At 35.6% G+C, this 72,089-nt stretch overlaps 1 protein-coding gene and 1 long non-coding RNA gene across 3 annotated transcripts; one reads left to right on the forward strand and one right to left on the reverse strand.

Moving 5' to 3' along the window:
- Nucleotides 1-9,085: 9,085 nt before the first annotated feature.
- On the reverse strand, nt 9,086-25,360 carry LOC121368524. Its single transcript, XM_041493261.1, has 5 exons — nt 24,637-25,360; nt 20,223-20,651; nt 16,948-17,123; nt 9,337-10,379; nt 9,086-9,293 (listed from the first exon to the last, which is right to left on the reverse strand). The coding sequence occupies exons 1-5, from the start codon at nt 25,358-25,360 to the stop codon at nt 9,086-9,088; spliced, it is 2,580 nt and encodes an 859-aa protein (XP_041349195.1).
- Nucleotides 25,361-59,952: 34,592 nt separating this feature from the next.
- On the forward strand, nt 59,953-66,163 carry LOC121367626. Of its 2 annotated transcripts, none has more exons than XR_005957399.1 (6): nt 59,953-60,070; nt 60,881-61,025; nt 61,779-61,969; nt 62,477-62,619; nt 62,853-62,987; nt 63,596-66,163. It is a non-coding gene; the product is annotated as an uncharacterized LOC121367626 (long non-coding RNA). The 2 variants fall into 2 exon arrangements; XR_005957398.1 differs by having other exon boundaries at nt 59,990-60,070; nt 60,947-61,025.
- Nucleotides 66,164-72,089: the final 5,926 nt, after the last annotated feature.

The following is a 72,089-nucleotide window of genomic DNA, read 5'->3' on the forward strand; positions in this document are numbered from 1 at the left end:
AAACATTTTGAATTCACTAGAAACATATAACGTAAGTAATTTTAATAACTTTTAACCTGTAATAAAAATGTCTGAAGCGACCTATTTTGTATGCTATAATTTATATGTGAAGCGGTTGGTGTATGAATTTTTAACTACGAACTGTGGATGGGCGCCATTTTTTGATTACTGTCCAGATTTACCAATTACGACGTTGAAATTACAGTTATAAAATTTTGAGTGCGTGATAATTCCATGTGTTGATAGATTTGACATGGAGAAAGTGGTTTCAATGTTTCCGGAAATGGATGAAACAGGTGTGTCGCGAGTTTGTGTGTTTACTGGCCTTGTAATGTGGAAGTGGCAACAGGATGGTTTTGGCATATGTGACTTCAAGTGGTGCAACACAAGTATTCGTGAGATTTGACAGTGCCATGCTCATGTTTCGTTTTTGGAAAGTAGAACATTCTCTGTTGTAGCTTCGAATTGAAGCTTCGTTCCTGTGTCCCGACATGTACATGATATGCCTAGTTTCAAAACCCGACTCGTTTAAAGATTGCATCGCAGTGGCGCGCAAACTTAGAAACTATGTGTTGTGTACGTCATACTACAATGCCGTTGAATGCGCGTTACTGCTAATGGTTGGCATGAACTGACTGAATTTTGTTTTTGAAATCGCTTTTGTAAAATACCAAATTCCATTGGAATTATATACTTTTTTTGGATCGGCAAAATAGATTTTTAGCTGTGGGATTTTGAATTCCTATAAATATATAACGTAAGTAATTTCAATAACTTAACCTTTAATAAAAATGTCTGAAGCGACCTATTTTGTATGGTATAATTTATATGTGAAAATGTTTAGAAGTTTGACGGCAAACGATTACTGTTTGATGTCTAAAAATAGAATCAAGGAAATTCCTCGGGGATTCCTTTGTTGACATAATTCATGAAGTAGTTCCGGCTATATAGCCAAAAATAGTGCTAAACTGAGATTCATGGTGCTATGAATGCCAGTTTTTATCGTCACGTGATAAGAATTTGACCAATCCAAGGGTTTATAATAAAGGGATTTTTAGAGATTGGAATTATTAATATCTGTTTCAGACAATTTCGTATTACAAACATTTGAAGTTAAAAACTCGTTTATCGATGGAACTATTTTTCGTCACTGGCAAGTGGTTTCGTTCGCATCCGCGTGGTACGGCTCCGTTAATAAATTGTTAACAATTATTGTCTGGCGTTATTTTGATTATTTGGCTATATGGTTTAATATGTCGGCAAGATAAATTCGTTGTAGAAGCATCACTCGGGGTATATGGCTTTTTATGTACCCTCTGTGTGCTCTTTTACCCCCTCGCCTTCGGCTCGGGGTAAAAGAACACACAGAGGGTACATAAAAAGCCATATACCCCGAGTGATGCTTCTACAACTTATATTGCATTAAAATAGTGAAACGCATAATTACTAGAAAACATAAAACATGCAATGCGGTTTTACTATTACATACATACTTTTTTTTCAGCATTAAACACACTAACCTATCTAAAATAAAAACAACAAAAGGAAAACATTAAAAACAAATGAAACATTAAGTTCATTATATGCAATGTTATAAAAGCTAAACATCAGCAAAATAAGAGAAAAATAAAAGATAAAGACAGTGTTTCCTACTGTCAATAACCTATAAGTGCTAATGCTACATATCATATTTCTAATATATTAAACATGACTTGAATTATTACAATACATACATGACTGTGATTACTAAATATTTTCTTTAATAAAATAATTACCATTCGCTTAATTTTAGCACACCCAAAACAATACTAACCCCCACCCCCACCCCCTTTCAGCCCTTTATAGTTTATCACTCATACTTACTCCAGGGTGCCCCCGTTTTACGAAGCGATGTTAGCGCTAAGATCATCTAAAGAGCACATAAGGTGATTCTTTAACTAAGATCGCTTTGCAAAACCACAAATTCGGGCAAAAAACCAACAGATTTGTAGGCAAAATGAGCTGGACTGAAACCTTTTCACCACGTTTCTACCCACAAAATTAGTTGTAATCCATGTAAAAGTGCGTACTGTTTCGTTTGCAACTCTATGAAGCTGTTTGACAGTAATACTAATAGATTACATGTTGTTATCCAGATTCTAGCATTTTCGTTTAATTGAAGCAAAAAGCAGCCTCCACCTACAAAAATGGGGCCCGTACGCCTATGGGCCGAATACATTACTCGGAGATTAAGCAAAACATCATAACAATAAGGTATCAAACCTGCAAGTAGAATGTTTAGTACAGCAAACTATCAAACTATCAATCAACGCCAATTTAATTTCCAGGTTAAACATACCCTTCTGAGTTTGCTGTCATCGTAACATGCTTTCGACTCATGCTAATCGTTAAGAAGGCTCAGTTAGTGAAAAACAAAACATGTTGCAATATCAGCAAACTCGGGATAGTCTCTTTAAATGCCTAGAATATCATTAATGCAAGTCATCGCTTAATACGTTTCAAGATATATAATGATTATTGAAAGTGTGTGTTTAAGTATCGTCAATATTCACATCCATGCATTGTTGAATGCATTATGAAAAACATAAAATAGTATCACACAAGCCTCTGGCATATTACATATTGAAGGGTATAACGTAACATTTGGGGTGTCATTCTGTAGATGGAATTTTACTTAAAGGTAACACGACCCCCATATCCCTCTTAAAGGGTTCGGGATCGTCAGGCCATCGCAATGACAGTCCCCCTCTCACTCCCAGAAACACACACTTTCAAATTACCAATTCCTAGGCCATGACACTGGCAGTAGCCTTCTCACTGTCAAAAACAATTCGCAGTCCCTCTGAACAAAAATTATAAAATATAAACACATTTTAGTTGAAAAATTGCAGTGTAATCAATGCAGTGTAATACAAAAATGTTAGTACATGCATGTATGTATATACATGAACTATGTAATTTTAAACTACAGATATTTCGTCTTTAACATACAATAATTGCGAACCATGGATTAGTGTAAGAGGTGTAACCTAATGCTACTCTTAATGGATCAAAGGACGTGTTGACACAGATACACTAGTGGAACAAAATAATCCTGTTTAATGAACCAAAACAGATTATAAAACAAATACGAGGGTACAACGTTAGATGTTAGTAGCTCATTAAAATCAGGTTGCTACAAACAAACATAAATGAGCATGATCACAATCTATTTGGTACGACTTTTCAGATATATGTGTGTCTAGTAGTACTGTGTCAAAGGTTTTAATATGGGTTTTTTGAACATTTTTAAAACATGTTTCTTATATGAACAATAGTATAACCACATTTTCTTCATTCAACATGTGTAAGGTGCTATGTACACAATGTTGTGGATTTAAGAGTAGGTATGTTGATCTAAACACGTCCATAGCGACGTAACTAATTAAAACATAATAATTGTTATATTGTTGAAAATCTCAATATGTTTAGCTATTAGGTTAAGAAGGAATATTTTTTAAAAACATGATGCGAATAACATAAACATTAAGTGCACATGATATTACCAAATTTTGCAAAAGATATTTAAGGGGAAATATCAAAGTTGCATAATGACCAAAAGTATATATTAATTTTTCTTTTGAAATGATTCTAGTAATTATTAAATATGAAATATTTTTGACCATTACAGCTTTTTAAACAATATTCAGATGAAAAACAAATTGTATTGGGTGCAGTTCTACAGACTGTAACATAGCATATTATTATTAAGTTGATAATAGTCTATAATATAGCTTTAACAATGAAAAATGATCATCTTACTCCACGGTAGATAATACAATCTGGAACAATTAGTTCTGTACCTATTATACACTTAAAATTAACTTCATTGTAGCAAATTAAGTGATTACCTAGTATTTAAAACATCTGTGATCTAGAGACATAAATATGTGTTTAACAAGCTTATTGTTATGGACAAACACATTGGTAAACTATTAAAACAAATATTGTATACAACTACTAATTTCTCTCAAATATAACTCCACATCAGGGTCCCATCTGAAATTATAGTGGGTTTTTTTTATTGATCCATAATTAAAATCGTGCGATTCATCAACCATGCCCCCACCCACCACATAGTCCAACAAGGGAACATGAAGCTGCAGACAATCATGCCAGGGATACATGGTTGATATACGTGGGCAATAAACACACAATAAATCACCCAGCTGACCCTAGTCACCGCTCCAAGAGCAACAATACAATACAACACATGGTAAATCAAACAATGTTTGTTCTTGACTATATTATCAAAATGAAGGTTGGGCCTCCCTGATCACCCGTCTAGCTGAACTCCAGGCCTAAGTGGTGTGTTGCCAGAACATATGAATGAATGTTTAACGATACCCCAGCACGAAGATTATATATATATATATATATATATATATATATATATATATATATATATATATATATATATATATATATATATATATACTGTATATATATTACTAGACAACAGCAAAAATATACAATGCAGTTTTACTATTACATAGATTATATTTACAACATCAAAATAATACACTATCCTAAAAAAATAAAGAAAACTTTAAAACATTAAAAAAATCAAATATTAACTTCATTGTAAGTGTTATACAAGAGGCTTATAGGTCTATAAAGCATCTCTATTTAGAATTTTGTCAGTAGTAGATACTTCATTAATTTGTAAAGACGACTTTAAGAGTTATCGAACTAAACTGGCTTGATACATATTTTAAGATTCCAAAATAGCTTTATTTTGTGACAATTTTTTATGACATTTATTATCTTTGCTAGCTTTTAAACGAAAAGTACAGGAAACAGAAATGTCAATGCTCAGCAGCAGTTTTATTAGAAATAATCAATAGTTGGCAGAATCTGCTCCTGAGAATCACTGTTTTACACTTTAGAAAACTATCCTATAAAAACTCTAGGAGAAGACAGATTTTGAAATTTTCAATTTAAATTTGAAACATTTTAAATAAACAGTCAGAGGATCATTGGACCACGTTTTGGAACAATCCAATCGAAACTCCAAAAGATAAACTTCAAAGTAATATTAGAAAAACTTCACTGACGAATGTTATAGCGGAGGTAAAACATTTTGTCTATTTAAATATTTTAAATTTAAAACTAAGAAAATAAACTTTAAATACAAATATTTTAATGTTGCATTTTTATTTAAATTTCAAAAATGTAATAAATAAAATTCCAAAAATATCTATTATTTTGCGAAGACTATCCAAGAGAATCATAGTACCAAGTTTCAGAACTGTTTGATCAAAACTCTAGGAGAAGATAGTTTGTTAAATGTTCAATGTTAAGTGTAGAATCGGTGATCTAGGTTCAATCCTGACAATCGACACTTGTTTGTTTTAAATATAACTACTCATCTGCTTTCACTGAATGTTCTTTACATCATTAATTGCAATCAAAATATCATTTTGTGTTGTGGTAAATAGCCGGTATATAAATTACATGTTTATTTGTTAGAAATTATGAACGAAAAACTATTTCGAATCTGACAAATATAACATAGTACAAAAATGAAATCATGATTTTGTTTTTTAGGCAACACTGCAAAAAAGCTTTCTTCTTTAGCTTAAACATATCGAAAGCTAGAGATAAAGTTGATTTTCCCACTGTCCTTGTCGAGTTGCAAGTTAAAAAGAATGAATGATGTAGGTAATCGGCTTTATTCTATTCAATGCGAATAAGCTTCATGCTGGCTAACCAGTCCAGGAAAGGTGAAATAGTATTGTGTCGTGCTCGCATCAGTCATTCATACTTGACCCATTCATTTATCTTGAAGAAGGGTCCTCCACCTCAGTATGAGAACTGTCTCTGACGGTACACCACATCTTGGTGAAGTGTAATCATCTCAAAGAAACTAGAAAAATATGTTTGGTGAAAAAAATGTGATGGAATCCTTTCAATTCCATCCAGAACTTTTATCACAATTTTTACGTGATACTGACTTTTATTCTAAATTTTAATTTTACATATCTGAGATATTTGTATTTCGCACAGTTCTTTACACTGTTTTATTTACCTCTTGCATTTTTATGTTGATGTTGATCATCATATTCTTTTTGCATTTACAGTAGTTTGACAATAGTTAAACGTATAACCTATATCATTAACCTGTTATTATCTACATATCCATCGCCATAAATACATTTTATTGCCCCAGACAATTGAAACGGGGTCCCCTGATCCATCGCCTAATAGTATATGCACATTAGGGTATCCACGAGTACTCAAGTACTCGGGGGACGGGCCGAATATAGCAAGACAGGACTAGAGTACCCGTGAAATGGTCTCATTATCATCTAGTGTAACTGTCGGGTACTTGGGTCCGGGTCGAGTTTGACCTTCGAGTACTCTAGTCCAATAATGTGGACTCGTGGATGCGCTAATATAGTTGATAGTAAATTAATTAAATCTATCAAGTAAACATGTGACGAATACACACATAAATATACATACATACATAAGAATGACTCAGTAGTTGAAACACACACACACACAGAGAGAGAGAGAGAGAGAGAGAGAGAGAGAGAGAGAGAGAGAGAGAGAGAGAGAGAGAGAGAGAGAGAGAGAGAGAGAGAGAGAGAGAGAGTACTAAACGAGTTCCCCCGTAAGACCGTTTATATTACGAGTGTGTTTCAATCGTACATCACGAGCGAAAACACACGAGTTGTAATATAAACGGTCTCACACGGAAACGAGTATAATATTTTATTTATTACACCATCAGTGAATAAAAATGGCACATAATGACTTCCAAAAGAACTAAACAAGACATGAAAATGCACAGAGTAAAGACCCCTTACCAAATGAGGTCATGTTGCGGTCATTTTCAGTTAGCTAATTTATCAATGAAACTGCATTCCTACGCCACACATTTATCAATAATGTTTACACAAACCATATTATAAACATATTCAGTGCTAAAAAATAAAATAAAATGTTTTGTTAAATATGCTGTTAACATTGATTATAAGAATTGACAGCGTGTATTTTTCCGATATAGCAATATGAATCGAAAGAGTCATGAGCACACGTTTTGCATGAATATCTATGCAGAGTTGTACTGTGTGACACAGTCGATCGCCTGATCAGAGGTCATGACCTCTCAAAACGGGTATTCCACAATGTGAAGAGATGATAAATATCACATGGGTCTCAGTGGTGTCGTGTTTAAGCCATCGGACATAAGGATGGCATGTACAGGGTTCGCAGCTGTGTACCGGCTCTCACCAGTGAGTGAGTTGTAACGACTCTACTGTCTCACTAACCACTAAGCCATAACATCACACGGGTATCGCTTCCACGTGGTGTAATAAATACAATATCCAACTTTATACAGATTTATATAATTGTTTAACCTTGTGGCACTAATGCAATATATGCCGCCGAGTTTCTGTAAAATTACAGAAAGTACATATATAGAGGATTCGTCACAAGTATTTTTTAATTTGGAAAATATCAACCGAGTCTATTAGTCGGTATTTGTCGAGGCTCTGATATCTTACATATTAAAAAACACGAGTAGCGAATTCTATTTATCCTATAATACTTCTAAAATAACATTTTAATTTAATTTTTAGTAAATCACAGACTAAGTCGCCGCCATCAGTAATATGACGCCATCACGATAAGCCAAAATTAGTTTGACGTCACGCATTTTATCTAAATCTTTGAAAACGTTACACTCAGATACACAGGTCTTATTGGCTTGTAAGGATATGACCCACCACAGCAATACATTACTTACAGACCTTGCAAATTTGCATACCATTATTAACCGGGTTAATACACTAAACTTATCACATGGGTTTATGACATGGATATCATGGGCAAGTTATAGGATAAATTGTAATCTACATATATAAAAATGTATTGGTAGTATCCGATATAACACTCTGTACTGAAACCATAATAGTTGAGTACTTTACGCTTTGGAAAGGTAATTTGTAGTATTGTTCCCAGTCACTAGCAACAACATTGAATTCTTGATTTGCAGATTTGATTAGTGCTTTTGAAACGATGTGTTTAAAATTAAATTGAATACATTGTCTCGTGATTTGTTACAAATTGATACATTTTATGCTATTTATGTAAAGGTACGAGTTTTATTTAATGTTGTTTTTCTCAAAATATCTCAGGTTATGTGGACATAACTATTAGTGTGAAAACTGAAAAAAATAATATTTTTAATATAATGACGAGTTTGTACCAGAAATACCTTTTTGCATAACATAATTCACCTATACTGATAAAAGTACCTTAATTTGTGTATTGTGTTTTCAAGTGTAAACCATTACAATGTACCAACAAACGGGCCATTCAACAAATACGTAAAGCAAAATCTGACATTTGTATACCCTACTCCCCCAACTCATCCTCTACACCCATCCAGTTACCTTTCCCACCACTTTGACGTAATTTTACCAATATTATTGGATTATCGTTTTGTTTTCTTTCATAATACTAACAATAACAAACCCTGCCACGAATGGCTACATATTAATAAATCCTCAATATTCGTTGTCAATGATGTTTTTAGACAAAGTTAGTAATTTATAACATAAAACATTTGCTGACATTTTTTGTGGATCGAACGCGGCAACAAAATGAATATTTCATAAGAAGATGTCATACACTATCTGAGCCATGTTAAGCAGCCTTCCTGTGGAGAGGTGGGAGGAGAATAATCAATTCTGTCATCTATATCTGAAAAGTACTTAATTATAGCACTTGTACACTATAACAAACATATTTGACCAGCTGTTGGACCAATTAGTAGAAACATATCGAATTCCCAATAGCTCTCCAAAGCCTGTAAATCTGTAAATATAAAATTTAGTATACCTTCAGTTAGTGAATTTGTGAAACGTTAGAACCCATAAAGAAAACTTGTCATCATCTGCTGAATTCAAGCATGCATGCTGGCAACACTGTTATTGTTTTTGTCTCGCCCTTTCGGAGTAACAAGGCTATACATTGGTTTTACTTAACGCAAACCAGTAAACTTACACAGCAAATCGGTACCTTAATCGAACTACAGCTCCTCAAATCCCAGATCTTTCAGTATTTTCCCTGTATCATCATGCCGCATTGCACTTTCAGTGAGTTCAGCTTGTTTTCGGAATATGTGTAACATTTTAACTCGTTGTTTAAATCCACATGTTTTCTCCCGCAGTTCTGACTGAATCAGTAGATCCACATATTGTACTTCAGTAAGTGGATTAGCTTTTATCGCATTATTCCTCAAGTAGTTTCCACATTCACGTACACGTGTTAACATGTTGCCGAACAATGCTCTTAATATTTGAAAATTTCATTTTGATTGAATGAAGGATCCGCTGCTTTGAAACCTTTTCCTTTGCTGCAAATTCGTATTTTATTTTCATTTCAGAGTAAGTTTTCTGTACAGTAACTGGATTGAGTTCCAGCCGATGATCATTACACTTGTGGGTATCCCATGAGCAATGTTCTGGGCAAATATTGCAAATTCCATCCTTCATAGCTGAGCAGGAAAATTTCCGATCATTACGAGCTACATGACACGGAAAATGACATGTCATGTGACAAAAACTGCAGTTGGTCACATATTGTCCCCGTTCCAAGGGTATCTTGGTTTGGTGAAATTCTACAGCCTGATATTGGAAGTTTTTGTTATCACGTATTTCTCTTTCAAATTTGTTTACAAGATCTTGTTCTGCCTTCATGGTGGCAAGTTCATGAAGTCCAATATCAATTTGTGGCATGAGACCATGGATAGTTGCATTGAGTTCCTCTCTTGTTTTTAGAACTTGTGCTGTCAGTTGTAGACTTTGAGTCTTCATTGTTGGTAAGAATTCAAAAAAAGCATCGTAACTCATGGCTCCCATTTCCCAAAACATTTTAGCAAATGTATTGCATTTTCCTTCTGTATTTGGTTCAAAAAGGGCTGAATTATTAAACACGAAGTGATTATTATAGGGAACTTTGGCTTGCATCAATGCATTCAGAACTGGTGGTTCTTTGCCATCTGCAAACGTAATCATAGCAACAATATTCTTTGCCATATCTTTACCAAATATTGACAGAATTGCATCAAATATGTATCTCTGTGTATGAGTCATTCTTGCAAGAGGGGCCTGCGTGACGAAGCATATCGCATCTATTGTTTCTATTCCTTTGATGCCTTCAGATGTGAAGAAAGCTCGAATCTGCTCCACTAACTGATGGTCTCGTTCAATTCCTCGTGTATCTCCAAAGCCGGGGGTGTCGATGATATTCAAACTGAAATTCACTTTACTGTGTATTGGATGAACCCGGTAACTTGTAATCCATTCCGTTTGTGACTCCGTCTAATTACAAACATAATAGTTTTAATTAATGTCAACATATTAACAGCAAATTAATAAATATTACAACAAACAATATATTTCTTGACATATCCAGTATAAAACTTGTTCATTGTCCTAACAGGACGACTTTATATCATTTCTTCAGACTACAGTACCATGATGCCCACAGAACAATTTAAAAAAAAATATTAGGGAGTCAAATAAATATCAAAATAGATAAATTAAATAAATATGCACGTGAATTCGTTTGTATAATCTTGGTTTTCCTAAATACTCTAAGATCTGAACTACTGTATTAACGCACTTTTATATGCCTTCAGTTTGACTTTGGATATTGGTTCAGTGTGCTCCAAACAGAAAAAGAGGTTGGTCACGCACGCTGGGTCATATGGGTAAGTCAGTCATTTTGAATTCAAGATGGCGTACATTTTTCAGCAACATACAGATGAAATGAATATAATGAATAATGCAAGCATCGTATTACTCGTTTAATATCTTCACATTCCGAAACCAATATAGATGTCTATAGCATAAGCAAACTGTAAAGGTTGCAGTATATGAAATATGTCATAGGTGACAAAGTTAATTTATGTGGCTAAAATAATATATGCAATTACAAACCAAACTATGACCCGTACAGTATTCATACCATACCTCCCTAAAGTATTAAATGAAGAAAGTTCGTCTCATTTTCGATGTCAACGAATGTCATATGTGACAATGTCATATTGACTGGACATTTTTTGTAGCATGTTAATTAAAAATCGAAAATTATTTCACAGTAATTGTTTACCGTTTGTGGGTATTGTAAAGTATTTATTTTTGTATATTTTTTTACATGCTTAAGAAGCACATTTGCATAGACAGACCATTATGTTCGAATATTTTTCGATTATTTGACTTATGTATGGGGGAAGTAAACAAATGTCACACAAATGTTCGTAAAAATAAAGTTAAAACGAGCAAAGATAGCAAGATTGAACGTTAACCACTCATAAATACGGCACATTTCTTGAAACCTTTTTCTATGATTTTCAAAGAAAACTTAATTTTAAAAGCTATTTCTGTCTTTTCTTAGCTGTACTGGTATCTGGTTATTGAAAGAAAAGAAAGAAGTGCTTTATTTAACGACGCACTCAACAACTTTTATTTACGGTTATATGGCGTCAGACATATGGTTAAGGACCACACAGATTATTTTAGAGGAAACCCGCTGTCACCACATAGGCTACTCTTTTATGACAGGCAGCAAGGGATCTTTTATTTGCGCTTCCTACAGGCAGGATAGCACAAACCATGGCCTTTGTTGAACCAGTTATGGATCACTGGTCGGTGCAAGTGGTTTACACCTACCCACTGAGCCTTGCGGTGCACTCACTCAGGGTTTGGAGTCGGTATCTGGATTAAAAATTCCATGCCTCGACTGGGATCCGAACCCAGTACCTACCAGCCTGTAGACCGATGGCCTGCCACGACGCCACCGAGGCCGGTTCTGGTTATTGAAGTCGCACAATTGCCACGGCGTCTGCTGATAAAACTCTCTATACAGATACTTGCTAAAAATATATGGCCCTTATATGTTTTAACATAAATATCTTTCTGGATATCTGTTTATATATTTATTAAAACTCAGAATGCAGCTCATATTTTTTTAACCAAACAATTTTACCATTATAATCATTCATTTGCTTAACATATAACGCGATTGCAAGACATCAGAATTGTTATATTCGTTTTCCTAAAATTTTGTCTGTTAACATTGGTTCTCGAGGGCTCCATTTTGTAATTTGCCTTAAAATATTGTTTTATAAATTATTGTAAGTGTATGTTTTGTTGAACAACATACAGGTTTTGATAAAAGGCTGGAAAAAAAAAGTGGGAAAGTTTTTTCGGTAAGCTATACCACTAAACGTATCACCCACCGAAAAGGGTTACGTAGTTACAAATATTTACTGCTGATGCATGCTAGTTTTTGACGCACCTGCAGTAAACGTAGCTACTTAGAGGCCATTTTAATGTGAAGCGTAGAAATACTAATAAAAAGGTAGGTATTTGAATAACAACTGTCTTTTTATAAATATTGATATGCTTTAGAACCGAATGCTTATGCTCAGCGAAACTTGTCCACTCATGATAAATAGTTTTGAGAAATACATTTCATATTACTGTTGTCAAGCGATTTAAGAATTCATAATACTATTGCAATACTATTGTAATAGTACTTTCACTATTGCAATACTATCACAATAGTATTTTAACTATCGCAATACTATTGCAATAGTAAAACTGACCGCAATAGTCACCCCTAACTATGACCTACTTAGGCGTGCAGGAGATGGCCCAAAAGTGCTCTAAAAATTACCAAAGTGGCAACTATCATACTACCAGCTAATGTTTGGTTTATATTAAAGTATGGGTCCTGACTATCTTCTGGGTAAAAAGTATCCAGAATACCTGTGGGGGAACATGGTCAAATGACGTCATCAATATGGCCGCCTCGATTTTGATATTTGTGCATCTATTTCCAATAGTCTTCATTCTCTTTAGTTGTTTGAAATTTTAAGCCTTTACTAAGGTTGGAAATGTTATAATACAGTTTAAAAACAACATTTATTAATTTTGGGGTATTAATAAATGTTCAAACAGTAGAGAGCGCTTCCAGGCTAATAATGCTGTTTCTTAGCTATGATGAAGTAAGATTTACTAAATTTAAGCCGTAGCAGCTGTTCTGGTTATAGCTACTACAATGCCTTGATTACTAATACAAATTCATTTTAAAAACATTCCTTTATATTTTGGATCCAGATATTTAGTGTCTGATTGTATCCTCACAAAAAATATACTAGTGTTAACACTCCCACACATGCAAGCATATAATATTACTACACACACACACACGCGCGCATGTACACACAAACATACAAATCATATGCCGCGTTCACCGTTTCTAGTATGCTAGTTTCGTCGTAAAAAGAGGTCTTAAGCTGGTAAGTGGTTGGAAAATAAACATAATCTTCAGTATGAGATGATAACTACTGTTAATTAGCTGTGTGATGTACAGAAGATATGCATCGAGTAATACAAAGTGTACTGGTATCTGTAAACCTGCAACGTTTATTATGAGTCTTGCCAGTGTTTTTTCTATTTTATTTATTTGGTATCATTATGTTCTTTAAGTACAGGGTACAAGGCAATCAATTTATTCATAAGACATTTCTTTGGAAATAAAGAATAAAATATAGTCACGGCATAGATCAACCCTATTAAGAATAGCAATATGTAGGTGCTTATATCATTAAAAATGTTTTACTGATTCCATAGACTAGTGAAAATGCATAAAGTTTCTAATGAACGTTTTACTCCTCACAATAATAAATACATAGTTCAGTGCACTTCCATCGGGCTTATTTTATCATATACATCTAGTGTCACATCCACTTACTCTTGTAACAACACTACATTATTTGAAGGTCACAGGTTTGATACTACATATAGGAACTCAGGAATGGCTTCATTAAAAGACCACCCCCACCCCTGAAGTAGATGCAGATGCAGTTTATTCATTCTGTCCACTGGGGAACCATGTTCCAGCTTCATAGGTGCTGGGTGCTGTAGTAAGGCATCCTAAGTGATGGAATGGTTTCCACTGTCATTCCATTCTGGAAGTACAACAAATTCCTTGCTACGTCAACATTGTTCCAGGTCACTAGTATTATAATACAAACTTACTCTGAAGCGCTAGAGTGTGGATCTTTAGCATACATTTTGGTGTAAGGCAAATACACGGGTGTTAAGTAAAGGTACTGGTCACATGAGTGTAGCAGTTCCTTTTACCTTTTTGTCAAAGAAAGCAGAGGTAGTATTACATCCTGTTAAGCTATGGAGAGGAAGGAGGGACAGTAATTTCTCTTTACCCAGGACGTCATATATACCATTGATGGGATGATATGCAAAGTATTTACCTGAACCACAGGCAACCAATATTCTCACATTTGTTTTACCCAAGGTAAACAAATGAGGGCAACATGCCAATTGGGACGACATATACGTTTGTGTCAACAGTGCGGCGAACACGAGAGTTAGTACAGCCGTTCATAATAACGTCCTGCATATGAATTAAAAGTGTGTTGTCGATTCCTCGTAGACACATAGTGACACTGAATGAACATTTGTTCAAAGAATAACTTTTAAACCAAACGTAATGATTATTTCCTTGTCTTCATGGCAGTCTACGGAGGAAAACTTAGCGGTGTGGAATACAAAAGGTTCCTATTTGTTGGTTGGATCACGTAAAATGTCAGTCCAGTTTCACAGAACCTTGATTTTACCAGTAATCTGGTATTTCAGGAGTATGCTGGCCACGTCGTTTTCTTTTTTCTTTTGATATAAACAATTATATGGATGATAATAAATTGAATGGTGAAATCACATTCAACTTCCATTTCGATATGGGACAATTGACAGGGCCGTGTCCCATGTTCTCTGTCTGATGAGGTATCTCGGTATCACCCAAGTCCGGAATACACGGGTCCTACAGTGTCGAGTACTGGTAATCATTCCTCATGTGGGGTTAAATATTTGGGAGAAACCCATAATTGCACCAGATGCCGACCTCCTTGTGTTGGTATAGAACACATACATCATAAACAGCAATCAGTGCATCCACAAGAGAAAAGCAAAGAAAAGGTATTCAAGGAAGCAGGCTTCCTGGCTAAAGTGAAATCCCTGGTCCTGCCTCTCAACAAACATCTTCAGAGGATGATACAACACTTTGCTTTCTTTGGAAAAAGTAGATGGACAGTCTGGTGTTCATGAAAGTGCTACCTTGATGTGACCAGTGTCTTTACCAACATGACGCTCAACCCTTACACCAAAACAGATACAGGTGGTTCACATCTCTAGCTACTGAAATTCTTCACAGTTATTCTGTATGATAAGCTCAGCGAAGCAAGGTGAAGATAATAGAAACCATTTCATTTACACCATGATGCCCGATTGCAACACTCAAAACAGGCTGCGTGAAATATGTCTCACCAGTGAACAGAGTTAACAAAATGCACCCACTCTAGAGGAGCGGGGATGGATTTCTGATAAAGACAGCCTTTCCACCTGTAGCCTCCACGGCCTGCAGTAAGTTAAGTGAGTGTCATCGCATTACGTCTACGTCTCGATTGCAATTGGTCTAAAAGATAAGATCATATCATCACCTGCATAATAATGGACAATTCGGATACAATCTTTACTAGGATATATGGGTGCTTTATAAATTGATTTGCTTAAAATTGCACGACCAAGCTTCTATTCTTTTGGGAGTGTTTGTAATGATAGTAAAATAGGTGAAGTGTTTAATTATATTAACTAATATATTAAATGAGATGTCCCTAATTTGTTTTGCATTTGTTTAAAATGTTTTGGGACTGATTAATAATGATGTTAAGCGAGGTATATTCCGGTGCTGTATTAACTCATATTAATATTAAACTTGGATAACATTGACACTAATCACACAGTGACATTCAAACTTTCCAACTATTCCTCAAGTATTATTTACTAAAATATTCATTAAAATGTGATATTTTCTAATAGCTTTATAAAATGTTATTGTTATATATTTCTTGTTACTCCATGACTGTGCAGTGGTATACAAAATAAACAAATCATCTTCAATAATATATACCTCTATATATTGCAATTCTTAATTGTGTTAATTAATGCCATGACTACAATATATTCTCTATTTTAAGTAAGTTATCATGAATTAATTGATTGCATATCAAAAAGGGTAGCCCATGGAGAGCAGGCAGCAGGTTTCCTCTAATTACCTATGTGATCCTTAATCACATTTCCGACGCCATAATGTTTTGTGTGTTGTTAAATAAAACATTTCTTCCTTTCCTTGTACAGTTTCTTCTTAAATACTATCTAAAACACAACGATAATAAAGCGAGAAGCTGGGGATGCACAATAGACGTTTGTTGTTCTCAATAATATTTCTGAATATTTTGTTCCTTTTATAAAAGTCCAGCTTGTAAAATTTGTAAATATATAATTGCATTCCTTGCCCCTACCGACGCCATATAACCGTAAATAAAATGTGTTGGAGTGCGTCATTAAATAAAACATTTCCTTCCTTCCTTGCCCCTAAAAATGTTAGGTTAGACCAAAAAATTGCAATACTAGGTGGCATGGGTGCTGAGATATTGGTACTAATAGGTTTTTATATGGCGGCCATCTTGAAAATCCAATTTAGTCAAAATAATGTAATTTGGGCAAGTGATTTATATTAACAGCTGAAAATTATGGCGATGGGCAACTTGTGGATGAACTTTGATGCTTTTATCTCGAACGTCTACATCATTTTACTGGGTTGCTTGAAGAATATACTCAATACGGTCACCATTTTGATGACGACATTTGAGCATGTCCCCCCCACAGAAATTCTGGGTGATTTTCACCTGTGAGATAGTCAGGACATATACCATCAAGAAATACCAAAATTAGCTGGTAGTACAGTAGTTGCCACTTGACCCCCAAAATGAGCCTCAATCTGCAAGCCTATCATACATACCTGTCTGCCATGTTTTTCTTCTTCCTCCATTGTTAAGTCGATGAGCTTAAATCTGAAGTTGTCCTTCCATTGTACACCCAAAAAATGGTTGACCATTCCATCGATCAAAGTGCTTTTCCCAGAACCAGTTGCTCCAATCATCATAATAGTCTTATCTTCTAGAATCTGCTCTGATCCTAAAATGTTCATAGCGCAAAAAACCCCCAAAAAAACAAACAAATATTTTAAATATATATATATATATATATATATATATATATATGTTGTTTTAATATACCACTTTAAAAAATGTTTAGACATAGATACAAATAGCAGATTAATCTGTTAAAAGATTCTGTAATTGGCGAGAAACGTTTTATTATATTGCTTTATAAATTGTTCACTTTTTAAAAACATTTAAAAGTTTGTTTTGTTTAACGACACCACTAGAGCACATTGATTAATTAATCTTCGGCTACTGGATGTCAACCATTTGCTTAATCTGACACGTAGTCATCAGAGGAAATCACATACCACGGCCTTTGACCAGTTGTGGTGCACTGGTTGGAACGAGAAAAGCCAAATCAGTTGAATGGATCCACTGAAGTAGCGGTAAAACTACCGTTGGGAGAGATCGTTAGACAGTGTCATAGCGTAGTTGTCCTAACATCCAAGATGACCGACTGATCCCATACCGAACAACATATTTGGTCACAGAAGTTATTAATAGACAACATATGACAATTATATTTTCATTATTTATTTCTCCATGTTCATCGTAAGTGGAACACAGGTCATGGTGTTCTGCGTTCACCTTTGCAATCTATATATAAATATTGGACTAATAATTATATGCATTCTCTTATATTGTATAGTATTTACAAGTGTTCAACGTCAGATGCCTGCACCCATGAATTGAATTTCTTGGGCCAGTTTAACCACTTGACATAGTGTTCTTTGCTAGCACTAGAATCTTCTCCAGTTTTCAGAAATCGTCTTCTTTTATATCAAACTTTTGGAGTTCGGACTAGTAGAAAGTTCCCTGGATTTCCTCGCCATCTTAATCCTTTACACGACAGAGGGGTAGTGCACCACGTAGTAGGGTTTGGCTGGTGGCGAAGATTTCTCCTGTTCCCCTCTCGTCATATTTCTGGGTGAATACATTTCTCAGATGAGTGAGTCGCACAAACTCCCCCACCTTGAATCGAAATGGGTTTTTTAATTTTGTGTGTATTCTTGACATATGTCTTGGGCCAGTACATTTTCCACCATATGGATATTTGTTTCCTTGTTTTCAGTGACTTTGTTCGGAGCCATACCAATCATCCTGTGAAAAGTGGTATTATAGATGTCAGCAAACGTCTGAAGATGGTCGACATAACTGTAGGACTGTTTATAGATGAAGTGTCGATGCATCCTTGTCTTGGTGGATTTTAAGTCTCTTTCAATCACTCCTGCCTTGTTTTCGTTGTGTCTCAGAAGACGTGCCACTCATATATCTGAGAAATGTATTCACCCGGGAATATGACGAGAGGTGAACAGGAGAAATCTTCACCACCAGCCAAACCCTACTACGTGGTGGACTACCCCTCTATCGTGTAAAGGATTAAGATGGCGAGGAAATCCAGGGAACTTTCTACTAGTCCGAACTCCAAAAGGTTGACGATCTCGGGAAAGTGGAGAACATTCTAAAGACGAGAGGACGTGGTGCTAACAAAGAACACTATGTCAAGTGGTTAAACTGGCCCAAGAAATTCAATTTATGGGTGCAGACATCTGACGTGGAACACTTGTAAATACTATGCTATATAAGAGAATGCATATAATTAGACCAATATATAGATTGGAAAGGTGGACGCAGGACCCCATGATCTGTGATCCACTCACGATGAACATGGAGAAATAAATAATAAAAATGTAATTGTCTTATGTTGTCTATTAATAACTTCTGTGACCAAACATGTTGTTGGGTGGTGGGACAGGCGGGCATCTTGGATGTTACAACTACGTTATGTCACTGTCTAACGACTGATAAGCCAATTAACAAATAGTTCTAACCATTGATAAGCAAATCAAAATTATCTGGGCTGTGACGTCAATAGCCCCACCTGGAAGGTGTGTGTGTGGGGATGACGCTGAGTGGTTGACACCCCTTGTTTTACTACAACTCACATGTACCTGTTGTAACGTAAATGAAGAAACAACAGAACATCTTTTTTGAGAATGTAACTTTGTTCAAATGTTTTGGAATTCCTTTTTAAACTGGTTATCGAAGTACTGTAATCACTTATGTAACTTAAAACTGTCTCTCGAACTAGTCATATTTGGATTTAAAGACAACATTAAAACAGATAATATATTTGATCTCTGGCTACTTCTAGCTAAGTATTTCATATATAAATGTAAAGTGCAAAATGTTAAGCTAAATATTATTCATTAAAAAAGAAATTAAACAAAGATACTGTATAGAAAAAATATTTATATTTTAGTAAGACCAGTCTTAGTAATGTTTTTACCAAGTGGTCAATGTATCATTCATTACTTGAAAATGTTTAATCTAATAATTTATTATTATTATTATTATTATTATTATTATTATTATTATTATCCTCTCCGTCTCCAGCCACAGATGTAATATATAGTAATTTAATAGAATATCTACTGCCCACAGTATCACAGAGCATTAATAAACTACAATACAACTGATAGGAAACTAATCACATGTATTATTGTTATAAAGCTATGTTGCGTGCTTGTGTATGTCTGTGTATGTGCGTGTATGCTTTTTGATGTTAGAACTGTCTTGCCGTCCTGTTTTACTTCATATATATATATATATATATATATATATATATATATATATATATATATATATATATATATATATAATATATACACACACACATATATATATATATATATATATATATATATATATCTTTCTATGCAAAACAAAATGTACATTCAATCTGAACATATTTACTCTAACAATACTCTATGTATTATTTATATTTAATATTATTTATGTTCAACATTATATATATATATATATATATATATATATATATATATATATATATATATATATATATATATATATATATATATATATATATATATGTATATATATATTATTATTATTATTATTATTATTATTTATTATATACACAAACACACACACACACACACGCACACACCATGATTGCAACTTCAAGTATTAGTTTCTATGTAAAACAAATGCTATAATATAAAATAGAGTAATTTGAAAACGTAAATATCTGGCATAATAAACATACCAAATTCGAATTTACGTGTTTTGTGAAATTCATTTCTGGCATATACGTTTTCTTGTAGTGGAAGTTTGTAGAAAGTTGGCTCTCCATCCTGCAGTTTTGTACAGAACTTTGTAAGGTAAAACGCTGGAGATTGATTTGTTCTAATGGTGTTACTCTGATCACTGAATTCCCCATCGACATCATTGTACTTTGCTCTGACCTTGAACACGTATTCTGTTTCTTGTAATAATCCACGTATACACTGCTCGGGTGTGTCGTCCTGGGTTGAAACGGAATTTTCATTCCATATTGATTCCTTCAATGGTTTATGCCTCACTTCATAGTATAGCACGCCTTCATCTTCCGGCTTCTCCCAATAAAGATCTATATAGTCGATTCCTGTATCCTTAGTATATGGTTTACTGGGCTTTGTTGAAACGGTTCGAGTTTCTAAAACGTAGAATTAATGATAAGAATAAATCATATATCTTACAATTTAATTGTGGGGGTATAGTACAAATAACAAAATAATATATCTTTTAATAAGCACAAAGTGTCAGATGACAGCAGATTTAGAACAAAATTGGACCATACCATGTGTCCTAATTGAGGCCATTAAATACAACCGTTCTATCCAAAGAGGCAGACATACAAAACAAACAATTAAACGAATTAACACATGATGAAGCAGGGCGTGATATTTAAATTTAAAACTAAACCTCAAAAAGCACTATTTTATCTCAGAATATCCGACTCATATCAAAGGCCACGGTACTTGCTATCCTGTATATGGGATGGTACATGGTATGTATAAATCATGTAAAAAAGACTAAACCATGTCTATATTATGAATAACAAATAAAATAAATTTCATTAGGTATTCAAAATGGACACTAATTATATATTTATGCTAAATAAGAATAATTATTTTTAACATGTATTCCTCTCAGTAATACAAGAAAGTAAGACCAATTATATTATTATCCTAAATAAGAATAATTATTTCTGACATATATCCCTCTCATTAATAAAACAAAGTAAGGTCATTTCCACAATAAAACAACTCCTAGAAATTCAAGATGGCGGCTGCATATGCAGATAAAAAAGGTACCTACCTTTTTAGCATTCAGCATAGCCTAATTGACAAATTTAGACTTGAAAAAAAAGAGATCCATTTTCATATTAGAATCCAGCTGGCCCCAAATATTGGACATATCATACTGTACTATATTGATCATATTTGGTCTCTTTCATCATGAAGCATAAGCTTGATTAAGAGGCTTAAATTATATCTCCCTCTGGCTTGTTTACAATGTATTATAATGGATATTTGCTCCCAATAATAGATTATCGTTGCATAGTAGGGAGTAATACAAGCGATCAAAATGTAAATAGAGTGTATGGACTTCAGAAAAGGGCTGCACGTATTATTCTAAAGACATTACATACAAAGCCGGTATTCCAAGAACGTGGTTGACTTACCGTGTTTAATCAAATAAAATATCATAACAAACTTTTAATAACTCAACCAAACACATAACCTTTTTCAACGAACATTGCATTACGCTTGTGGAATTTCTCCCAATACATCTAAAAAAAACCCATCAATACTTTTAGAAAAAACATAAAAGGAATCTTTATTAGAAGATAAAAATATATTCACTTAATTAAAAAGCATTCAGAGAGTACAGCAAAAGCTAAAGCGATACATGTCCCCTACCGAGCCCAACAAATTTTCGTAACACCTCCACCCCTCAAACACATACGGAAAAGAGATTTCCGCTCCAAGGGGAGAAAATCTGCTGAATATCCATATATTATTTGTTTATACATACATTGTTTCTGTTTTTGTTTTCTTTTTTAATCCTGGAGCTGGTGATTTTTGCATGCATGAGAGGTCCCCTAAATCACACTCCATATTTGTGAGGGGTCCACCTGGGCCATCATAAAAATCAGGGTGCAGGATTTCTGCCAGAGGGTAAAATGGGTATGGCGCCACACCTAATTTTTTCGGTAGAATTGTTTTTTTTAAGTTAACCTTTTGACAAAATTAATTACTCGTATCATTAATGTATGATTTTCCGAACCCTAACCCTAAGTTTAACCCATTTTCTTTCTGGGGGAAGCTCCCCATAACCCCGTTAACTGTGGTTGCATTCAATTCCATAGCGCCATATCCAAATATTTCGTTCTGGCAGAAACACTGGGGTGGACATACATTCTGATTCCTGACAATAAGTGCGAAATTTGATCTTATGTACACAATTAACATGGTGAAATAAGTGACCCAAAATTAGAGGTAGAGGACATTAAGTTTACATATATTGGCGAGGTATCAATATATATAATTTTAAACACCAAAATGAAGCTTGTAGTAGCCTATAAAATAAAATAATAAGGTCAAAAGAGGTCACATTATGATGTCATCATGGTGTTGCCTTTAAATTACGACTCCTCAAAATGGTAATGGACACTCAACAGCTCAAAATAAAGCTAGACATTGTTTATTTAGCTTTTCTGCACGAAGACATCCTACGTAAGTTTGTAAAATCATAACCATTGAAAAATGCAACATATTTGATGTCATTTGAAATTTTGACCAACATTCAAAATTACTAGATTTTCGATAACAAGCAACAACAAAAAACAGAAGGAAAAAAAAGAGAAAAGCGACAGAACTTGAAACAGTAATGTTCCATTTGGTAAATTTCATCATCTACCATCTAAAGTGCAAAAGGACATCTGAAAAACGTTCATGACGTTAGCTGACCTTGATGGTCGGATATGGGGTCAAAGGTCATCAAGGTGCAACACTGTTTTCATCAGAATGACACAACATAATAAATAGTTGTCAAAACCATATTTGTCTGCCGCATATTTGAGCCCCTTTACGTCCTCTGGATTCTTCCATACCTTATTTGTTACCTGTCAACCACAAAAATCCGGACAACCTTTCATGTTCTTCGTTTTACGTGGACATCATTTTGTTGTGCATTTTGTGCCATTTGCAGGGAGTTGGAAAACGGTCTGATAGCAACTGCTGACCAGCAGAAAGTTTCATGATACCACCTTCTAATTCGAATTTAAAGTGCCTGTAATCATGCATAATACCACCAGTACAGCATAATTGTTAGTAGGTCCCTTGAAACACTTTAAGATGCCCTTTGTTGCATGGTTTGTTGGAGGTAGATCAATGATAGTTGTTTTGTTATGGTGGAAAAGAAAACACCTTAGTTTATACAAAGAATTGCGTGATGATCCACATTTGAGCACATAGATCAATACTATCCTGTACCAGGATCTTTCTGAAAGTCATTCATGGTTCGCCTAAAGTCCTGCAGCTTTAGCTGAAAACATGCTATTACTATCATAGCCAGTTAACTGATACATTTTGGCGAGGACCATGCAGAAATCTGATTCGACTTTTGTTTTGAAAGTATGAACTGAAATGTACCTGGGTGTACTCCTAACACGAGCTCACATCCAAAGTTCTTCCAGTCCACCATATTAGACCCTCGTTGGAACTGAAACTAACCACATGGATGCCATGAGGAATAACGAATAAGATTTGATTTATTCTTTATACTTAAAGTATTATATCTCCTTTCTCGATATTTACATATATGTCAATATATGGTAATAGCACGGGATTGCTGTACAAAATGGCCATACATGGTTCTATATTGGAAATATCAATTGCTCTAATCACTATATTTGTCTTGGCGATAGGATTTTCCACAATAAAATTCTGGAGTAACTTGTATGATGCCCAGAAATTTCGTCTCACTCTTCAAATATTGGCACCTGTCTTAAACGATATTTGTTGCATTTGTAAGAGTAATCTCATCGGGAATGTTTGTGGCATTCAGCCACATGTCACTACCACCCCCCCCCCCCCCCCCCCCCCAAATTGGATTTTCTGGATCCACCATTGAGTCCCGTAAAGGAGCTGAATATGCAGCAGACAAATGGATAATTAAATATTGCGAATTACCTATGGTTTTAACATCTATTTATGATGTCGTATCATTCCGGTGAAAACTGTTGAATCTTGATGACATTTGACCCGATATCCAACCATAAAAATATATTCATTAGTTATTATTCATACATACATAGCCCAGTGGTGAAGCACTCGACTGGTGCACAGTCGGTCTAAGATTGATCCACCTCACTGGGCCCATTGGGCTATTTCTCATTCTAGCCAGTGCACCACGACTGATGTATCAAAGGCTGTCTTATGTGCTATTCTGTATGTGGAATGGTGCAAATAAAAGATCCCTTGCTACTAATGGAAAATGTAAGACTATATGTCACAATTATCAAATATTTGACATCCAATAGCTAATGATTAATAAATCAATGTGCTCTAGTGGTGTCGTTAAACAAAACAAACTTTAACTTTCATGCATAACTAAACAGTTTAAAAACATACCACGTCCAAGCTGTTTGGTAGCATACATGGCATGTGTTGCTGATGAATGTTTCTTTGCCTCTGTTGACGTAGTTGTTATGGGGTCACTTTTATCACTGTATTCTCCTTCTTCCTCGCCGTAGTAAGGCCGAACCTTGAACTCGTATGTTGCAGAAGACAGCAGACCACTCACATGGCAGACGGATTTCTCATTGTCAGTGAATATAGACATCTTGGTCCAAGTCGAATCTTTCAATTGTTTTAATTTTATCTCGTAATATGTCACGTTTCTGTCATATGGCTTATTCCAGCCAAGAAGGATAAAGTCATCTTCAACATCCAATTCTGTGGGCTTTCCAGGTTTACGGGGGGATACAGATGTAATTGGTGATGATGACTTCAAAGAGGTTGGTTTTGTCATAATTGGATCACTCTTGTCACTAAATGGTCCTTCCTCACCATTGTAATATCCCCGAACTTTGAATTCATATTCAGTGGCATTGTCAAGATCACATATTTGCTTAACAGGTGAGTCACCATCTGTAAAATGGGTTACTTTTAACCAAGTTGCTTCTTTTGCTGGTTTCAACTTGATCTCGTAATAAGTGACATGTTTCTCTTCTGGCTGGTCCCAGGTGATAGATATGTAGTCACTGCCAACTTCTGTAGCTGTTGGCTTACCAGGCTGTCGTGGGGATACAGTTGTAGGAGCTGATGCTGAATTAACAGTGAGTTTTTTTGTCATAAATGAATCGCTCTCCTCACTAAATGGGCCCTCTTCATCTGAATAATGTGCACGAACTTTGAATTTGTATTCAGTTGTATGGTCAAGGTCTGTCGTCATCTGTAAAATGAGATACTTTTGACCAAGCTTCATCTGCTGATGGCTTGAATTTGAGCTCATAGTAAGTGACATCCTTGTCTTCGGGCTGGTCCCAGGTGATACAGACATAGTCACTACCAACATCTGTGGCTGTTAGTTTACCAGGTTGTCGTGGTGATATAGTTGTAGGAACTAATTCTGAATTAACAGAGGGTGTTTTCGTCATAACTGGATCACTCGTGTCACTATATGGACCTTCCTCATCCTGGTAATGCCCTCGTACTTTGAACTCATAGTTGGTTGCAGGGTCAAGATCATATATTTGCTTAACAGGCTTGTCGTCATCTGTAAAATGGGGTATTTTTGACCAAGCTACATCATTCACTTGTTTCAACTTGATCTCATAATAGGTGACACCTTTCTCTTCTGGCTCGTTCCAGACGATATATACATGGTCACTACCAACATCTGTAGCTGCTGGCTTTCCGGATTTTCGTGCAGCAGTTGACGATTTTGTTATTACCGGGTCGCTCTTGTCACTAAAAGGACCTTCTTCATTGTTGTAATGTGCTCGGACTTTAAATTCGTATGTAGTTTCATGGACAAGGTTCCTTATCCGCTTGTATGGAATATTTTCATCTGTAAAATGAGATATCTTGTACCAAAGTTTGTCAGCTGCTGGTTTCAGTTTGATATCATAATAAGTGACATCCTTGTCCTCTGGCTGATCCCAGGCAATAGACACACTGTCACCGTCAACATCTGTGGCTGCTGGTTTTCCAGGTTTGCGTCGTGATGCAGGTGTGAGAGCTGATGCTGGATTAACAGAGGGTGTTTTCGACATAACTGGATCACTCGTGTCACTATATGGACCTTCTTCATTTTGGTAATGCCCTCGTACTTTGAACTCATAGTTGGTTGCAGCGATAAGATCATATATTTGCTTAACAGGCTTGTCGTCATCTGTAAAATGGGGTATTTTTGACCAAGCTACATCATTCAATTGTTTCAACTTGATCTCATAATAGGTGACACCCTTATCTTCTGGCTCGTTCCAGACGATATATACTTGGTCACTACCAACATCTGTGGCTGCTGGCTTACCAGGTTTGCGTGTCGACAGAGGTGAAGTAGATGTTGATGGATGAACAGATGGTTGTTTTGTAATAATAGGATCACTCGTGTCACTAAATGGACCCTCTTCAGCTTGGTAATGCGCTCGAACTTTGAATTCATATTCAGTTGCATGATCAAGGTCACATATCCGCTTATTCGGGATGTCATTATCAGTAAATTGGGGTATTTTGGACCATGCTACATCTGCTGATGGCTTGAATTTGATCTCATAATAAGTGATATTTTTGTCATCAGGTGGATCCCAAGTGATTAACACATAGTCACTTCCAATATCTTTGGCAACTGGCTTACCAGGCTGTCTTGAAGGCACGGCTATAAAATCAGAACCCCCTTCTTGTGCTTGCAGCTGAGCCATTTTGTTTTCCTCCGATTCACTATTCTCCTGCACATGAAACTCAGGTATCTCCTAAAATGTGATTAAAAGTGAATACCTCGTTTGTACTTTTCACTACTTAATGTCACATAACATTTATTAAAGACAGAGTCGCATTGTAGATAATTTACTAAATGTCCTAGTACGATGGGTTTTTTTTTCTGAAATACAATTTATTCAACTAATAACATTAATGACCCACTTGTTTCCTATATTTTGGTTTATAATTGAATTATGACTTAGACAAAAATCTGGATTTTTTTTCAATGGCTCATGATAGGGAGCATTAGCTGAACATGAAAGTACACAGTGTATATTTCAAGACACATAATCCGTTGGACACTGGCTTTAGTAGGTCAACCACAGTACGACCATGCCTTTAAATTTTAATACTGGAAAACTATAACGTATTTTAATTCCTTAACAGATGTATCAATATATATGTTCCATTAATGAAACAAATGTTTTTACATAACGTGATAAAACGTGTCAAAATCCTACATTTTTTAGTTCAGAAGTCGTAGCAACAAACAGGAAGTACTTTTGCTTTGTTGTGTTTTATTTTCTTTACAGAATACAGTTTTGCAATTTTACAATAATAATTAATTTTAACAAACATTGATAATGATACTACTGATTCATTTATCAAAACAAAGAAAGACATGGCTAAGGTATCATAGTCAGAAGGCAAATTAAAAAAAAAGGCTGTAATATAACCTGTTGATAAACCTTTTTGTTAAAAGCAAACAACTGGTGTACTATGATAGCTTAGGCGTTCCTCATAAACATTAATCTGGTTGTTATGTTGACAAATTATCTTAGAGATCAACATTTGGTCAAAATAAGGTAAATTGGATAAAAACAAATGTTTGTCATTTGCTTGAAAAGATACCAAGTCAGGACAAAAACAAACTAAACATAGCCGAGTCACTTTGAATTCACAGCCTGAACACAATTTGGTCACAGAACAGAACAGAACTTTATTACATTTAGCGCATTCTGCAATGGTGTAAGAGGAACATACATAGTCTGGTTTTGACAAGATGGTTTACAGAAGGATACAAACAACAGGAAAACATTCTTGTGTATTCACAATACAGATACATTCCGTAGAGTAGAGATACACTAGTAGTGTAAAATATAATTATTCAGAACATTTTAGTTACAACTGTGTACTTTACATTTCTTCATATGACAGTATATAAATATAAATATTTAGTGTATTTCAATTTCAAGTGGCCATGGCTAGCTTTCAATGCTTGTTGTTTTAATCTTTATCTTTTATTATTTGATTTCATATGATTGTTTCCCTTAATCTGTTTAGTCTCATTACACTTTTTTATTTTCATTCCGTTGAGGAAGTTTTAAAGATTTTAAACGAAACGTTGGTATTTTAAGATAGTTTTACGACAATTTTTACATAGTTAAAAAAACAGTTGGTTATTTTAAATTTTAAAATATCAATATAACCATTACCTGAAATGGTTCTAAGGCAAACTGGTGTATTTTAACTTTAAAATGACATTGAGCTATAAAATCATTTTTAATGGATTTTTCAAAATGATTTTTATTGCTTTAATTTACAATGACAAACATTATTTATAAAATGGAGTGAACATCTTCTTTCTTTTTAAAACTGTAAATATATAACTATGTATTTGTAAATATGTTATTTTTACTAAAATTAATGGAATTAATTTATTTGATTTTCCTAAAACTGACCACTTTCGGCAGTCACACAAGTAAATATAATAAACTACATGCATTGTGCAGAGATACGACCCTGATCATGTATTACGGTTTTGTCGTTCAGATTGAATGATTCAAATAACCTATGATGTGGCCATATGACTTTAAAAGGGTTGTTTCCTATTAAATGTTTTTTTTTTTATATATAGCAAAACAATTAAATAATAATAATAATACGATTTTCATGATATGGCAGTTGTGTCTGAACTATAGATGTGACAGACTGTTAACTAAATAGTTGTGCATTTGAACACATATTTAGGGTTTAATATACTTATATTTTAATTATGGCATACAAAGGGGTCATATTAACCTTGTGGTCCATAAATGACATTTCTAAAAATTACAACCGGTTTTATTTTAATCAGTAATGTGTAAATAACGATTGCACATGGTTGTTAGTTTTTAACATTTTGGTTTATCAGAAATCATCTTTTTTCATATTGGACTCCTGTCTAGCATACCCTGAAATATTTTGGAAATACATACCTCTGTTATGGAAGACTCTCCGGTTTCTGTGGACTCAGCCATGTCACACCGTTTGGCTGAGTATTAAATGCAAACACTTCCACTAGTTCCAAATCATGGTACTTCGTTCTTGTAATAACAAACAAAAATATAATAATAATAATAATAATAATAATAATAAAAATTATAATAAAAATTATAATAATAATAATACAGTGACCATTTTTATTTTATTTTGTATTCTTTTTGGGATGTATTTATGGAGTAAATGAATACATACAGACACTTTTCGTCTTATATAAAATATATGTTGTGTGTACGTGTGTGTGTGTGTGTGTGTGTGTGTGTGTGTGTGTGTGTGTGTGTGTGTGTGTGTGTGTGTGTGAAAAAAACGTAGGTTTTTTGGTCACCGCCCCCACCAAGGTTTATACAGTCCAGTGATACGTTAATGGTCTATTCTTGGACAGTATCCATCAGTAGGAGGTGGGCGTGTTGACCACCAAGTGTACTCGTTGACTCTGGGTCACGTGAGGACGCTGACCTCTGAGCATGGGGCGTGGCCTAATGACGTCACGGCGGGACTGACCTCTACCTTAACTAGGTTAATGGCTATGGCAGCTGGCAGCTGACCTCTGTGACCTGGGTTAATGGGTTTGGCAGCTGTCGCAGATCTATACAGGACACAGAAGTCGTTAATGGTCCCTGGCTTTCGAAGGGGTTATCTGATTATGCAGCTTTTGGTGTACAGAAATCAGATGGGGCGGAAGTCGTCAAGGACTCGTAGAGGGGATATCAGGTTACTGCTTTTATGGTAAGCCCCCCCCCCCCCCCCCCCGATCAACGAGTTCACTTGGTGTTCAACAGACCCACCTACCACTTCCATCACTAATACAGTCCTTTTAAAATGGTATACAATAATATTTGTTCCTATTTCATTATATTTCTAATTTAAAACAATCATTATAATTATACCAAAATCCAAGAAAAGAAGTAAACACCTGATGTGATATTAATTAATGATATACCTCTATAATTGTTGACATCCTCTTTTTTACTCGATTTGAATAAAGGACATATAATACTATTACCACATTTATCTGGAAAAATTTCATTATATTAATTTAAAACAATCATTATAATTATACCAAAATCCATGTCCTTGGGATTTATCAACAGGTATTATCAAGAGGGAACAAATCTGTTTCACATTATCATTATTTATAATTCGTGGTGTAGATTAAGTACCATAGTAATCACAGGGCAATGTTTCAGTTAAGACTGCATTTCTTGACTGTTAAAGTTTTTGACACCATATTCTCTCATCCTAATTAAAAACAGTGATGGTTGATGGTTGACAGCATACAATCACGACTTGGTAAACATGTTACTCCAATCCCGTCGTTTATAAAGAAATGACTCCAGTCATGATAAGTGTTTTGTAGTTACAACATTTTAGTACACGCCTGTATCATGAAATATTATATGTAGATAAAAACAGATTTCAATTGGTGGTAAAATATGGTATCTGGAGGACATGACCACCACCCGTCATATTCATAATTTAAATATACATGTATATTAAAAAATATATATATGTATCCTTTTATGTCTCTCTTGGTTGCAACAGTTATCATGTAATCTACGACACTGGCACCGTTATAAGTATAACAGGTAAAATCTCCATTTTTGTCATCAAATAACCTACTATTTAATACATGAATACTAAAAGATCTACACAAATCAACAAGCTTTTTTCCAAAGTTATTGTGTGTTAAAGGAATGGACAATTAAGGCATTTGGTCTGGTATGCATATTCAACGATATGTAATGCACATTATTGCTTAATATTATATCGTATAGTTAATTAATAATAACTAATGACTTAACGAAAAGACAGATTGAAACACTAAAATCCTATTGGGAAGTTCATTGATCATTTCTGGGGAGCGAACAAATCACGTGTCGTCAGGAAATGGACATACACTGCAACCAATCAGTGAGTCGCAGGATGTTGACACATTTCCAAGCATGCCAGAAACACATGGTAACCCTGAGTCAACGGACAGTATTCAGGATCATCAGCCAATCAGCGAGTCGCCGTACTAAGTTGTCTACAAGCAGAGTAAATAAATCGCCTAGACTGAACGAAAGTAAAACAAAGTGAAATGTGTCTGGTGTTTGTAAGAATATAAACAGTAAATAGGACAACGTCCATTAAACTGATGACATTAAATGTGGAAGGTCTTGCATCTAAAATAGGTGATTCAGACTTTATAAACTATGTTTATAATTTTCATATTGCTATTTTAACCAAAACATTTATTGACAGCACTTTTGACCTATCAGATATTTTCACATCATTTATGAAAATCAACACACCTGCAAAAAAATTAACTGGTACTACGAAAGGGAGAAAGTCAGGTGGTGTGTTGATATTAGTTCATGAATCAATTTTAGAATGTCATCAAAATTGACATCACAGGTTTTTGTTTCAATAGTAATACTATTGTTCTTAAAATAGATAAAACTATCTTACAACGTGTTAATAATATGATATTAATAGTTACTTATATTCCACCTAAATATTCCCTTGCATATAATAATGGAAATAGTGGGGTTGAGGATTTGGAAAATGTATTATTGTTTCTACATGAAAAATATTTTGATCATATATTTGTAATATGTGGAGATTTAAATTGCAGATCTGCAATCTAAATGTGCAGAAGTGTCTGATTATGCTGAGGTATATTGTATAGATGATGATGGGAGTGAATCACACAATGGCTGGCATGACAGAAAGTCGGATGATAAGATATGTAATGATTTTGGCCGTGAACTACTTGATATGTGTAGCAACTTTGATCTTTTAATTTTAAATGGTCTGAACATGTTTGATGGCTCATACACATATATTTCTCAATAGAGTTGTAGTGTGATTGACTACTTTCTGATATCATCTATGCATATTTCCATTTGCTCTTCACTACATGTATCATGTCACATATGGTCCAAACATTTACCAGTTGAAATGACGTTGTATGGTACTTCTAAATACCTAGATTGTTCTGATAATGAACAGAAAAAGTGTTATGAAAAAATTGTATGGGATGATTCTAAGCTAAGTGATTTTCAAAAGAATCTGGAAAATCATAATACACACGATGATTTTGTTAAGGCCTTAAGATATGTAGAATGTGCTAAGTTTGATGATGCATTGGACAGTTTTAATAATTGGCTTTACAAATGTGCATCATGTATATATAAAACCTTCACTGATAGGGAAAAGAAGTTTGTTCCCATACATGCTTTGATAAAGAGTGTTATAAAATGCGGAAGGAAGCTAACTACTTCTACGTAAATTTAAGAGATCAAAGCCAGCTGAAGATAAATTAATTTATTTAGGGAGACGAAGAGACTATAAGAAACATATTTTAGAAAAGAAACGGACATACTGTGATAACAAACTACATGTGTTATTAGGAATATTAATAATTCTAATATATTTTGGAAAGAAATTAAAACGATAAACTATAATGTATCTCAAAGAAATAGTATTAGTAATGTTTTAGGAGGTCCGGCACAAGGCGATCAACATTATAATGATGTGTCACGGGGATCCTATAATACCCGTAACTGAATGAAACACGATTATCCAAATATCTCTTCTAACTGTATATCTATTAGATCTCTCTGTATCGGGCAGTATATACCCGCGTGGCTCGTCTCTAGGTATGAACAGAGATAAGATCTTATATAAAGTATATATAATATAGCACGTTTAGTTCACTAGAAAACACAACAAAAACACAATACACTTTGGAATCTGTATTAATACTACGCTGACAAATGTACTGCCGCCATAGTAATTTAACAACAACAAATAATAACAACCCAGAACTGATCACTTAATTAGTTAATCTCTAGGTGTCTAGTTTACACAATATTGTAATCACTTCACCGTGACACAACACCCACACGTGTGATAATTGAGAAACGCTTCCAGGGGAACTTAATTAATAAAGGAATTACAACTCTATTCCTAACTGGTTAATTTTTAATTACTTCTAACTACTCATTGTTCAGTAACCTTGTAATACAGAATTAATACTGGTACCTATCACAATAAAGACAATAACCTACAGTTTACCTAGGTCCTCTAGGATGACTGGTTAAGCTTTATATATATAGAACAGTGAGCCTACAAATTACTGCGTCAGATTACCGGCAGCACCGTCTAAATAATATTGGTATAATACAGTATTAAAATATTTAAAGTCACATCAATCATATCAAGGTTATACAACAGAGCAGAAATGATATTTACCAAGTCCAAACGGACGCGTTCCCTGGAAGCCTTCCAATATGTTTCTCCCTGATATCTCTAAAACCCTAGCTATTTATTATAAAAATCTGAATATCGCCTGAGGGTACATCGCGGTACCGAATACCTACAAGTGATATTTCCCCAGCGACCAAGACGGCATCTCTTTCTTAGAAGCCTAGACTGGTCGTCGCCTAGTTCGCCAGCAATACCCCGATCGTACCGAACTAGCGGAGTTATTACGTAACTACTGGCCACATGGCATCCGCATCTGGGCTGGGTGTGTATTAGGCACAGCTCGACCACGGTCGCGCGGATGTATTACGTAACAAAGTGCCCACCTGGGCTTAAGTGCATAGTGGAACTGCACACGGCCCTTTAAAACAATTAATATCGCCACAGGCGAAAACAAAATTAAGAGCATGTTTCGTCACATGATGATATATTGCTAAATTATTATGATGAATGTATTAATTTAAGTAATGATAAAGAACATCAAGCTATGAATCAAATAATTACAAAAGAAGAAATTATTGGAGCTATTAAATGACTTAAAGTTGGGAAAGCAATGGGGATTGATGGTATAACGGCAGAATTATTGAAAGAATCACAGGTAGCTTTGATAAAATTTCTAATACCTTTTCTTAATGGCGTTTTTGACAAGAGTATATATCCACAGGTTTGGACTACATCGGTGATCATACCTCTGCATAAAAAGGGAGATATAAATAACCCAGATTATTATCGACGTATCTCTTTATTGTTGTTATGAGTAAAATATATAAAACATTATAAATAAACGTTTAACTCACTGGGCTGAAAGTATAGGAACACTTTTAGAAGAACAAGCAGGATTCAGAGCTAATTACTCAACAACTGACCATATTTTTACTCTATATGGCTTATCCAAAAGAGATTGCTATCAGGTACTAAGTTGTATGTGGCTTTTATTGATTTCAAGAAGGCTTTTGACTCTGTTAATAGAAATATATTGTGGAATATTTTAAGAACTATTGGAATTCATGGTAAGACAATGGACATGTTTGAAGCTATGCATGCATCTGTTAAGGCATGTGTCAGATATAATTCACATGAGTTTACAGATTTCTTTGAATGTCCCTTAGGTGTAAAACAGGGGTGTAAAATAAGCCCTCTGCTTTTTTTTTTTTTTTATAAATGAATTGGCAAATGAAGTACTAGAGGGTGGTAAATATAGTGTACAAATTCTACCTAACTTAAATGAGTTGTTTTTGCTCCTTTTTGCAGATGATATAGTGTTGTTATCAATTACCCTTGGTGGACTGCAAACGCAAATTAATAATTAGAAGAAATCTGCTGATAACACTTTGTCTAACTTTTAATTTAGATAAGACTAATATTGTTGTCTTTACAAATGGTGGGTACCTTTCTGCTAGAGGAAAATGGAAATATGGAAACCTTGAAATCAAAGTTGTAAATAGTTATAAATACCTTGGTATGAATTTCACTACGAAACTTAATAGAAATCTGGCATTACCACACACTCTGTCAAAAGCAAAAGGAGCTGTTATTCAAATTATAAGATCGTTATATAAATTGGGTTCATTTAATAGTAAAATAGATTTTAAACTGTTCGACTGTCAAGTTATGCCTATGTTAACATACTCATCAGAAGTATGGGGCCTTTCCAGTCTTGTAAATTGAAAAGGTACATTTATTTGCATGTAAACGTTTTACATTGTAACTATTATCAAAGCTGTTAAATATTGGACACGTCTGTTACAGCTACCTTCTTCTAGGCTATGTAAACAAACATACTTAATGCTTTATAATTTGTGTTGCAAAGGTAAAAATAATTGGGCAAGTCAGATGGAAAATATTTTATGCCGTAGTGGCTTTGGCTATGTCTGGCTATTTCAAGAAATTGGTGATGTTAAAATATTTCTAAAAACTTTAAAACCTAGACTAACAGACGTATATTTCAAGAATGGTTAACAGATATAAATAGTAGTGATAGATATGAAATATATATATAGATGTTTTAAATCAACTATACTTTTAGAAAAACATTTCGATTGGAATATACATCATTTTAGAAATGCACTCACACGATTTAGATTAGGCTATACGGTTATTAACACTCATAGAAATAGATACAGACATGGCTTGCTCAAACAGTGTCACTATTGTGATGACATATTGGAAGATGAATTCCATTTGTTGTTTATATGTCTATTATATAGGGATTTAAGAATAAAATATCTGTCTCCAAAATACAGGTGTCATCCCAGTAAATTAGAAATGATCATTTTATTAAATACAGAATGTCATACACAAGTGGAATTTAAGTAAATTTATTTGTGAAGCACTTAGAATTCGGGAAGGTATTCTGTAATAGTTAATTCAAGTCATTTGGTTAGTATGCATAGATATTATGATTGGTCTTCATATTTCATATGTATGTGTTCATGTCTGCGCTACTCTTCTTATAACAGGGTGGTCAACCCTAACAATGAAATAAATAAATAAAAGAGAGAAAAATACTATAACCCCATTTCGTTCTATTAATGCAAATTGAAATACATTTAGTTAAATAGTTTATTATATTATAGCCATTTATGTTGTTTTACATATCAGGTTGATAAAAGCGAAGCGCCTTGTCGTAAATGACTGCCTTTGTTTACACTGTGCATACAGGAGCTGACGTCATTTCGCCCCAAGCTAGAATTCCTGACGCACCGGAAACAAAAGAAAATGGCTGCCCCCAGTTAGCAGGAATAATCACGTTTTTTTATATTATCTCTAAAATTACGCGTTTTTCATTTCTTGAAGTGTCAGTATGTGTTGGTCGTCCGGATATGCATCTTTCCAACACATCAGGCTCATATTTGAGTTGACCCTACATTTAATGTATCTTTAGTGTTTCTACACATGTCAAAATTATCAGATAGATAATCATTTACATCTCGTTATATGAAATCTATGTTATCATTTGGTATAAAATCTAGAAAATCCTTTATCCTTGCATTTAAGTCGCCAGCCACAAACACATACTAATCAGGGTAATCTGACACAATGATATTCAAGTAATGTTCTAAAATTGATACTCCATCATCATCCATATTTTCATAAATAGGAGAATTTTCAGGTGATATATAGGTAAATGACAATAGTATCACTATTCCATTCTAAAAAGTGATGTTTTGAATAATAAAATCATCACTTACATCACTTAATAGATATCGATACGGTACCTAGAATACAGCTTTGGCAAAAACTACTACAGCATAACATAACCGGTACATTTTTTAGAATTATCTATCAAATGTATCAAGGTCTTAAATCAATGATTCTCGTAAATAACCAGCAATCCACTTTATTTCCATGTAACAACGGTATCCGTCAAGGTGAAATTTTATCCCCTATTCTATTTTCCCTGTATTTGAATGATTTAGAAGATTATTTATCTAGCCATGGATGTGAAGGGGTTTCCCCTACAACAGACAACCAAGATCACCCAATAGATATAGCTTTACATATGCTTTGCTTGTTATATGCAGACGATACTGCCCTATTATCAACCACTGCAGCAGACCTACAACATACCCTAAATATGTTTTATCAATATTGCAATAAATGGAAACTTAAAATAAATGTAACAAAACGAAAATATTGATTTTTAACGGTAACACTAGAGATTATAAACATAATTTTAAGATTGGAAATAATACATTAGAAAATGTGAAAGAATACAAATATTTAGGAATTATTTTCACAAAATTAAACAACTTTCGAATTACTAAGAATAGACTTAAACAACAGGCTACCAACAAAATCAAAGGACAACTATCTATCAACCGAATGTAAACTTAAAATGTTCGACTTAATGATTCTGCCAGTTTTATTATATGGATGCGAAATATGGGGATATGAAAAAGTTGATATATTTAATTTTGTACAAATAAACTTTCTAAGACACATCATACCTGTTAAGAACGTAACACCAATATTTATGCTTTATGGAGAGTTAGGGAGAATGCCTATCGAGTTAACCATATATAGAAGAATGGTATGCTACTGGGCGCGGCTGATATCAGGAAAACAATCAAAATTGTCTACTCTTTTATACAAAATTACGTTAAATGACCACCTTACTAACGAAACTAACTATATCTGGATTAATTGTTAAAAACACACTAAATAACTTAAGAATGGGTGATATCTGATAAGACAATCTTTCATATCAGTAAATTGTCTCTCACAACAAATTAAACAAAGACAATTCGATCAGTATTTACAAAAATGAAACAATAACATATCACAGTCATCGAGAGACAACACTTATCGATTATACAACTATTTTTCGAAAACGATATTAATAAACTACCAGAAAAACTGTGGGCAACACTCTTAAAATTTAGAACGTTTACCCGTTGAAACCGGACGTTGGAATAACATACTCATAGAAAATAGAATTTGTACATTATGTAATGTAATGGGCATTCGCGACGAGTTCCATTATCTTTTCATTTGCCTTTTATTTTTCATAATTCAAGAATCCAGTTGCTACACCCATATTATTATCCGCGATCAAGTACTTATAATATTAGAGAACTAATGGAGAATATACGAATTAGTACCCTAAAGAAATCAACATGTTTCATATATATAATAATATAATAATAATATAATAATTAATGAATTCAAACGCCCTTGACTACAAACACCATCAAAACAAAAAATATTACCATTATCTACTGCACCATATACACGATTAACAATCTATTCGTTTACAAGTACATGGATATCCGTATATCTGTATTAAATATCTGTATTATTACATAATATACTGGTATGTATGTGTTTTTGTGTGTATTGTAATTAATGTATTTACTGTCAACCATCTTGTCACGTGCATATAACAAAATGTTTATGTATATATTCCTCCTATGCCGTTATGTAACGACCTGAGTGTAAATAAAGTCTTGTCTTGAGATTACCGTCTGATTTATGGTTTGCCCACTGTGCTTTTAGATTATTTGTGGAGCCAATGTACCAGCTGCTGGTATCAGGGTCGATAGGTATTTGTCGAGGCTCTGCAGATTACCTAAACTAGGTTGATATTTTACATATTAAAAAACACAAGTAGCAAATTCTATTTATCTCATAACACTTCTAAAATAACATATTAATTTTAAAAAATGAGTAAATCACAGAACTAAAGTCGCCGCCATCGGTAATACGAGGTCATCACGATTAACACTAATTAGTTTGACGTCACGCATTTTAACTAAATCTTTGAAAACGTTTCGCTCAGATATACAGGTCCTGTTGGCTTTTAAGTAAATGACCCATCCACAGCAACACATTAATTGGAGATCTTGTAAATTTGCATACCATTGTTAACTGGGTTAATACACTAAATTATCACATGGGTTAATGACATTGATATCATGGGTAACTTAGTTATAGGATAGATATTAGTGAAAAACGTACTTATCTCTGTGAGAAAATAGATACAGTGACTGGACTATTGCGTAATTCACGTGATACAGTGCTCAAAGATGCCATCACAGAGACTGTGAAATGTATCGACAAAAGTGTGGGAAATATTTTAACTACGCATGGATCTTTAATGTCGTCGACAACTCCAAATAATGATGAACAGGAACTTCCCAACTTAATAAAACAAACATGGATGGGACGCGTAACTCAAAGGAGGAGAACATTTTGGCAACATCTGAGAAATGAAAAATACGCGGATGTCCTAATACACTGGTTAAATCGTGACAACAAAATTATTTCTAAAAAATATAAGATCCCAGAAATTTTGAATGAACCTGAAATCCAGACGAGAAGACGGGAATTGCAGGCATTTCAACACCTTGAAATCGAAATTGAACTCATGAAAATGAGATCACAAAGTCAAGAAGAACAAATAAAGTATATTGATCAAATTATGATACAAGAGATTGAAAATAAATCTCAAGGCAAAATTAAAGAAATTCTGTTAGAGAAATGGAGATCACAGTGTGACAAAGAAGAAGAAAAATCTATCAAAAGATGGGAACCGTCAAAACAATGTCTCCTGAAATATGAAGAAGAATTTCATACCAGTGTACAAAGACAGTCTCTGGCTGAAACCACGTCTGCAAAATAACAGCAGTCATGGCTGGAGAAACAAACGTCATGAAAACAACACTGACAAGCAAGAGTCAACGTATGGAGAACATCCGACATACGGTAATCAAAAACGGACCAGCCGATACGTAACGTACACTGGACGAAAAACACAAAATGGCCGTATCCTTCAAAATAACAACAATACGGAGCATCATCACAGAACAGCATCGATCCAAAGGCAGAGAAACAACACCTTTAGAAATTTAGACCAAATATCACTTTCGTGGAGAGAATCAACATCGATGTCACAAGCAGCGCAGAGAACAGATCACAGAGAACAACAAGGGTCGAACCCTTTTTTAGCCCACAGCAGGAGCTCAGAACAGACAGGTTGGCAGAAAATCACCCACAGTAGGCGAAAATAAAAATAATCAACTTATCTCACCGGAAATTCACTGCCACAAAAACACAGGTCTTGGAAAAGGGTTTGAAATTTACACCCACACCAAAGAATAACAATATAGAAGAATTAAAAGAAGATATTAACGAGTTCTGTCGCCAGTTAAGAAACATTGAATACTTTTTTGAAAACAATAGTTCTAATGATGATTCTATAGTTAGGAATAAAAAAGTTATTGGAGTGCAATAAAAGGTAGGAATAGAAATCTAGATGATTATATCGAATTAGTTTCAAAATATCCTCTCAATAACAATTTTAAATCAAATTCAAAAATAGAAGATTATGAAAGAAAATGTTTATTAAATTTAGTCTATTGTTATTAAACAAGGGTGGTGCTATTGTTATCATGAATACTACTGAATACAAACAAATGGCTCTTTCCATAATTGAAGATCAGAATACTTATATAGAAATTACAGAGGTAAAATCAAACAACTTTAAACAACTTAAAACATTTATAAAACGATTTAAGGAGAATTGACCGAAAAGGAATTTGATTATTTAACACATTTTGAATGTAAGGAGAGTAATGTTTATGGCCTTCCTAAAGTACATAAGAGCCAGATTATTAATTCTATGTGCTGAGTAGCACAGAAAATGTATGTAGAATTATTGCATCCTAATGACTTACAGTTACGACCAATTGTAGCTGGCCCGGGGTGTGCAACCCACAGACTAAGCAATTTCATTGATATATTGTTGAAACCATTTTTATTAAAAGTAACTAGTTATACAAGAGACACTATGGATTTCATCAACAACCTGCCAGAAAAGACAACGGAAGAGAGCGTACTGGTAACATTTGATGTAACAAAACTATATTCTAGCATACCACATGACCTTGGAATCACTGCAGTGTCATACTGGTTAACCAAATATCCCGAACTTTTGACAGAACGAATTTCGAAGTCTTTAATTATACAAAGCATAAACTATATATTGGAAAACAATATATTTTACTTTGATGGGAAACACTACAAACAGATTAAAGGGACGGCAATGGGTACCAAAAATGGCACCAAGCTATGCCACACTGACTTTAGGTTACCAACAACAAATATTAGAAACTAAAATTGCAAATATATTTGGATCAGACTTTCAGCTATATTTCAAGAAGAACTGTAAACGTTTTCTAGATGATTGTTCATTCTGTGGCCTTTGTCCAAAAACTGTTTGGAATTATTTCACGAGTTACTTAACACACTGAATAGTAACGTAAACTTTACTATGGAAAATTCCTTTTCAGACACTTTAGTAATTAAGTGTGGACGCATAATAGAAACTGATACATTTTACAAACCAACTGATAGCAAACAGTACCTTTCTTTCTCATCCTGTCATCCGAGCCATACGAGAAGAAGTATACTATATAACCTAGCATGGCGTATCTGTATGATTGTGTCAAATATACAAACACGTGATCAACGTCTCCGGGAACTCAACATGTATCTTAAAACGCGATGATATCCAAAACAGCTGATATCAGATAAAACCGTGGCTTATCATGTCTAAAATTCAATCTGGTACTACTACCCGTCCTAGCAACATTACGTGTCTCGTTACACTGTGGTAGAAGAAGTGGCATGTAATGTTATGTAAAACATCCGTAAAATCATTAAAGTTACATTCTCTGGTTACCATATTATAATATCATGTACAAATATGAAATACAACTCAAATGCACTTAAAAAAAATATCGTGTGTGTTCGCTATGAACGGAGATCATCAAAAGTATACGCTCGATTCGTCGCCTGTGCCGCCATAGCTCGGCAAAGCACAAACGACAGCCTGTTGTCAGTTTCAGTTAACACGTGCGTTTGTCGATTTCAAATTGTAGGGTTCGTCTAAATAAAACCGTAAATAAAATGTGTTGAGTGCGTCGTTAAATAAAACATATCCTATCCTTCCTTCCATCTGCTGTTGGATGTCTAACATTTGGTAATTTTGACATATAATCTTAGACAGGAATCAGGTGCATGTGCAGGCGGAGGATATTGGAGGTCGAAACCCTTACTTGCCCAAGCTTAAAAAAATTTGAAATGTATTTTCTGGGGGAGCATGGCCCCATATAAACTTCGCTCAACATAGTCTATAACCCCAACCCAGCTGAAATCCCTGCACACGCGCCTTGGAAACCCGCTACATTTGTTTTTAGCAAGGGATCGTTTATATGTACCATTCCACAGACAGGATATCACATACCATGGTCTTTTTTATACCCGCCGATGGGGATCGATCCTAGACTGACCGCGCATTTCAAAAAAACACCTTGTTAGGTCTAAGTAATGAATAAAGATAACATATAGTCTTGAAAAATGTTACGTAAATCGAAGACAATACCCTCTTGCTCTACCCTTAGAGCGTTACGTAATTAGTAACACCCCCTTACATGTAACGCGTATGCCAACAGCTGGCCACTGTCAAAATTTCAAGGCAAATCCCCCACCCACCGACCCCTGGAAAGGCGTTGTACCATACCTCTATGCATATAAATATGTTTTGGAGATATGAGACGACCCCTCAATCAAGACAGTTAAATTTGTTCAAAAATTGCGAAATCTCACGTGATCTCTTGTTGGGGAATTCCACACTTGCAATAAGCCAATGGAAACCGAGATCGGTAGGAGCCCGTCAAAAGTGTCCCACTTTCGAAATACTGGCTTTGTTTTTGACCTGGATAAGCCAGCGTAGTGAAACCAATGCGGAGTGCGGCGACATATATGCACCAAACGTAATTGGATTTTCTGTTATATATGCTTAAATAATAAAAATATTCCGGATACTGCCGCTTTAACCATTTTGTCTATTCCCAGCTGAAAATCAGACTCGACATTTAATACACAATTTGTAAACGGTCTATATTCACCCTGATAGCCTCCTAACATTATCTTTATGATCCTCTATCCACCTACATTTTCGAAATTCAACCCTCTCTCCATTCTCTATCGCAGACATATTTGTACGTACATACTTAAAAGAAAAAGAAACATGCAATGGAGCATGGTCAGAATATTCATTAAAATTACACACAATAAACTGCTTTAGTAAGGAAAATCTTTCAGTATTTACTATTTAGTTACACAAGATTAAGTCATACTCGTCATTTAAATATGGATCCAACATATAAACAGGCCAGGGCTTGAAGACACACGAAGTAAGCCTTTGTAGTGTCAACTGTGAGGCACTGTTCTGACGGGGAGGGGTGGGGACCTCAGGTGAGGTATCCACCATTGAGCTACATAACTGGGTCTCCACGAGTACTCGAGTACTCGTGCACGGATCGAGTCTAGCATCTACGTTCAGCGCCGGAATTAAGATGCATAATGCTATTTAACTTTATTCCTTAATCTCATCATCATCCACTGTAAGTATCGGGTACTCGGGTCCGAGTCGAGTTTGACCCTCGAGTACTCGGAGTCCAATGTTTTAGACTCGTGGATGCCCCACAATCTGATACGCATTGAGACTACACTGCGCTAGAAGGCTATTGTTCGCTACGACAAGCGAACCGTGTCATGCGTTCATTCTTAGAAATGTTGCTCATTCAATTTCACAAACAGAAAGTAGAATTACACATTGATTCCTTTCCAAGAATTATTGACGTAGTATGTGGACACCATGGACACATTTCAATAATGTATATCAGTTATAATAAAATATATTAAATCTCAGTTTCCGACCCAGTATGATTTAAGAATAGCAAGAATTAACATATGTACAATAAATGAAAAAAAACCAAGTGTTTATAGGATAAATAATTAATAAACATTCCTAGTAATCATGTCGATAACAATTATATATATATATATATATATATATATATATATATATATATATATATATATATATATATATATATATATATTAATACTCGAAAGTCCACAGTGTCATATTGTAAAACAAATTATGAATATTAAGTCATTTACTCGTATAACATTTATTATAGAGCAACATTTTGTCAATTTAATGTGTTGTTTGTTAATAAATAACGCATTATGAAATGTATCACCTATATATTTACAAATGTTTTTCTTGGCAGTTTAACCCATTGACCTTTGATGATAGAAAATGGGAAATACGTTTAAAAAGTAGACTAGAGCTCGTTTCCATAACCCATACTAAGTCTTAGTTTTTATTTTGTTGTGTTTTTGTTTAATTGGAAAATTTATTTCGTTGTATTACAGGACTTGAATTTAAGAATTTGTCTCTCACGGCAATTAAACAAAAATTGAAGACGACTTTTGCAGCAAATAAATAAGACTGAAAGGTTATTTTGCTGTATGTAGACCTGTTTGAAATGTACTAATGTTATATACTGGCAGCTAATGTATACCAGGTTTAAACATTTTGCTATCATTGAGGTGATGTTCCACACTTACGGCAATTTATATATCAACAACGGCAATTGCCGTCGGTGCCGTTGTTAAGTTCAAGCCCTGTATTACAAACATTATGCTTTAACCAGAAGACTTGGGATGCACGGAAAATCTAATAATTAAAATCGAACAAATCGAAAAAATGTGGTTTCAATCAATAAAAACGGCTCTAATAGTGAAAAATACGCAGTTGTGTTTAAAAAACAACTAGTGTCTGTAACGTTTATAATTTATCTGTGGAAAATATATAAAATAAAACTGTATTAAAATATTTATAAAACGTGTGTGGGGCCAAGTGTGGTTCGTGGGTACCGGATGGGGGAGGGGATCAAAACTGATTGTCTGGTTATAAATACTCCTATAATTGTAGGACGGCCCCATAGCTGTAGTTTAAAATATGCCATTCGAAATGTAACAGGTGTTAAACAAACATCCCTTTTGTTTTGACTGACTAAATGAATAATCGATATGAACATTATCGGGGTAATTGATAAATGAAAGATAAAGACTCACCTGATATACATGTAGATACATTTAGCTGACGATAATTATTTCACATTTTTTAGCACTCACATCTACCATTCGCCACCGCGGAACGTGTTACCCAGGGCGTGTGACCTAGCTACAGTCAGCTCGATTCTCGGAAAAGAATCTGATCTCTATCACGTGATACATAATGCAACTGGGCGTGTCATACGATTGATCAGCTGTGTTATACATAGATAATAATACACGAATTGCCGTTAGATACCATTTATCTTACAACGAGTGGTTTTAAAATGTATCTAACGAGCAAAAGAGACTTTGATATTTTTCTTAAAACAACGAATTGTAAGATAAAAACACAATTAAACACTGCAGTTTTTAATTACATTTATGAAGTGGGATATTGGCTTTTAAAGAATGGTAATGTAGGGTAAATAATAGGGTAGTTGGAACTCAACCAGTTATAATAGAAAGCTAGGGCAAATTTCTGGGGGCTCAGTCTTTTAGGGCTTTATGTGATGCATCGTCTGCTATAGAGCGGAAGGATACATAAGCAGAAGTTAGGCAAAGGGTCACGTGACGGGAGTTGTCCATCACTGAAAACATTTTCAAAGAACGAGGTGAGAATATTTGTTGCATTTTTTTAAGCCCACCACCTGCCCCAAGTCAAGCCACCATAGTTATATATTACAATTTTGGTGAGAAATTAATATAAGTAAACTGGAATTTTGTTTTAATTTGTGGCGGATGCAAACAAACGTGATGATCCCCCCCCCCCACCACCTGCAATAGTCCATTTTAGTATTATGTATATGTTTTGTACAGTTATTTTATTACCACCTATTTGTCAGGTGGTGATGATATATTATGTGATGTTTTATGATGTATGATGTTTTATATGAGACCACCTATGTATAAGTTTTGATATGAGACCATCTGACACCTATGATTTATTTACAAGTTGTCACGGGATATAATGTCAAATACGGGTGTCAGGTGGAATATTTCTTATTGAGACTATTTTCATATTTATGTCGTTTTAATAAAAACGGCCATTTCAAACAATCTGCTGTTACTGGTTGTTATTTCTATAGATTAAGAACTGAAATTTGCTGGTAATAATCCGCACTTCATAAATGGTATTTAACGGACACGAATGTATTATTCTAGTTTTACATGTCCTCAAAAAACAAGTTTTGAGCAAATTTTAATTTCTTTTTCGACTAAAAGTTTTATTTACAGCCTTTGTATTTGTAGCTAACTTACGCGTCACAAACAAGTGATTGTCAGGTTAATTATATGGACCCTAGTGGCTACCGAGAGGAGGCACATTTTCCTACAGGGAAACACTGCACAAACTATGCTGCCCACATCATCAGCACCAGAGAGAAAAACTGCTCACATGTCGTCTTCCTAACTGATGCTCTCTCTCTACCCTTCAGGCTCTTGAAAACAACAGGCTTGACAGACTTTCAGAAGAACATTGTCAACCAAGTCGTGTTACAATGGATCCCTGCTCACTGTGGCATACCAGAAAATGAAAATGCGGACAGACTTGTAAAACTGGGTGCAGCTAAAGAACAGGAGGATAACTGGGTGACATACGAAGAGATGAAATCCCATATTAAATCTCTCTATAGACCTCCCAAACAAACCAATGATTATTACCTGCTGTTCCGTCAGGAACAGTTCATCACTTTCCGACTAAGGACTGGACACAACAGGCTGAACCAGCATATGCATAAGAGGTTCCGGCTGGTACCTTCTTCCGTGTGCTCCTGTGGAAAATATGTCATCCAAGACTGCATAAACATACAGCAGCTGAGGGACACTACATGGACAACTACAACAACTCTTCAGAAGAAGCTGTATGGCACAAAAAGTGATCTACAGAGAACAGTATCGTTCATAGTCACTGCTGGTCTCGACGTGTAGTCAACGAAAAGAAGACAACACGTCACATTGTAATCGATTTCGACCGTTCTGTTTTTTCATTGGCTGTATGGCATTGGTGACCTGATCATCATCTAGGAGCAACCAGTCGTATGTCTTGAAATTGTTAACACACGTACATGAGTAAACAAGTATGTGTTATCAAAAATAACGAATGATGTTCTCACCAACGGGTGTGTAAGAAAAAGACATCGCCATATAAGTTGCTTATATACCGACATGTTAGAGACTACTTTTATTAAACGGGGGGTCCTTGGGGGCAAATAGAAGATAAAGTACTCATATATATTTATATATACGCATTCACAAATATGAACGTGTGCATTTGGAACATATAAATAGTTATTAATATTCCAACACACATCAGTAACAGGCACGGCGGAGGGGATGGGGGCTGGGAGCTCTAGCCCCATAATTCTGACTCAAAAATATTATTGGTAGTAAATCTTAAGGGTGGCGTATGTATTTTATTATATCAAATCAAAGCTTATGATCTACTGGACTGTTATGTAATTGCTCTTTTTTGGCTACATTTTGTAAAATTTATTCTGTAGCTTCTTTGGAAATCTTATATGAATAAATCCATTGTTGACATTTGTTCCCATCATAACATTGGCGGCCATCTTTAATGTAAAATGGCGGCCATTGTAAGACAAACCTGGGGTCATATCTAAACTTCTCTACCTGTCCATGTATGATATAAAACTGATTGTGTGAGCCTGTGAAGATCATATACTGCAAAATAATATGTGTAACCATGACGTTTAATGGTGATAGGACGTTTAGTGGAATAAAAATACGCAGATGTGATGCAGTTTTGTTCAATTTTTGGTCTATGAACAATATATTCATTTTTGTTTGCAAACATATTTCACTTTTATCTGTTTAAACAGCTGTCCATATATCTCGTATTGTAAAGGATAACGTCTATTGTCATATATTCTTCAATTTGGCCTCGACTGTCTTCATCGGCAGTCCATTTGATGCAGCTAATTTTCATGTGACAGATCTTAGTCGATAGGCTAGTATCGTCTGTGGACTAAGATTGTTGTCTTCAGAGAGAACAAGCAGTTTTACAAAACAGATTGCACAAACAACCTTCATGTTTGAAGATTTCAACTTCTTGTTTTTGTTAATGGGACCAAACGTCTTTAGTGGCTGTCTTGTGATGGGTACATGGAACTTTGAACATTTGCGAACAAACCTTTTCTGAATAAATGTTTAGAAAGCTTTTTCCCAACTGCTTCAGCCTTCAAGAAATTGTTTGCAATTTCAGCTGGGGCTTGAAATACAAAACAAACCTTATTTCATATCAACTTCAAATAGATTCATAAAATTTTGAAAAGAACTTCTCAGTCTCTGTAAATCTGTCTCGACACGTCTCAGTTAGCCGACTGTTCTTGTGTATCTTGTCTTCAGAACCCATCACACCTGCCATATCCAGTGTGGCTTCTGCATATGTCCTTGCGTGTCTTTTCAGGTGTAACGGCGCCAACCCCGAATAGCTACGTCTCAGTCTAGGTGTATGAATGGGTGTCTAGATGGCAACGCCACAGGAGGGTTTAATTCATTAAAGAAAATGCCGACTGTTTAGGTAATGATAAGACTATCAACAATCTCAAATATCCACCAAAAGAACTACCAAACACTAATTATATCATAATTATTTATTTATGACACGTTTATGAAACAATATTACACACTCAAGTATAAGTTAATTATACTAGGTGATTTAAATTCACATCTATCTAATTTAAAAAAACCCATCCCTGGTGAGATCAGGCATTAACCAGGAAAGGGGGGGGGGGATATCTATCGGAAACTAGCGGGGTGATAAGGGTTTGACCGTACTTGTTTTATGTCTAATAGAGCAAAGACTTATCGAAACAAATGGGACATAAAATTCGACCCCTGGTCTGACTGAATTTCCTCTGGTAAAGCTGTCATAGTGAAATATTTTATCAGAGCTCTAGCAACCACACTAGCAATAACGTTACGTAACGGGATAGCCTCGGGAAATCGGGTATTAACACACATAATTGTCAGCAGGTACTGATTCCATTAACTGGTCTTTAGCAATGGTCCAACAATGTCGATTAAAAATTTGAGTGGGGCCAGCGGAATAATCTGAATGGGTTTCCCCACCACCCATAACACGATCTCACATACTCACCAGTATCACGAAACATACCAGACCAATAATAAACAGACGCGATACGTTCATACGTTTTTTGTACGACCCAAATGACCGGCAAACAAGCTCTCGTGCACTAAGCTTAATATTTCCTGCCGATATTGTCCAGGCACTACCGCCGACACGCACTCACATTCCTTATTCTCATCAAATACTACTTTCGACACCATTATGCTATCTGCTTTAGGGGTTCTATCATCTTTTAGGGTATATAATCATGCCATTTGTCTACTTCATCATTTGTTTACTACGTTTTAAAGAAATCCATCTGTGTTGTTGTCCATTAAAATATACACTCCTTTAACGGAAATAAGGCTGTTGATAGGGGGTTTGCATAAAACATTTTTAATAAGTTGGCTCAGAATGAAAGGTAGAGGTGGCATTATGCACTTAACGTGTACGTAGATTGGAAGAAGAAGAAGAAGGAAATGTTTTATTTAACGACGCACTCAACACATTTTAATTAAGGTTATATGGCGTCAGGCATATGGTTAAGGACCACATAGATATAGAGAGGAAACCCGCTGTCGCCACTTCATGGGCTACTCTTTTCGATTAGCAGCAAGGGATCTTTTATATGCACCATCCAACCGAAGGACAGTACATTCCACGGCCTTTGTTACACCAGTTGTGGAGCACTGAATGGAACGAGAAATAGCCCAATAGGGCCACCGACGGGGATCAATCCTAAAGCGACCGCGCATCAAGCGAGCGCTTTACCACTGGGCTACGTCCCGCCTCCATGTACATTGGAGGGACACATGTAGAGAGACATTTGTCATTAAGAAAAAAGGTGTTATTAGAGATGGTTCACAAATGATTGTCCCGTCCGAGGATGTCAAACCAAGAATTTATTGAAACTTTCTAATAATGTGTCGAAAGTGCACAATTTAGAACATAAAGTATCATGGTTGAAAAGTAACTTCTCTGAGGTTAAACTCATGCTACTCAAAAAGTGTTATTTCGTGTCCAGAAACAGAAGCAGTGGTGACCCTCGCGCCATTGGTGGGAAACACAGAGTCTGGCTCCATTTCAACCTTGTTCAAGTATGTTTGTGTCAATCAGTGTACAAACTTCTAAAGACCTTGAATGGCATGTATGTCAAAGATCATTCAAAGAAAATCATGTATTGTTATGGTGTGTACCAAGCATTTACGATGAGATGGAAAATACTGTACCTAATCTGATGTTTCATTAAGGGTTACCTACACAGGCGGAAATAGAAGAATTTGCTGATGGACAATATGGATTCATCATCTTCAATGATCTCATGCATCACAAAGACACAGAACTACTGTTTACTCAAGGGAGTCATCACAGAATATTGACCGTTGTATTCGTTACCCAAAATCAATATGGTCAATGAAAACCTCGCTCTCTTAGAAATGTTAGAGATACATCACAAATAATGACTATGTCGATGACAACTTGAGACTGATAACTCAGATATTCCCCAATGAAGACTCTGTCGTCTACATTCCGAGAGTATAAATAGCACCATATTTTCACATAAAATTCATAAAGTACAACCTGACGGTTTTTTGGTCAGTTCCTGTTGTATGGCAAATCGACGAAACAGACACATCTGCTTTTGAAACACATTACTATGGATCATCTGAAAACCTTTACATTCATCATTGCCAATATATTACACGTTGACGTCCCACACTCCAAACAAGCATTTATAAAGTTAAAGAAACACAAGAAAGTAATTGTGTGTTTTGGGTGAAAAGATCGTATTCATGCTACAGAGTAGCATATTTTTACAAACAGTATAAAGCAATACGTAGCAAACAAACATATTCTAGTACCTGAACAAAACAATATACGACTATTAAAAAGACAAAAATGTAATGATGGATGCCACACAGCCGAGCAAATTCAAGATGGTAAAGGACTAGAAAACACGTCTTCCATTGTATCTAACCCAGGGCTGTACCCTCACCTTTTTTTTCTTTTCTTTTTTTCATTCCAGAAAATAGCATACACATCTGAGGGTTTAATTTGTATAGAGTTTCATTTATTTATAAAAAGTAGTGCCCCCCCCCCCCCCCACACACACACACACACTCCCCCTGAATTTTTATCAGGGTACGGCCCTGTAACTCCGTGGCCGATGTGAAAATGAAAACATACCTACCCATACAAAGACTGAAGAGACCTCCAGGAATACCACAACGACCTACAAGAGTGATTACCTGACAAACATAAAACCCATATGCATGAGATCAAAACAGTTGTAGTATCTGGAGGATTTTAAAAAGTCACAGTATAGTGAATTCATCTAATCCAGAGACTGATACATCACTACTTGTTATGAGGAAGCAGACACACGATTAGTGCGTGCTGGGCCCCGTTCCACGAAGCGATCTTAGCTCTAAGCTTACCTTAAGCGCATAGCTACCCTATGCATTCAAGTTGATCTTAGGGCTAAGATCGCTTCGTGGAACAGGCCCCTGAACTGTATTCATACTAATGTCGACACAGTTACTCATCTTACTGCTTGCTCATCTTGGTAAAATGCACGGCACCAGACATTGGATTAAAGCAAGGGTCGGGATGTAGCCCAGTGGTAAAGTGCTCGCTTGATGCGCGGTCGGTTTGGGACCAGTCCCCGTCGGTGGGCCCATTGGTCTATTTCTCCTTCCAGCCGTATACCTCGACTGGTTACATCAAAGGTCATGGTATGTGCTATCCTGTCCGTGGGATGGTGCATATGAAAGATCCCTTGCTACTAATGGAAACATGTAGCGGGTTTCCTCTCTGAGACTATATGTCAGAATTACAAAATATTTGACATCCAATAGCCGATGATTAAGAAATCAATGTGCTCTAGTGGTGTCGTTAAACAAAGCAAACTTCTGTGGGATGGTGCATATAAAAGATCATAAACTACTAATGGAAAAATGTAGTAGGTTTCCTCTTTAAGACTATGTCAGAATTACCAAATGTTCGAGTCACAACCAATAGCTGATGATTAACAAAATAAATGTGTGCTCTAGTGGTGTCGTTAAACAAAACAAACTTTACTGTCATCAGCAACTACCATGAAAACATTACAATCATTCCATGTAACTATATAGGATATAACAGTGTACCACAACTTCTAGGCCATGGCAAGAAAACGGTATGGAAAGTATTTGGAGTTATCGTGTTGCACTTGGCCTTCCATATGTTTCGTGTCCACAAAGTACCTCTGGAAAATTCATGCATTTACTGACTCCACGTTTTCCTGTTACAGACGTTACATGTGACGGATGTTATAGTTTCCTTTCTTCTCTCGAATTCAAATCACATAATTTCAGGACTGACTGACATATTTATTATATTTACCTTGACTAGTGCTGAGAGAATTACAAAAGACATGATTATACACCTTCAGATTTTCTTCTCACATAAACAATTAAAATTTTTTTTATATTTTTTGTGGCAGACGTTACAATGACCGAACACATTGTTTTAAATCATTATTTTTGGCAACTATTTTCATAAAATATTTTAAATGCCTGTATTCCCATTCCTTCCCACTTACTTTGGATTTTGTCATGTCGGTGTTCTTAAGTTCTTCGTCCAGCCTAGCTCAATTTTTAAAAGGTTCACCACCATTTTCGGGGCACCAGGTTCTTATGTGGCGTTAGAGATCATGGTCGTTGTCAAGCAAAACACCACATTCGTCGCATGAAGGCATTTCTGGAGTATCAATGTATACAGTGTCACTAAAATCAAATTGGTCTCCACTTTCAGGAGTTGCTACCTTGTTGTCATAAGTGATGTTCACAGGTATAGTGATATTGTTTGACTGAGGTGATTCCTGAATTGATGGTTCTTTTATAGTTTGTGAAGAAACACTGTCAGTAGTAGTAAGAACATTGGGTTTAAGTCTCTCATTCTCGGACGTTGAAGGTCGTAAGTCAATAGTAAGATTCCCATAAGGTCTCTAAACAGCTGCCTCGTAGACTGACATAAAACGATCAGTATTGTTGGGATAAATTCTCCTCGCAGACAAGTTCGCCTGTTGTCTGTCCACGGGTGAATTGAACAAAGTCACGTATTGAGAGTTGGGAGCAATGTCACGTTACTCCTTACCTCTTGGAAACAAGTTGTGTAACAATAAAAAATAAGTTCTTGTGATGTGAGGTTCTTGTAAAAAGTTGAGAAATACGTTTATCGTCCTTGGCTTCGGTCATGTGATCATCCAGAATTAGAACATTGTTGTTGTTTGCATCAAAGAAGTAGTCATCCTGTATGTTGTAGGAGATACCTTTCACAAACTGGACATGCGGCATGGATTCACGAATAGTTTTGTAAAGGGGTTGCCACTCGTTGTAACACCATATGACATTGTTAGGTCTTTTGTTTGATTAATCCCCTCATAAGTATATTGTACATAAATACTGTTTTCCCACATCCACTTGGACCCACGAATAGAGCATTGGAAGGTATAGAACAGTAAAATGGTTCTTCGTGTGCTGAAGTGTTAAACTGTTGTCTGGATGGTATTTGTGGCAGGTAAGGATGCGGCGGCGGCGGCGGTGGTAGTGGCTGCGGCGGTGGTGGTGTTTCTGTGTAGGGAGATTGCTGAACAATGTGTATATTTTGTCTATGCCTCAGCATGACATCCTTCCTCGAAAATATTTTCTGACAATCTGGACACGATGTTGACCCCATGATACTCGAGTATAAACTAACTGCAATAGAATAACCCCTACTATTTATACTGGCTGGAGATCTGTTTCTGCAATCCAGCTGTTAAACTTCTTAGGATATCCCATCCTCTTGACAAACACTTCCTTCTGTCCTCTTCTGTTTCTTCTCTTATGCATCTTCTCCACTTTCTAAATGTTATCATCTGTTTTGAAGACTCGTTGTAACTCATTTTCGTAGAAGCTACCTTCAATGAGATCACCTGCATAATCTTTCAGTTAGTAGTATTTCCTCTTTATTATAAATATTTCTTCAGTCCATTTTTCTTGATAATCTCTTTGAAAAGTGTATCTCAAATGAGAAATTCTCACTTGATCACCAACCTTAATTTTAAATAGTTTCTTTCCAGGTTTTGACTTTGTGTTCAAAGGAACAATATATTGTTTTTTCCACACAATAGCTTCATTTTGCTCATATAATCCTGAAGACGACCGCTGATTTAACGACCTGTGTGGTCTATTATTGTAACCGTCCACTAGATCTTTCAGAATATCCATGTAATGATAAGTCTGTTTAAAAGTAAAATATCGGTACATAGCGACCTTTAGATTTCGTATGACTGTCTCGGCATATGAAGCTTTGGTCTCATTCTGAGTGACGTAGTATGTTATACCTTTGCCTTACAAATATGATTTTACTTTATTGCTATTGAATTCACGGCCCTTATCTGATCTTATGATTCCTTAATGAGGTGCAGTCATGAAAATCTTCTTCAGTGCCTTAATGACAGATTCTGGTGTTTTATTGTTCATGGGTTCGAACCATAGATATCGGGTAAATACATTGATAGCTATCCCATCGTGCATTCAGTCCACTGGCCACAAGCCTGTTCCTTTTGAACTTATAACGCAGTGCTCGCTGAAGTGAGTATGCGTCTTGTGAAGCAAGCCACTTCTTAAAATGCTGTAAGCTAATGCCAAATTTACCTTCCTTTTTCACAATATAATACAGTTTAATTACTCCCGAATAGGATGCTGGATGTTTTGGATTGAAATAAATGTCAGACAAATATTTTGTCCAAAGTGGGCATGGATTTAGATAAAATGAAGTAAAAACGAAATGTTGCTAATAGTTATATTGAATGTATTTGCTTATATTACAATGTTTGCTTTGACCACAAGACTTGGTGACCTTTCAAGCAGTTCATAATACGGAAATACTTCTCACAGGTGACCTTTGTATTTGTGACACGTTTAACGGGTGTACAGAGAAGCATGGTACAGCTCGTCTGGGTGTGACCTTATTATCTGCTAAAGCCCCAGTCCCACTGTGGCGATTTTTGGCTGCGAACTAATACGAATAATTCGTTGCGCATCGTGCATCATCGTAAAGGTTCGAATTACTTCTTATTAGTTCGCTGCCTCTTTCGTATTAGATCGGCCACAACCGCATGTTCAACACATTCGCAGGGGTCCTGCGAATTGAAGCCTATTCGTATTGCATCGTGTCAATTCATGTTAATTCTTGTTGGTTCGTATCTCATCGTTGTGCATTCCTGTCAGTTCGTTGCGGATTCGCACCGGTTCGTGTTGCTTTCCTGGTGCGATTCGATACGATGAAATAAGGTGTGCAACGATAACATATAAATCAATAAGAATTGACACGGTGTAGACACGATGTACAACGATGCAGTAGGAATGTGTGGACCGAACTAACACGAACCAGTGAGAATCGCAACGAATTGATAGGAATGCATGACGATAAGACACAAACCAATAAGAACGGACACGATGTACAGCGATGCAGTAAGGACTAGGTAGAATGCAGAACGATTTAGTACGATTCAGAACGATGTAGAACGATGCAATCAGAACTGGTACGAATTAGGGGACAATTGGTATATATTGAGGGTGAAATCCTGTTTCATTACCTGACAAAATTTTGAGCAGTGAACATCTGTACTCATGAGCAGCTATGGCGCTACTTACTCCTGTTCAGAGATTACACCTCATGAATGTTCTCTTGATGGTCCAACAACAGCATGCTGCTAACACCCTAAATGTGGTCCATTTGCTCCATGTGCGACATCGGGCATGCCGGCAACAACGGAGGAGATATTGGGTCCGAGAATGGCTTATCAGGAGACCACTGTATGGCATGTACGAGAAACTGATGGGGGAATTGGAGCACGAAGATGTGGCAGGGTTCCGGAACTGTATCCGGATGGAACCAGCCTAGTTCTATGAGCTGTTGCAGAGAATCGGTGATCGTATCACGAAGCAGAACACCTGGTTTAGGAAATCTCTGGAACCTGGTCTGAAGCTGTCCATCGCACTCCGCTACTATGCTGCAGGGGACAGCTACCACTCCCTCATGTACAGCTTCAGAGTGGCTCATAACACCATCTCGAAGATTGTGCTTGAGGTGAGCAGTGCCATTGTGGCAGAGTTAGCAGTGGAGGTCATCTCCTGCCCAACGACACCTCAGGAGTGGCAGGCGATTGCAGATTTGTTTGCAGCGAAATGGCAGTTTTTCCACGCCCTGGGCGCCCTTGATGGCAAACACGTGCACATCCGATGTCCGGCCAAGGGGGGATCATTGTATTACAATTACAAGGGCTTTCACTCTATCATTATGATGGCCCCTGTCGATGCGGAGTACAAGTTCATGTGGATCGACATCGGGACGGCCGGCTCCCACTCCGATGCTCAAGTCTTCAACCACAGTGAGCTGAAGGACGCCATCGATATAGATTGAGGGGCGGAGCCTTCTTGCGCTTGATGGGTGGCATATCATTGCCCGTCTGAGTCTCCTGCTGTGGGGATCTCTCCACCGGGTCAGTAGGCAGATCACCTTCTTCTTCGCTGGAGGTGACTTGTGGAGGTGGGCTAGCTTTCCGGGTGGGTGGGGCCTTGGCCTTGTCGCGCCCAGCAGGACCCCCGTGGCCCTTCCTAATTATGGAACCTCTTGGCATGATCTCTTCACTCTAGCAGAACTGCAGATGCACTGAGGATCGCTGTGAATGCTGGCGATATTTATACAATCGTGACCCACCGTACTAGTGCCTATTGGATCTCACTGTTTCGTATTGGTTCGTACTGGTTCCTACTAATTCTCATCGTGTTCGCATTGCATCTCATCGCATCGTACTGCGTTGTACTGCATCGTAATGCCATCGCATTGCATCCTACCAGTTCGTGTTCAGTTCTTATTGATTTGCACATATCATCGTACCGCATCATATTAATTCTGTCTTGAGGTAGAACCAATGCGGACACCGAATGTTTTAACAAAATATCGCCACCATTCGCAGGCGAATCCATTTTTCTTTATTCTTATTGATTCCCCAAACTATTCGCCACAGTGGGACTGGGGCTTAAGCTATTGTCAAGCTTAGTTAGGCAATCATGCAATACTTCAATTGGCCGGAAGCGTGTATTTACTTTAGAGTGACCTGACCAAGACAGTTGGGATGACGAGTAATGTATTTATAGAACAATATGATATCACACCACACAAGTATCGTACGATTACAGTGGTCCTGCGTATACATAAAAGCACCATTGCTCTTTGTCTAAATTTCAGTCATAAATATATCAAAGGGAATGTTGTTAAACCATTGTTCGTAAAACAGCGTTGTTTGGACTGATTTCCCGATTGTACAATCAGGCCCGTACGAAGTGGGGGGGGGGGGGGGGGGGGGTGCGAGGGTTACGTATAGTCTGCCGAGATCCGTCCGTGGATGTGTAAAAAAAAAAAAAAATAGTCCGACGATGTGACAAATTTACTTCCCAGAATGCAGGAAAATGCATCTCCTGCATTCTAGATTTTAAAAAAAATTCGGAGGGGGGGGGGGGGGGGGGACCCCTAGCAATTCCGGCCATTTAAACCATCGATTACGCCCCCCCCCCCCCCCCATATAAATGTCTGCGTACAGGCCTGTACAATGATTAAAACAGTAAAATTAAAACAGCATTTCCACAGATAGCGTTTGACCGTATTAGACCAAGCCAACTGGGGTGACGCGCGATCTATTTATAGCGCGATGGGAACTTCCAGTATTGCACCACACCCATGCAATATTCAGGCAAGAAGGACACGCGATGCAGTAAACAATAGGATCCCTCGATAACAATAAGATCTGGCTGGGGCAGAACTCTTAGTTCCTTTTCATCATCATCATTGGTGGATTATCAATAATTCATTGCTTGGTCAAAACATATCAATTGATAAAAGTAATTTTGTATCTACATAAATACATTTTAAATATTCGAACATGCTCCCCCGAACGTCCAGTTTCTCCGTTTCCGATTCTTGATGGTGAGAGCAAAAATACTGAAAATAAAGATAATTTCTTTTAGGTACACGTGCATTATCTAGTCAGTTTTGCTAATTTCTCTATATAGAAAGATTTAATACATTTTTAATCTTTACTCAATTTGGGGAGGCGGGACGTAGCCCAGTGGTAAAGCGTCCGCTTGATGCGCGGTCGGTCTGGGATCGATCCCCATCGGTGGACCCATTGGGCTATTTCTCGCTCCAGCCAGTGCACCACGACTTGTATATCAAAGGCCGTGGTATGTGCTATCCTGTCTGTGGGATGGTGCATATAAAATATCCCTTGCTGCTGCTAATCGAAAAAAGTAGCCCATGAAGTGGTGACAGCGGGTTTCCTCTCTCAATAACTGTGTGGTCCTTAACCGTATGTCTGACGCCATATAACCGTAAATAAAATGTGTTGAGTGCGTCATTAAATAAAACACTTCCTTTCCTTTACTCAATTTAACATGCCATCTTTAATGTCACGTCCTGGCTCAAAGTTTGATCGGATCCGAAAAACTTTTACATGCTCAAGTACCACGAACGTTTCGAGCATGTCCACCCGGGGTTCGGCCTCTGGAGGCCAGGGGCCCAATCCGGAGTAGAAATATTTGGGACAATTTTGACTTTATCCAAAATAGGGGGGGGGGCTTTATAATTTATTTGCGTCTTTGCCAAACTAAATAAGTTTATTTTTTTAATTTATTTTATGTAATTTTGGACGCATTTTAAGTTGGGCGGTTCTAAAAATAAAAAAAGTTAAACAGAGCTCTCTGGTATTTAGCCCTAGGAGTTGGCAAGGAGGTTCTCCACTAGGAGATTGGGGCACCCGCCACAGGATGTTTATTTAGTAGGTGGGGAAGAGATATATAAGGGGCATCCGTCATATTGGAAACTTCAGTGTGACCGAAGCATGGGGGGAGGGGGAGGGGGGCAGGCCCCCAGACAGACCTAACTACCCCTACGGCCGAAACCGCCTACGCCCTACGGCACCTATCCTACTTCCGGTGGAATACCCCCACCCACCCAAAGTACCCCCCCAAAGCCCCCCCCCCCCCCCAGTCAGTCCAACCGTCGTGCCTTCCAATCTCGATGCCACCCAGTGTTAATAGTCCAGTGGAGAGGTCACTAGGAGAGTGACCCAAAATCTAACTCATCCGCTGGTGTATTGAAGAGGAGGAGGAAAGGTTGAAAGTTTGCGTCTGGTGAATCTGGCAGAGCGAAACGTATTCTGACGATCCCGAAGTCCAGAGGCGCCTCTCTGTTAACCAAGAGAAACAGAACGTTATGCCATTCATCAGACGCTGGCACAACTTTAATTTAGAAGACTAAAGGATGTAAACGGGGTATAGTACCAGGTTCCACCAACTAGGATAGGAGCAGCGCACCGCCTTATTAAAGTTTGAGATGGTTATTTTAATCATTTAATACAACCAGTTATCATTATACCTTTTATTTATACTTGGAACATTAAAAAGAAGGAGAATTAAAAAGGATTTTTATTTCTGAAAAATAGTTTTAAAATAAAATTAACTTTTATATGTCAAATCAGCCAGGACGTGATATTATATATCTTGAAAAATAATTTAATATACTAATTATGATATGAAAGATGGGAAAGTAGTATTTTCATATGCAGTATAATATAGATATATGAATGATGTCTAATTTTAAATTTGACATAACAGTAATGAAATATTACCAAAAAACCAAATGTCACGTCCTGGCTTACAAAAATTATTTTTTCAAATAAAACTCATTAAACCCCATAAAACAAAAGTAAATTGGCAATAAAAGTATATTTCTATGTGCTGAAGGGTGTTAACTTTAAGCTATAATAAAAAATTTGTTTAAAAGATCATTTTGAAATTTCCACACCCATGTACCAAATACCATGGAATGGCCCTTTCCGTGACATACGGCGCGGTGAATACATTTGACCAATTAGAACTCAGCTAAGAAATTACGTCACAGGTTTTCCCAACCTGTCAATTTCGGCGTGACAAATGGCCCGGTCTTGCGGATTTGTTGTGATTTTATCGAAATTAGGTAACAAAGAAATCAAAGTTGTTATATTTCGTTATTACTTCATTATGCTCCATATATAAATATATCAGAGGAAAAGCAGCTCTATACAGTTTAGAGTTTATATATTGTTGAAATACTTTTTGAAGTGTTGTTTACATTACGTTTCTATTCACTTCAGGAAGTTACTGCTCGAAAGAAACTGTGACTGTGAGCTTTACTGATTGGCTTTGCAATGTTGTCTTAATTATATTTTTCTAAGTTGTTAAACAGCAAAATATTGTTGTTATAACATGAAGCTTAGCTACTCGGGCTCCAATCCAAGCCAAGATGATTTGAGAGGACAAATTCAGGGAGAAACTCAAACTGCTCGAAAGAAACTGAGCTTTATTGATTGGCTTTGCAGTATGGTCTTACTTATATTTCTATAAGTTGTTAATCCACAAAGTCTTGTTATTATAACACAAAGCTTAGCTACTCCATCTCCAATCTAAGATGGTTTCAGAGGACAAATTCAGGAAATAATCATTGTAAATCAAAGGAAATACTGTAGCGAGATATAAAGGGTGTAGTCTTTTTATCCTTTGTCATAAATATGTTTTTATTGGGTGAAGTTAAAAACGAAATTCAGTTAATTTTAGGCAAACTATAGTTAGAGATAATCCATTAATCTCCTAGTGATTTCACTGCAATTAATGACTTGGCCATCCAAATATTTTTTACCTTTATAAAAAGGCTCTCAACACATCCTGCCATACCCTCTATATATTTTTATGCAAGTATTCTGTCACACACGTGCTATATAAAAAAAAATTCTCAATTATGTCACTACAGGTAGAAACACCACCGCCACATTCCAATGCTGACAATCGGTCACTGTATATTTTTTATTACTTGAAGGAAGGAAAACATCACCCAGATGTAACTGTCGGTCACCAAAGTGGAATCAGAAAGGCCGTTAAAAAATATTCCATTAAAGGTATGTTTTTGATTATTCCTCAAATCATATTTATCTATCAGCTACAATTCCTAAATATAATTTGTTAGATCTGCTTGTAGGATATCAGTATCCTGTTATAATATTTTAAAAGCCTGATGATAATAAAATAACTTAAATTACTTGTACGTATATGCAGATCTATATTTCATCCATGCAGGCCATTTGTCATGGTGCTGTGCAGGACCATGACATATGGCCCTCTGCTTTATAATACTATATATCCATGTAATAAGTTTATAACATACTGTAGGTAGGCACAAACTTTTTATATTATTAATTATTTTTTTTAATCGAATCAAACTGGAAAAGTGTGATTGTTAAAGGTGTTTTTAAATTAATCATTTTTAATTGAATTAAAAAAAAAATATGGATGCAAGTATCAGTGACACTGAATACAAGAGACATTTAATTCTGTGGAATACTTGTTTACTAAATCTACTTGTACTTACATCTTAATGTAATATTTCCACCCCTGCAGGCCATGTATCGTGCTGTTAGTAGGACCATGATTTATACCCTGTTTTATAATACTAATTATGCATATAACATAGTGTTAATAGTAAAACGAAACAGCAAAATTTGACCTATGTGACATGACATAGCTCAGTATATAGTCTGATGTATTTAACCCATTCAAGGCCATTTATCATGGGGTGTTTTCAGAGCCATGATATAATGTCCCCATCTTTTAATAACATTAATTAAATTATAATTAACATTCTTTTTCTCCAGGTGACAATCTTTATTATGAAGCCAAGGGAAAACACCAGCTGGTATGCCATTCCAGAGAAGAGCGTGTGTCTGCCCTTAAGCACTGCCATGATGAACCAGGAACTGGTGGACATTGGGGCAGAAACAAAACGCTGGACAAGATACAGGAATCCTATTACTGGCTGGGGATGGCAAAGGATGTTGAGAAATGGGTAAGTTAACTTTTCCCATTCATACTATATTTTCTATGAACATTAATGTACAGAATCCATGGCTCGCCCCAGAATGAATTTTGAGATATGTGGGGTATTTCCTTGAAAATTATTAAACAGTGGCCAATTTAAAAATAAAATTATTATTTAACATCTAAATGTTGTAGCCACTTCATAATTGTTTTTAGCAATTGGCTAATTTGACTATGTTCCCTAAAAGTGTTATTAGAAAATCATAATGTTGCCAGATGATTGTATAGAAAATGAATTTTGGATCTTACATGTATTATGCACTAAAATCATTTGCTGAATTTAGAGTTGGAGATAATCTTAAGTTTTAATCCATGCACAAAATGTATAGTGTTGTGTTTTGAACCCAATATAATTGTTTGGTACTAATGCAAATGAATACATGCTGTTATCCAGATTCTCGCATTTTCATTAATAATAAATGGGAGCCTGTACATCTATGGTGATTAATCTGTTTCACAATGTTTAACCCTTCAGATCAACGAATGTGACCAGTGTCAGCGCCAGGAAAGGCTAAAGACAATAGCACCAATTCTGCATCCAATCGAGACCGATTCTCCTTGGGATTTAATAGGGATAGACCTGATCGGCCCCTTTCAGAAAACAGAAGGTGGTAACAAGTAGGTGTCTTAAATCATAATTGTTTTACTTTTTGTGATACCACTAACTCTAGTAGTCAAACAAAATAATAGTTGTGGTTCCAATTACCTAGCAGTCAGTAGAAAAATTGTGCAACCCTAACGTTTTTAAAGAAAATCACCCCAATGTATTATGCATGTCCTACAATTAAACTAATTCCCTGCCCTGTCAAAATTCTGGCTGAAACACTGACAAGTACCAACTTTGATTGCAGTGAATACATAGCAGAGCAGAGCGCGAGAAACATGTGCCTGAGGGTCTTGCTGAGGGTCTTGCTGAGTGGAAGAGTGTGCAATATCTCTGCAGCCAGCAGTTGGATGGGAACAGTTGCAGTATATTCACATGCATGGTCAGTTATTTCAACATCACCTGATTTTTTTCCCCCTAGGCAACAAAAATTAATGCATTATTGTTGTGTATTCATTCATATGTATAAGCAATAAGTAATGATAATTTGTAACACATTTTGTGATGTCACATTAATTGCATACATTATTGATGTCATTATAATTGTAACTTCTGAATATATGTTAACATTAAAAATTAAAAATAAACTTAAGAACTAATTGCTCCAACCCAACCATTCTTCAACTATCATAAAATTAAATTAAAATTATACTCCGATGTAAAAAAGTTTGCTTCTTGGTAATAATGTAGTCATTATTAATCATAAAAACCCCACAGCCACAATATGAAGCAAGCAATACATGTCCATTACTGGGCCCAAAACATTTTCTTATCTCCTAAGTTCAAGGGCCATAACTCTGTCAAATGGGAAAATCACCATGAAAGTCAAACTTGATATGTAACAGTACATGATAAAGCTATACACAAAATGCTTGAACCTTAATTGGATATAAGCACTAAATAAGCTGAAATGAAAATGAATGATTATAAAACTCCATCATATGTGGTTATGTGGAATAGAAAAAGTACATCTATCATTTTTATTGACAGAATGCTGAATGCCTTGTAAAAGATGTTTGCCCGACAGTCATGCGCCAGCACCACGTTCCATACTATCGGGAGTATGTGATGAAGACACTGCTAGCTGCCAGGAACACAGACAACTGCGACTCCAAACTGTGTTTGCGTCCACAACTAAAATGCTTGGAATGGAAGGGTTGTGATGGATGTTTGATGTGGGAGCATTCTGTTTGCACGATAATAACAGACAAGCACCCGTACTGTGGACTTTGTTTGCCATTGCACTACAAAAACTAAACATTCTCATTTCTTGAATTTGCACTTTGAATTCTTATTGCTATTTTCCTATAGTCATATTAAGTTTTAATTTGAATGCATACACAATTACTTGAAGATTTATGTAAGAAATGTACAAAATTATTTATTATATTCATATATTTATCATATAATAGCTAGCACATCTAGTGTAATCAAAGTATGTGATATTTTTCAAACTAGATTAATTGAGGTCATGGCAAATGTTCTACGGTGACACTGCATGCATAATTGTGACACTCCATAATTGATGTGTGCATTCAAATAAAAACATTTCAATAGCAATTTCACATTCAGCACTACTAGTGTAGGGACATCCAAAATGACGTCATTTGAATCAGAATCACATTCTTACATCATTTGAATATCTAGTAATGGCAGACTGGAATTAAAGTTGCGTATACAGTTTACAAAAATATGTTGCATTAAGCTTGAGATTATATGATAAAGAGATTATGACCCTCGTGTGTTTCAATATCTTCAGTATCATATATTAGGAATAAAAATATCATACTGTGAAATCTTTACTAGATTAATGGTTCTCACTTTATGTCCAAAATCTGGAATAAATATAATTCTCTGAGTACTGTGCATGATAAATAAAATGACTGCCTTAAGATATCGGCTTTATTATGCTCAGGTTGAATGGCAAATGCTGTTCTTTGCAGGATAAAGTCGATATCTTAAGACAGTAACCAGTTATTCTCCCTCCATCTAATGACCACCCTGGCCATCACACTGTAAAGACACTAAATAGATTGGAATAGTTCCTTATTATTTTTTAATAAAAATAGTCAGGTACTTAAGACCTCCACTATTGCAGATTATGACCAGAATAGTCGGACACAAATGGTTATTTTTAATACATTTTTTCTCCACCGATACAATTACAACATGACCTATTTTTATCCCGTCTCACATGTGATAACCCATAATGGTATGTCTCATAATAAAGGGTGACTATTGTTCACTGCAGAATTGTCAAGACATTCAGTCAGATATGGCAAATAAGCACAAATTTCCTTCATTTGTATCAGTGTTTGAAGTACAAGAATGATCATGAGTGGACAAATTGAATGGGACCCTGGGGGTTATACACAAGAAGATCCATAAACAGTTTAGTGTTGGTTGTACTATTGGTAGATGTAGTTTGTTAAAGTTAGTTTGTTTTTTATTTATTTAATTCAACCAAACTGGATGTCGTAATTGTGACATATAGTCTGAGACATCAGATTCAATAAAAACTACCAAGCCACTGTGCATACAGTTGCTACATCCATTCTTTTAATCAACATAATTATGACCACAGAAATTAATACATGTACACTCATATCTCACCAATGGCAGACAGCAGTATTCAGTGCTCAATTTATGGTTTTGGCACTTTAAATATTGACCTTGTGAAATGCTTTTGTATATACATGTAGTACTGTATATGTGTAAGATGCTTTTGTACTTGATATTGTTCACAGAGAACGTCTTTATTTATACCTGATGTTTTAGTATTTCTAGCATTATCCTGATTTCTGGAATGCCACTATGGTTTGCAATCAACCTATTGGTAGCTATTTTTAAAATTCCACTAAAAAACACAAAACATACTATTAGATTCAAACCACAATTCTTTTTACCTGTGTTTATTAAAATAACTAATAAGAGAAGTATGTTGCCATTAGTAAATATCATTTACAGTATAATTCAATGTTATTACACAATTATGTATTTTGTACTGTCCACTAAATTACGATGTTGTCCACCGTTACTAAATGTCCAAAATTTGCATTTATAGCCAATATTCCAGGACTATACTTTAAATAGATTACACCATTATGTGGTATACACAATAATGTAAGAGATATATCAATGCAGTGAAACCCCTCTAAACCAGACACCAATGGAAACAAGTAAAACGTAAGGTGTATCTAGTAAAGATGAGTTCTATTCTGTACTGATATCTAAAATGGTACCATGAAAAATTTCTGGTTTACAGAGGGGTCCAGTTTTGAGGGGTTTGACTGTAGTAACATGCTAGCATTAACCCCGACAAAATTACATTTCTACCTATTTGCTATAGTTGAAGGTAACTTAGCAGACAGTAGCATATAGTAAATATTTCCCATCATATGACCTTGTCATTCTGACCTACATGTATTATCATGCAGGCTTTTGTAGATTTTTGATATACTTGATCTACTTTGTGATAGAATGGTTAAACCCATTCAGTATATTGGTAGTTTATTGCATGGGTAACTTGGTGGACAGAATAAAGAATTAGAAAAAGTACAGTTAGAAACAGCTATTCGTTGTATATTGAAACAGGTTTGAAAGAAGAAAAACAAAAAGATTATGTACTATGTTTAAAATACCCTTAATTGCATCCAGACAAACATTTCTATCTAATAAAGTAATTTATTAGTAGGAAAGTATCTCAAAATTGTTCTGCAAAGTACTAGAATCTACGCTTTAAACCAGATCTATTCACCGTCCCAACTCCCCCACTCATGTTCACCCGTATTTCCCGAAATTTGTCCACATAGTAGGAGAATCTCTATTCTATATGATCACCCACACTACCCACCCATCCCCATCATGGGCATCCACAGTGAAGGGAAAAGGGGGTGGGGTGGAATCTAAAATATTAGTGAGTCAAATACTCAAATATGTCTGTTTAGGGCCATGTTCAAACATGGTGAATATTCTTCACTAGTTACTCATCATTATTTTAAAGAGAGGATCAACTCAAATAAGAGCCCTATATGTTGAAAAGATGCATACCCCGACCACCAACATACTGACACTTTAACAAATGAAAAACACGTAAAAATTTGATTATTCCTGCTAACTGGGGGCAGCCATTTTGACCGGTGGTATAGCTTGGGGCGAAGTGACATCAGCTCCGTCCAACAGCTCTATGCACAGTGTAAACAAACGCTCTACTTTAGGACCTGACTTGTAAAACAACATGAATGACTTGATAGTATAATAAACTATTTAACTAAATATATTTCAATTTGCATCAATAGAACGAAATGGAAAGAAAGAAAGAAATGTTTTATTTAACGACGCACTCAACACATTTTATTTATGGTTATATGGCATCAGACATATGGTTAAGGACCACACAGATTTTGAGAGGAAACCCACTGTCGCCACTTCATGGGCTACTCTTTCCAATTAACAGCAAGGGATCTTTTATTTGCGCTTCCCACAGTAGACAGGATAGCCCAAACAATGGCCTTTGAAAAACCAGTTATGGATCACTGGTTGGTGCAAGTGGTTTACACCTATCCATTGAGCCTTGCGGAGCACTCACACAGGGTTTGGAGTCAGTATCTGGATTAAAAATCCCATGCCTCGACTGTGATCCGAACCCAGTACCTACCAGCCTAACCACGACACCACCGAGGCCGGTAGAAAGAAATGGAGTTACAGTATTTTTCTCTTTAAAAAAATGCATATTATTAGGCCTATTGGTACGTTCGAGCAAAACGGACCACTCACGACACCCAAGTGATAATTTTCTTTTCTTTGGGACTACGCAATTGGTCAGTTTTGTGATTTCAGATGGGAAAATCTACTTAATCAAGGGGTTTACAGAATTACTTACAGTAATAAAGCAGGACGGCTGATAATGTCCATTATGATTTGAGGGGTGTCCGCACGCTTATCACACAATACCCTGTGATCTTTTTAGTGTGTCTAGACACAGTGTCTGGAGACCGTCTAAATATACACCTGCCAATCAGGAACCTCGGGTAGAGGCCAAGGAAAGAAAAGACCAATTAACCAAGAAAACACTGATTATTATTTCAGTATGTGGGTTAATTTATGTACAAAACATAATACAGTTATTTCAACACTTTGACAATGGTGGTTTATTTTGTATTGAAAAATTATATATACTTGTTGCTGGCTTACTGGGATGGATATTATTACAGAACATTGCAATGCATCCGCAAAAATCAGGTATGTTTTGTTTCTTCAGTCTGAAGACTTAATTCCTGATGTGACAAGTTAGGTATTACTTAACCACCAGCTCACCAGAGGGCATATGGTACAAAATGGCTGCACCCTTTATATATAATAGCTGTAACATTTAACCGTTCTATTAATTAACTATACGATTATACATGTTGATATTAAGCAATAATGTGCATTATATATCCCTTCCTTTAAGAGTTGTAGAATATTATATTGTAGGTAGGTAAATCAGTGTTTTTTGCATGGGTTAGTTAATTTGCAGTTGTTTGTCACAGATAAATGTAAAAATAGCAAAATATTACACAACACTGATACTGCACCTATGATATTTTGCTTTTAGAATGTTGATTCTCTCCTTGTTTCTTCTTTGAGGAAAATGCGATAGGGAAAAGTGAACATTTAGTTGTAGAATATTATATTGTAGGTAGGTAAATCAGTGTTTTTTGCATGGGTTAGTTAATTTGCAGTTGTTTGTCACAGATAAATGTAAAAAAGCAAAATATTACACAACACTGATACTTTTCTTTGAGGAAAATGCGATAGGGAAAAGTGAACTTTTTTTTTTAAATGAATGAGACATAATATATGAATCCTGAAAATAAATTCAGAAACCAAAACATAAAAAGCCTTACTCCTATGCTATTGATCAATTATAAATAACCTTGATGTAGGCTATGTAGCATATTGCATTTAGATAAGAGTGAATTATTGTTATTAAATCAAATTCAAGTACACGTGTCTTTGAAAACTACAAGAGATTCACCTTAGAATAACACTGGCAGATTTAGGATAAAGCCTGGCTTGCTCACCCCTATTTTCTGCAATTTTAATCTTTTTATATGTTTTCTTTCTCCCTCGCCATCAATGTTTTATGTCACCCACCCCTCTGTGGAATCTGTAACCTGTCCCTGAATAATATCAGTGTAAGAGTGTTCTTTTTGATAATATTATAATCATTGTTATGGGTTGTTCAGTACAATTAGTTGCTAATTAATGTATGGTGATCTGAATAATCACCAGAAGAAAAAAATGAATCCTTGTATTTTTTCTTTTTTATGAAGGGAAATATTTCATCATAAATCAAGATGTCTTGGATCTAATTGAGCACAAATTGTAGATAAACACATATTACTCTAGCTGAATGATCTAATGCTGATATCATTATGTTAGTGTGCTAAATTACAAGTCCAGAATTTGGTTTGTTAATTATAGCTGTTTGTTTCACAAAAGATTTTCTTTTAGTGTTAAATAATGTTTATCATAAAATAAAGTTAAAACTAGACTCAAAAATCTTTTTCCAAAGTTGTAGTCAGATAGCAGAAGATGACATTATGTATGTTATCATTTCCAATTAAATTATGTCATTGGTGTTACTCAAGAATATTCTCACTGTCATTTCTCTAGAAACTTTATTTTTGAAATTTAAATTGTTTATTAAGGCAGGCATAACCAGTACCAGTGTTACATGAAGAAACCTGACACCTTTGTGTGAAACGAACATGTGTTGTACTTTCTTGTAGTGACATAGAGCAAAATGTGTGCCCATGTGACACATTGGTACTGGTTGACAACATGTATGTTTAATGTCATGAGTGGACTAAAGCTCTGTGGCAGTAATAAAATAGGTTAAATATACATGTACCTATATGTACTGACAGAACATGAATATCTGTTCTATTATGACAAAACGAGAGAAAAAAATATATATTCCACAGGTTTAGTTTTTTTTTTTTTACAAGATCCTAGTATGTTCAAAACCATTGTTTAACCATACTAATACATGTAAACAGATATTTCAAAATGTTTAAGTATATACATTTTTTTATCCATTTTCTTTTTAGATGTCCAGTCAAACAAACTTTTCAGTACATGTATTTTATGCATGATAATTTTTGTACAATTTTTGTATTCATATGCCACTGCATTTTATTTAAATTTAGCTCTGGCACTCGTCAAATACAAATTTTAAAAACAATTGGCAATTTTTATTTGGCATAATAATTTAATGTAATAATTGATATTTTGTTACAAAATAAATGGATTTGTAAAATATTTAGAAGTTTAATATAATTAATTTAAAGACATTTTCTACTCACCCAGAGCTATCGGTGAAATTTATATATATTGTGAATGCAATAAACTATTATTATAATGTTCAACAAGAGTTCTTGTTTTGGCTTGAAAGTTTGGAAAGAAAGAAAGAAAGAAATGTTTTATTTAATGATGCACTCAACATATATTATTTACGGTTATATTGTATCAGACATGGTTAAGGACCACACAGATTTTGAGAGGAAACCCGCTGTCGCCACTACATGGGCTACTCTTCCGATTAGCAGCAAGGGATCTTTTATTTGCGCTTCCCACAGGCAGGATAGCACAAACCATGGCCTTTGTTGAACCAGTTATGGATCACTGGTCGGTGCAAGTGGTTTACACCTACCCATTGAGCCTTGCGGAGCACTCACTCAGGGTTTGGAGTCGGTATCTGGATTAAAAATCCCATACCTTGACTGGGATCCGAACCCAGTACCTACCAGCCTGTAGACCGATGGCCTGCCATGATGCCACCGAGGCTAGTCTGAAAGTTTGGAATGACATCAGCTGTGATTTCTTGCTGGACTTAGTGTGCGAGAGCTATGCTGCTGTAAACTTTTATTGAAATTCAGATCACAGATAATCTCTGCTTACCCAACTATAGGTCTATAGAAGTAGCAAAACGGTGGCTGGAAAAAAGTCACAGAAAAAATCACAGGGAAAAAAGTCACAATTTTTATCTAACAAAATGCGAGTTTGCAGAGTATTGAATGTGGCTATATTAAAAGAAAGTATGCGGAGGGTGGGTGGGGGGGGGGGGGGACATGTTAAACTTATTGATAGGGTGGGTTTGTAGAGTGCCTGGCTGAATTAGGTTAAGTTAAAGAAAGAGGCTTCGTATCCTGCAGGGCGGTGATTAGGGACACCTCTTGATTAGAGTTAATTATGCCTGGGTCCAGCTTACTGATTAGGGTAGATTAAAAACAATGGCTTCCTATTGTGGCTTCAAGGACCGCAAAACTGGCAGAATTTCTGTGGCATTGGGTGGAACATCTGCTGGAACCACCAACATTGAAAACAAAGAACTTTGACAAAAACTGTTTCATTGCCTAATATATTTTTAATTAAAAGTTGTGACTTTTTTCCTGGTTTTTTTTTTCTTCTGACTTTTTTACCAGTTATTTTTGTTCCTAGATTCTATAAAAACACAAGCCTAGGTATATTTACCTAACCATCTTTACTTCAAAATGGACTTGTATTTCTTTATGAGATACTTACTAATATAACAGTTATTAGCAGCAGATAAAAACATTTTTTTATCAATGTTGTTACATCTGTCCTGGCTCTTAGCTTTAGTTTTGTGACGGTCATAACACATTCCTATTTCTTAATTACACATTGTAACTTTTAAGGAAGAAGTTGTATTCAGGTTCCTAATAAGATGAGAGAATTCAATTACAATGAGAGAAGGAAGGAATGTTGTATTGCACTACGCATTCATATTTTTAACTACGGTTATAATATGTCAGGTACATGTATATGGTTGAGGACCACACAGATAATAAGAGAAGAAACCTACACAATAGTCTTTCTTATTGGCAGTAAGGGATCTATTATATGCAGTATCCCAGACAGGATAGTACATACCACAGCCTGAAAAAAGAAATAGCACAATGACCCACTGAAATGGATCAATCCAAGATTGACCATGCATCAGGCTTTACCAGTGGGCAACCTCAATACAGTGATATATGAAACTGGGAATATGTATATAATTGACTAAATTTCAGGTATTATGTTTTATTGAAAATTTCAGGCACATGTATTATGCTTAACTGAAAATATCAGGGATTACACACAATTTTCATGTGAAGTGAACATTACATATATTATATTATCTGAAAATTCCAGGGATTATTCTTTAAAAAAAAAAAAAAAATAATAATAATAAATTGGGGGTGGGGGCGACTTTAATTTTATCCAGACATGAAATTTTTATATGAAATGTTTACTGAAAATTGCCATCTTAAATGGTGATGTGCCTGAACCTTTTTGAAAATGGGTATCAGTCAGTCAGTGAACCAACAGTGACAAGGTATAAGAAATAAGCACTAGTCACACCTTCACAGATGCTAGTAGTGTAGTACCCATTCAATCCAGGATCACCACTGTGTATCAATTAACACAGTGT

This window comes from Gigantopelta aegis, chromosome 3 (assembly GCF_016097555.1).
Source record: "Gigantopelta aegis isolate Gae_Host chromosome 3, Gae_host_genome, whole genome shotgun sequence".
In the NCBI taxonomy this organism is placed as follows: domain Eukaryota; kingdom Metazoa; phylum Mollusca; class Gastropoda; order Neomphalida; family Peltospiridae; genus Gigantopelta; species Gigantopelta aegis.

Excerpts from the sequence above, each read along its gene's own strand:
- LOC121368524 (XM_041493261.1), bottom strand. The coding sequence starts at position 25,360 with ATGACAAAAAAACTCACTGTTAATTCAGCATCAGCTCCTACAACTGTA. Across the intron at positions 17,124-20,222 it reads AACACGTAAATTCGAATTTG|GATCAGAGCAGATTCTAGAA; the intron begins GTATGTTTATTA and ends TGAACATTTTAG. Across the intron at positions 9,294-9,336 it reads AATATTAAGAGCATTGTTCG|GAATAATGCGATAAAAGCTA; the intron begins GCAACATGTTAA and ends AAACTACTTGAG.